Consider the following 60948-nt stretch of genomic DNA (forward strand, 5'->3'; position numbering starts at 1 on the left):
GGGGTTGGGGGGGCAGGGTGATGAAAGGATGCTTGCTGCCTGGCAGGATGGAGAGGGAAGAGCCATGCCCACCTTTGCACCCCCGGCTGGTGCAGTCTGGGAACATGTAGGGTATGGGTACCATTCTCTCTCCTCACGTGCAGGTCAAAACAGCTGACCAGGAGCTCTAAAATGCTAGCGATTACTACTCGGTGGGAACTTTCCAGACAACCTTTGCTTGATCATTCCTACGTTTCCATATTTTCCAAATTTTCTGCAATGAGCATGCATCACTTTTCTGTTTAGAAGAAAAAACGAACACCATATTTTTTCAGAGAAAAATGTGACATGACAGGTGCTGTAATCGATGTACAGCCTGCTACAGAGCAGAGAGGGGGAGCCGCTGTGTTCAACCTGTCTGGGGCAGGCTCACCCCCGAGAAACAGAATACACACCGAAAAGCCTTGATTCACCACCATTCACCCTCCTGCGCTCTGTCTTTGTTAAAAGAAGCGTGAGACAAAACGACAGCTCATCTCAAGGATGTTGTTGAGGAGATGTTCTAGAGGGAGCCTGGTTCATTCTCACCTCTGACCCCTGGCCCAGCTCCGCCCAATCCTACCCATCCATCATCACCGACTGGTTTGCTCCCAGTTGCTAGATTACCTGGCGAGGCGGGGAGGAAGAGGCAAATGGGCTTGAGAGAGGTTTTCGGCAGCTTAGGCTGAAACCAAGGAGCAGGAGGCAAAGCTCAGCCCAAAGAGCACTGGGTCGGGAGTCTGGACACAGAGGGGGCAGGTTCTGGCTCAGCCAGAGAGCGACCTTGACACCTGGGCTGAGTCACGTTCCTAGCAGGCCCACATTCCCACACCTGTTGAGACAGAGCAAGAGAAGAGAATCCCCAAAGTGGAAAAAGCAGCCATTGCTTTCAGCCTTCCAATGACAGGAGGTTTTATGTCCAATCACAGTAAGAAAAATGCAAGAGTCAATTATCAGGTTCCGGTACCTGCGAGCACGACCATCTGCCTGTCTCATTCACTCATTCAAGAAATCCACACACTCCAGGATGCCCAGGTGGCGAGGTCGGTTAAGCATCCGACTCTTGGTTTCAGCTCAGGTCCTGATCTCCGGGGTGGCCACGGGTCTGCTTAAAATTCTCTCTCCCTCGGGCGCCTGCATGGCTCAGTCGTTAGGTGTGTGCCTTCGGCTCAGGTCATGATCCCAGGGTCCTGGGTTCAGACGCCGCGTTGGGCTCCCTGCTCAGAGTGATGGCTGCTTTTCCCTCTCCCACTCCCCTTGCTTGTGTTGCCTCCCTCGCTGTGTCTCTGTCCAATAAATGAATAAAAACCTTTAAAAAAAATTCTCTCTCCCTCTCCCTGTCCCCCTCCTGCTCATTCTCTCTCTCTCTAAAATAAATAAGTAAATCTTAAAAAAAAAAAAAGAAAGAAAGAAAGAAAGAAATCCATGCATTCCAGACATTCAAATATTTATCCAGTACCTCTAGGTGCCAGGCGCTGTGCTGGGCACCAAAGATGCAGCCGTGAACAAGACAGACAAGGGCCCGCCCTCATGGAGTTTACATTCTAGCAGGGACAACTGACAATAAGCAAAGGAACAAATCAACATTAAGTTACATGTCACAGGAACTAGGACTAGGGAGAAGGGGGTGGTGGGATTTGGTGGTCACGCAAGGTGACAATGTTTCAGCTGAGACCTGGATGGCTCAGCACTCTTCATCAGGATAGGATAGGCTCTGCTGTCATAACAGATTAATCCCCAAATCTCAGAGATTTAACACAATGGAGATCAAGTTCTTGACCAAGCAATGTCCAGCTGAACTGCCAACTCCCAGAGGCTGCTGCCCTCCATGGGGTGACCGGGTGATTTGGGAGTAGAGCCCTGCAGTCAGGAAGTGACTCGCCTCACCTCTACTCACAGCCCGATGGCCCCAATGAGTCCCCTGACCTTGCCCGACTGCAAGGAGCCCAGCGGAGGCAGTGCTCTGGGGAGAGGGGGCTGGGGGGCTGGGAAGGAGAGGTGAAACACATGTGGGGGCACTAGAAGTCTCCGCCACCAGCAGCTGGACAAACAGCAGTGGAAGAGAGTTCCAGATAGGTACAGCAGCAAGGGCAAAGACTAAACACGGGAAACCACTTTGGCGTGTTCGAGGACAGGGAAGATGGCTGGTGTGGCTGAGCCAGAGGGCAAGGGGCAGAGCGGCAAGAGATGGGACCAGAAGGGAAGGCAGGGACAGGAAGATGCTGTTATGACCCACGGAAGAACCGCGAGCTGTGTCTGGCACACGGCAAGCACTCAGGAAATGGTAGCGATTACTGGTCTTCTAGAAACTTCCTTCTTTTCCCCAGGTCAGTAGGGGGAGGCTGTCTGGGGAGGGGAGGCGGGCAGAGGGAGGAGATAAACCAGTACAACCACAGTCTGGGTCAGCTGCCCCAACCAGTTTCCCTGGTCATGTTGGGCAGGCTGGGGCTCCAGGCCAACTGGAGCTCTGTCGCTCTGCCTGATGGATTGAGCCCCACAGACACACACATCCAAGGGAGCCTCAGCTAAGAGCAAGGCTGGAAGGGTCGTCCCAGTACTGCCTGAGGGATTGTGTGGCATCCGCTCCCTGGAAGTTGTAACATCAATTGAGCAAAAGTGGACCAGCACACATAAAGCGGAGCAACAGAGGGCTCCCCGGGACCGTCCCACTGGGGGTGCCTGTCCACAGCCCAGCCTCGTGGCTCCAAGCTCAGCCTCCAGCACCACCCAGACCTAAGTGCCAAGTGGACTCTGCTGCTTTCTAGGTGACAACAGGCTTTTCACTTCCCTGAGCAGTGAGCCTTCTACAGCACCACACCTGGCATACAGTAGGTGCCTAATAAATGAGAGTTGTGATATTGTCACCCACCAGGCAGCTCTGCCCAAATAATAAATCTTCACTGCAAAATACAGGAGCATTTTTCTACCGACCCTCTCTTGTTGAACAAAACTGATGACCAAAAAAGTCAGGAGATGCACCTTCTTCCGGAGCGATCCAGTCAAGATCTTTTTAACTCTGGGACTGGCGGAAGGAGGGCCGAGGAAGCGCCCTATGAGCTTTGTTGAATTTTTTTTGTCTTTTTTGGTCTTCTCATAATTGGCACTCGTGTTTTCAAAAAGGTTCCTCTCCAGGAACGTGTCTGGGTATCTTTAGGGCCTGGCTATGCCTAACAGCCAACATTGACTCAAGGTGTGTTTAACAATTTCATTCACGGGGCACCTGGGTGGCTCAGTGGGTTGAAACCTCTGCCTTCAGCTCAGGTCATGATCCCAGCATCCTGGGATCGAGCCCTGAATCGGGCTCTCTGCTCAGCAGGGAGCCTGCTTCCCTTCCTCTCTCTGCCTGCTTGTGATCTCTGTCTGTCAAATAAATAAATAAAATCTTAAAAAAAAAAAATTTCATTCAGGATGTGCGCTTGGAGATTGAATGAATGGATGGACAGATGTCGGCTCAGGTCAGGATCCCGGGGTTCTGGGATCGAGCCCCTTGTCAGGCTTCCTGCTTAGTGGGGGGCCTGCTTCTCCCTCTCCCTCTGCCTTATCCCACTGCTTGTTCCTTCTCTCTCTCTGTCAAATAAATAAATAAAATCTTGAAAAAAAATAAAGGCAAAACAGTTGGTGAAAGTTCTCTTGCCTGCCTTCGCCTAGTCAGGACCTTCCTACCCCTCTCCCCCTCGATCTCTAACTCCTCCCCCTTCTTCCCTGAAGTTTCTCGAACATTCCCATGCACCCCCTTCCCACATTTATTCTGCCTTCCCGTCCTCCACCGCCCCCAGTTGCCCTCCAGGGCACTATACACACACACACACACACACACACACACACACACACACACACACCCCAAGGTGGAACTTGAAGTTCACCTTCAACACCCACATCGCCCAGCCTGGGGAACGCTGGGAAGGCCGAGGAATGAAGCTTTCCCGGGAAAGAACCGGAGGTCTGAGACACATAAACGACCTGACTGAGAACAGCAGAGGTCCACATGGGGAGGGCAGCAAGAGCTCTTACGTGCAGACATTCCAACTGGATGGACAGTTCCAGAACTCTTTCAAGTCCAGACAAGAATCCAGGTGTCCAGATTGTCAGGCCTCGGAACCTCCGCTCCGGCAGCTTGAGCAGACAAGGGATTGACGGCTTAGGAACTGGGAAGCGCACGGGGGTTTAGCTGCGGACCCAGCTGGACCCAGAGGCTCGCTTGATGTCACCAGGGCCCGCCCACTGTCTCTTGGTGCTTCCTGTCTCTCCTCGGCCTCTCCCGAGGTCTGCTCTGAGGCGTGAGCAGGATGGCCCCCAGCCAGGCCCAGCTTCACAGGCCTATGACCAAGGGCAGTCACCCAGGGCCTCGCGTTCAAAGGACCCCATGCTTGGGGTGCAACGCTCTGCAGCTGCTGTCTTGAAATCCATAACGACTCACTGTGTTTTCTACGTGAACGCTGATGGGACCGTGGAGTATGTGGCAAGGACCTGAGCTCCCAACCATGTATGATCCTGTCTCTTGCCACCTCTCTGCCTCCCTGGGATGGCTTCTCAGCTCCCCGCCCCTTCCCCCCAGCACCGCGGCCCTGCCTGGCCTCCCCCTTCCTTGTGACTGCTGCCACCTTCCACCCCGGGCACAAGCACAGGGAGGGTTGGGGGCAGGGATCACAGGGCAAGCCAGCGGCCATCATCCCTGGATTGGCCACACCACTGCCTGTCTGGCGGGCACCCAGAGACTGTCACCTTCCCCTATCCAGGGCCTGAGATCCCCAGATCACCTCTTGTAGGTCTGAGGCGAAGGCCTGTGGGTAGGAAAGGGGCCTGGTCAACTTCTCCAGGCCCCAACCTTAGGCCAAGGCTAGAGACAGTCTGGTGTTTGGTGGGAGGAGTAATTCAGCAAGTGTCAGGCCCAAGGGAGCCAGAGAGCGTGCACTTGGGGCACCCATGGCAGGGGTGGAGCCTGGAAGGTCTGCAGTACACCCAGGGCCAAAAGCACTCCCTCCGGCAGCTCTGGGTGGGGGGGTGGAAAGACCCACTCCTCCTCCTCCTCTGTGTTTGTCTTCTCTGGCCAGCTTGGGGTACCCTCAGGGACAAGCCACAAAATAAAAATTGTATGATTTGGGGGATTCTGCACAGGAATTAAAGGCTCCGACATTTGCATTTAAAACTGGTATTCACAATATAGAGCAGAATGGTAACATCCATGCTAATCATTTAAAGATTTTTATTTTTCTTTACTTAGAATGACATTAAGCAGCAAATAAAAAACCACCGTGACAAGCAGAGTGTAAGCCTGCAGAAACAAGTGACAGCATTCTATGTCTTTTTCATGGCACTTTTTCCTTCTTTCTGAGCAAGGGGCCCTGCATTTTCTTTCGGCACTGGGCCCCACCATGACGCAGCTAGCCAGGCCATTAGCCTCCCCAGGACAACGCTGTCCCAGCTTAGCAACCCTGGCAGAAGGGGGCATCTACCCACAGCTCCCACCCGGAGTACCGGGGATCACACATCATAGGCACAGTCCGGTCACGTGCTCATTCCTGAGCCAATCACAGAGGACGAGGAGGCAGGGGCCCTCCGACTGCGGGGGTCTAAGACTAGAGGGTTGGCCCGCCCGCCTGAGTCCTTTCCAATGGGTTCTCCAAGGGGAAGAGGGATTCTGTTCCCAGAGGAATGGGGACTGCCTGGTCACCACCCCCCAATGTCCTTCCTCTACACATTCCTCATGCTTAGTTTAAAAAATAAAAAACAGGGGCACCTCGTTGGCTCAGTCACTGGCAGAGCACGCGGTTGTGAGTTTGAGCCCCACATGGGTGCAGACAGTACTTAAAAAACAATCTTTTTTTTTAAAAAGAGGGGCGCCTGGGTGGCTCAGTGGGTTAAGCCTCTGCCTTCGGCTCAGGTCATGATCCCAGGGTCCTGGGATCGAGCCCCACATGGTGGGGGGGGGGGGGGTCCCTGCTCAGCAGGGAGTCTGCTTCCCCCTCTCTCTCTGCCTACTTGTGATCTCTGCCTGTCAAGTAAATAAAGAAAATTTAAAAAAAAAAAAAAAGAAAGAAAGAAAGAAAGAAAGAAAGAAAAAGAAAACAGTGGGCCAGAAAGCAATTTGGTTTCACTCTCCTGGCTCTTATGTCCCCAGTCTCCTTTGCTGGGTCCTTCTCCCATTCCGTGAATGCCGCGGAGGTCCTGGGCTCTGGCTTTTGTTCCCTTCCCCTTTCCTGCCACCTTCTCCTGGACAGGCTCATGGAGTCCCCTCAACCCCTCCTGACATCTGGGTCCCCAGTTGGGACCTCCATGAGGAATGTGGCTCAGGGGTCCCAACCCCACTTGACCTCTCTTCTGGGGGTCCTGGGTGTCGCAGAGCTCGCGTCTCACCCCAGCCCCTGCTTCCCTCGTCCTCCCCTGGGTGGGGAAAGAAGTCCAGATGTCCCAAACCCCGGCACATCTGGACTTCTTTTCCCATAAGCCCGCGTCCAGTCCCGCCCTTGACCTCCAGCAGCTCTCCTTCGGAACAGATTCCCACCTGCCCTCTCCCTCTCCTCCCGGTGCCCGGAGCCCAGAGGACTGCGCGAACCTGCTCGCTGCTCTCCCCCCTCCTCCCTTTTGCCCTCCGACTGTCCCGCTTCCGTTGCAAAACCTTTAAGTCAGATCCCAGCAGCACCCAACTCCAAACTGGCCGGGAGGGTGATGGTTGCAAACCGGCTGGGGAGGGGGCAGAGTTCATTGGTGCATCGCTGGCCAACGTCCGGGCTGTGGAAATAGGGCCACCCTGGCTGCTCTGTGACATCGCTGATGGCGTGGCAGGAAGGAGTGGCACACTATGTCGCATCCCATAAGCCAGCCAGAGGAAGTCCCGCCACGCCACTGCTCCTGCCCCGCAGGGAGTAGATGAACAGTGCCCCCTCTGACCTGCAGGGCAACCCCGCCGCAGCCTTGCTGCCCTTGCGCTCAGCCCCCCAGTCTCCACGAGTCGGGGCGCTCCCGCCTCCCGCGTGCATCGCCAGGATCTTCCAACCCCAAGGGCTGGGTTCTTGCTGTGTGTGGCCTGGGCCCTCACACAGCCCTCTCCTGGCTAACTCTCTCTCCCTCGGGTCCCTCTGCCCCAGTGTCGCCCTGACTGCCCCTCTAGACTTGTCCCCCTCTACCGCCCTCGCCAGTGTTCTTCTCGTAGCCCTTGTGGCTGGTGGATGTTCCACGGTCCGTTCCTTTGCTCACTCTCTGTCTCCTCACTAGGATGTAAACTCCACCAACCAGGGAGTTCACGGGCTCACTGCTTCCGGAGAGAGCGGAGCCTGGCACACAGTAGGTGCTCAATAAACTTCTGTTGGCTGAGTGACCCCACCTCCCATGGGTTGGGCAGGCATGGGGAAGGCAGCTGTGAATGAGCTCTGGCCCCCATCAGGAAAACAGAGGAGGCACCACGGGAAGGCCTCAGAACAAGGGGGACTGACTGTTTCTGGGGGGGCGGGGAGGCTTCAGCACCGGGATGGACACTTGCCCTGCTATGTCGGCGGGGGGCATCTCTGTGTCCTCAAAAGCAGGACAGCTCCTGCTCGGCGTCTCTCTTCCTGCTCTGCCTCTCTGCCCTTGGTTGAGGAGTGGGGGGAATGTCCCTTAGATCCAGCCTACCCAGGGCCAAGTCCACACGGTCCACCTCGACGGTGCTGCCTGAGTTTGACCATGAACCACAGAAGCACAAGGCCTCAGAGCCTGGGACACTCGGAAGTCATCCTGCCAGGCTGGCTCTCCATGGGGCCCCAGGCTCCCACACTGGAGCTGGGGGTTGGACAGCCTGGCTCCCGGGGCTCCATCCAGCTCCTGTTGTCCAGCTTTTTCTAAGATAACTCCAGGGACAGGAAGTCTTATTCCTTCCTTCCTTCCTTCCTTCAGGTCTTGGGCCCCTGCCCACCGTGGGACATTCATGTTCCAGGCCCTGGAGATTTCAGGGGTGACCACATAAACCTGCTTCCTGCCCTCCAGCGAAGCTTATGTTCCTTTTTTTTTTTTTTTAAGATTTTATTTATTTATTTGACAGACGGAGATCACAAGCAGGCAGAGAAGCAGGCAGAGAGAGAGGAGGAAGCAGGCTCCCTGCTGAGCAGAGAGCCCAATGCGGGGCTCGATACCAGGACCCTGGGATCATGACCTGAGCCGAAGGCAGAGGCTTTAACCCACTGAGCCACCCAGGTGCCCCCGAAGCTCATGTTCTATTGAGAGAAGGGATAACCAAGTAAGCAAATCAATAGATAATAAATTCTGATCATGATGAGTGTCATAGAGGCAGGTACAACAGAGGGCAGGTTGGGGAACGGCTGTCCTGGGGGAGGCTCCCTCAGCAGCAACTCAGAGAAAGCAGGGAGGGCCCCTCGGAGGTAGCGGCATCTGAACAGAGCCCTGAACAACCAGACAGAACCTCTGCTCACCAGGAGACCCAAGCAATCCAAGCAGAGGAAACAGCAGGTACAAAGGTCCTGGGGCAGGAATGAGTTTGGCATCTGAGAGGACCAGGAGAGAGCAGTGGGCCTGCCGGGCAGGAAGCAGGGGAGAGTGCAAGGGATCGGAGGACCCAGATGATGTGGTGGACTGCTCCGCCAGCAGTGAGACAATGATGGGAACTTACCTTTGAGCAGCTCAGTGTGGAACCGGGGTTTGGAGGGCAGAGTGGAGTCAGGAGACCAGAGAGGAGGCTGCCACACTGGTAAGAGCTGACTGGCGGAGGTCGAGGCGGCCACAGTGCCAATAAGGGAGAAGTGGACAGATGAGACATTGGACACGGACCCAATGGGACCTATCTGCCTGTTGTATCTGGGGAATCGGAGGAGAGGCTGATGCGTGGATTTGGGGACTGATGGAGGCTGTCCGCTCTGATGGGACTTGGGAGGACAACCGGGAGCACCTCGGGGCAATAAGCAGTCTCCACCGGAGCAGAGAAGGCCTCGTCTTGCCCAGCGGGAAGTGCCTCGTCAGGCTGATGAAGTAGGAGCCACGTCTGACAAACTGTTTCCATCCTGACTCACGGGGTGAGCTGGAGACCTTGCGCCATCCTCGCCACCACCCCCCCCCACACACACACACACACACAGTTTCCTCTTCCCCGCAATGGGAAAGGGATGCCATCTTCTCAGGCCAGAACTCTCATGACGGTGCTTGTGACCCTGCCTCTTCCTTGTCTTTGTGGGACTGGCCCTGCCTCCCGGAGAGAAATGGGGCTCTGGAAGCAGGTGCCTCTCCCACGGGGCCAGGGTCTGGGGCCCGTCCTGGAGAGACGGGGTCTGCGGTGGGAGGAGGAGGCCCCTTAGGCCACCTCCGTGGAAACCGAGCGAGGCAAGCAGGGCCACCCTGAGGTTTCAGGTAAGACCCCAGGGAGAGGCCACAGGAGCTGCAGCAGGACAGAGACCAGCAGCGCCCTGCCCAGCCAGTGACTTCCCCCACCAGGACCTGTTTTCTCCTCTGTGGAAAGGGGACATAGTTGGCCCGTGGTGAGGACGAAGGAGACATGCTTGTAAGCACATCTCCCAAGGTCAGACACACAGGCTGGGCTTAGGAAGCACCAGCTCCGAGGTCTCCTGGGAACACCCCAAGGACAGGCTACAGGCAGCTTCTGGGGCCTAGAGCAGCCATGGCAGATGAGGACATAGGGACCAGGGACACGCATGGAGGACTCACCAGGCCCCTCTGGCTGGGCTGGAGGTTGGGCCCGGGTGTCAGCAGGCAGCAGTGGGACGAGCCCCTCTGGCTATACCTCACAGCCTTCCCAGGGCTCTCATCACTTGGGGTCCTCGTCCCACCCCCAAGGAAGCCCCCCCGACCCTGTCCTCTTCAGTCCCCTTGTTCCCTAAAGGCTCTCATGTGTCGTCCTAAAACCTCCGCGAGCGACCGGAGGCCATCACTGAGCTCAGCGGTGAGGACGTCTGTGTTGAGGCCCCATAGCCTGGGTGGGCATCCCTCTCACCAAAGCTGTCCTTACCCCTCTGTGCCTCCGTCCCTGTGTGCTCACCCCTGGTGGCTGGTGAAGATTCCATGAGATAATAATGCTGCGAAGCCCGGTATGCGTGCTTCCCCTACAAAGTATCGTGTGGTCACCCCGATGTTTATGTGTCCCCACTTAGTACCTAAGGAAACTGAGGTGCAGATAGGTTAAGGAACCGGCTCAAGGTCACACAGTGGGAAGTAGAGCCCACACACACCTCGACCACCCCCACTCCCCACGCCTTGCAGAGCCGAGGGAGCAGACTCTAGAAGGGTCGGCCCACAGAGCAGACAAACCCCAAAGTCCCCACATGGAGGTCTGAGCAGTCTGGTCCAGCTGAGGCCGGACTCTGGTTATTTGGGGATGGGAGCATCTGCACTTGGCCTGCCTTTTCCATGTCCCTTTGGAACAGCCCCCACCTAGTCGCAAACACATCAGGAGGGAAAAGGGGAAAAGATGCTGACATGTAGAGGCCCGCAAAGGTCCAGCTGGAGAGGATACTGAGCGTCGCGGAGCAGTGGCTGCGGACAGGGGGAGGGCACTGGGACCCGAACCCGGGGCACGGCGGGCTGCCCGGGCAGAGGAATGCCCTCCCTGCCTTTTCTCTGCTCATGCAGTGCCAACTTCGGGCCTGGCACTACGGATGCTATCTCTGTGGCCCAGTTCTGGGCTGCCCCGGCATCAGTGCCCCCCGCTCGGAGCTGGGACTTCTGCTCAGGCGCTCTGCCCCCGTGCCGAGGAGGGAAACCCCCTGCCGCAGCATCGCAAGCATGAGGGAAATGGAGGGAAATGGAACCGTCCCTCCCTTGGTTTATCCGCGGCCACCCCCATTCCAGGCTGTAGGAGGCGGAAAGAGCAGCTGAAGTCTGGGGTTGAATTCAGGACCCAACCCATGTCTGCTGGGATCCTGAGAGCAGAGGCCGGCTCCCAGGGGTCACCACCAGCCTGGGTAGGCTGCGGATGCCCAGATGTCCACCAGGAAACACAGCAGCCTTCCCTTGCCACGTCCAGCCTGCTGGAGTCCTCTTCACTGGTCCTCCGCCCAATACCTCTCCTCCTCCAGGAAGCCTGCCCGCATATCTGAGTAGGGCTTCTCCTCCCTTGGGTCCCTCCTGCCTCCCTGCCAGAGGTACACCAGACTAGGTGCTCTTTAGGGGAAAACCTTTTCTATCAGGTTGGTTTTTTTTTTTATTATTATTACAAAGTAACATGTGGGCACTGTAGAATGATTTAAAAACCAACTATGAAAACCAACAAAGTTAAAACTTACCCACAATTACTTTCTCTTTCTTTTGTGGTTCACTAATGTTTAGCATTTTCCTAACTGTTTTGGGGGATCAGGAAAAGCAACAAGGATCCCCACCACCCAGAGAGAAGCATGTCACTACCTAAGAAACAGCCTTGCAGCCCTCAGCCCAGGTAGACAGACAGAGAAGGATGGACCAAAAATGCAGATTTTTGCTGTTTTATAAAAAGTTCTACTTTCCGCACAGTCCTCAGAGCAGTTTTACCTGCTCAGCAACAAACCAGTCCTGAGCATCTTTCCAGAAGAAAACATGGATGAGCACATCCTCTGATGGCTTGTGTACGACTGTGTCATCCTGCTTCTCAGAATCCCCAACCGTTGGACACCGGGGCATTGGGAAGGTTGCATTAGAAGTTGTGCTACAATGTGCTCCAGGAGGAAGGGCCCCGGCCGTCCTGTCACCGTAGTCTCCAGGCATCTGGTGCAGGGCTCGGAGCAGAAAAGGCTCTGGAGATGCTGGCCGAGTGATTGAGCCAACATCAGCCCCTGGGAGCAGCCTGGCAGCTGAGCGCCGACCTAGGCCTCCCCGGCCCCACAAGAACTCCAGGGCCTCAGCTGCTGTGGCCTTCAGCTTCCCTAGGGCTTTCCTCTCTCTTTTTTTTTTTTTTTGTCTCAGCCACTCTAATCACACCCTCGCTTCTCCCCAGGCCACCCCACTTCTGCCTCGGCCCCAGTGCTGAGTGGAAGGGGTGGGCCTCCGCCCCAACCACAGAACCCCAAGTAAAGAGAAGCTGTATCTGCAAACAGTCCCTTACCACGCCCCACCTTCCAGTTGGGTGGCCACACCTCCGACATCCCCCACTAAGCATCCCGGGGTGGCCGCTGCCGTATATGTCGCCCCCATAGCCAGGGCGTACTGACTGCCCGGAGCAGGGGACATGCGGGTGGCCAAGAGAGGACTCGCAGAGGAAGTGAGGCCTCAGCTGAACTCTGAAGGATGACCAGGGGTTCCCCATGGGCAGAGAGCCAGACCCTACAGTTGGGTGGTCCAGGGAGTCCAGGGAACGGAATGGAGGCCGGTGCAGCTAGGACCCAGGGTGCAGGGAAGGGGGGGAGCTGGAGCCCCGGCAGAGCCGGGGAAGGGGGATTCTTGGAGGCCCCTGCAGCCCAGCCCCACCCCCCAGTCCACCAGGACTTGGGCCTCAGCAGCCCAGCTTCACCATCAGCGAGGTCCCAATGTCCGCCCAACAGAGCTCAGCTCGGCGGCCACTGCAGAGCTCGGTCACCCCACCCCCGGCACCGAGGGACAGTCCCCAGGGTCACTGAGAACTCAGTCCCTTCCCTTAGCACAAAACCCTACTTTAGTCTCCCCCTGCCCAGCCCGGGGCTCGCTCTCTGCCCTGCGCGGAGCCTTCAACACAAGTCCCAGCCAAGTCCCAGCCAACCCAGCCCCACAGCTGGCACCCAGCTTCTGACCCAGCACCCACCCAGCTGTCAGAGTGTCCTAAAACCCAGCCTTGAGTCCTTCTCTCTCTCTCTCTCTCCCAACACCACCCCCCCCTTCACACACACACAGGCACCAGTTAAACACCTTTCCTGGCCACGGATATGTTTACTGGGGCCTGCTGTGTGCCAGTCTGGCTGGCACTGGGATACAGCACCAGGTGGGTCCCTGCCTTCTGACCGCCCATTGACTAGCGGACCAGACAGCTGTGAAGCACATACATTTCGCATTACAAACCTCACAATTCGGTGAGGTTCTGTCGCATCGAGGGGATGGGGCGTGTTATGGGAGTCTCGGCTGTTTCCACTAAGTTAGAGGTTTCTTTTCTTATTTTTAGGATTTTTAAAAGTCATCTCTGTGCACAGCGTGGGGCTCGAACTCACGACCCTGAGATCGAGAGTCTTGTTCTCCACCCACTGAGCCAGCCAGGTGCCTCTGGCTGGAAGTCGCTTAAAGGCAGGATTCTCACCTTTATTATCCCACACACCTACAAATGCTGTGTATGTAGTATGTGCTTACTGCTTGTCAGACGCAGGAGAACATGTCGCCCGACTTGGGTGCAAGTCTTGGGCGCACCAGGTCCTCCCTTTTGTTCTCCTTCCAACCCCAGTTCTGCCAGGGATTCTGCTAGGAAGGGCCTCTCTGTGCCCACCCCACACCCACCGCCACACCCATGAGCACGACCTCGGCGCCCCCTGAGCCAGGGACACAGGTTCAGGGGCTCCACTTGCTCTCTGGGGCCTCTCCGGTCCAGGATGGTGGGCAGCCGACGCTCCTCCTCCAGAGCTGGGGGCCAGCCCCACACTCGCCTGCCTTAGAGCCCAGCAAGTGACAGCAACGCAGCCGTCCTCGGCTGAGCACGACTCCTCCGCCGTCCCATCATCCGGCCCCAGCCCACTTGCCAGCCTGCTCTGAAGCCCTTGCCTATGGGCTCGGGGTCCAACTGTCCCCCACAAGCCCCCATCTCCTGCCCGCCCCACCCCACAGGCAGCTGGGGACAGAAGGAAATGCAGACCAAGGCAGGAGGCACGAGTCGTTGCGAGGGTCCACCTTCCCTCCGCTAAGAAGGGACGAACAGCCTGGCATCTTTCCGAGGCCTCGCTGCCGGCAGCCTCCCCTCTTCAGCACACAACGGACAGGGCCTGCAAACACAACGATCATCACCCGATCATCACCCGCCTGGAGCCTTCCCTGACCTGGAGCCCCACCCACTCCGCCCATCCCGGCTCCCGTTCCAGCAGAGCTCTGGAAGAGGGAGTGAGGGGCTGTGCTAGAGTGCCCTTGGCTCTGCGGTCCTCCTCCCGGACAGGTGGGCTTGGACCAGACACCCCACCTCTGCGCTCCTGGGAGCCCCTCATGGGGCCTCGGGAGGACGCGGGGAGTACGTCCACCCCCACGTGTGATTCCCACTCCCGCCCCAGACCTCTGCCACCCTGCCACCCACCCTGCCCAAGCAGCCCTCAGCAAGGCCCAAAGACCCAAGGCTGGTTCCGTCCTCTTAGCCACGCGCCCAGGGCTCTGACCTGAGGGTGCTCTGGCCCGCCCCCCTACTGGTCTGCCCAGAACCAGCCAGCCCTCCTCTTGCCTTTACGCCCTCCTCCTGCCTCGGTGACCCCCAGGACCTGTCGCTTGCTGATCACTCCCTAGTCCGACAGCCCGGCCCCGCCCTTGGCTCGAGATCAGCAGACCCAGATGCCTACCCCACACCTCCTCTTAGACGCTAACAGGCACCCCCAGGACCCCCGACAGCAAATCCCTCCTCCACGTCTGTCCCCCCTCAGTACATGGCATCAATTGGGCTGCATAAGCCAAGAACTACGGCTGCTCTGGGCTCCTGTTCCCTCTCACACCTTCCTTCCTGTTGGTGATCGCTCTTAACATGGCCAAAACGGGACCCCCTCACCACCTGCACACTGAACCCTAACCCAGGTCACCATCCCCACGCCTCCTCTTGCCCCACATACTTCAGGCCCTTCTCACTGGCCAAAGCCTCCAGCAGCCCCCCAGAGCATACTCGGGAGACTACACCCCAAACCTGGCAGTAAGGACCTGTGAGGACCCTGCCTCCCAACCCCCCTGCCCCAGCTTCCAGCTGCTCCCTACCCCCATGCCCCCCACTCCCCCCCGCCCAGCAGGTCTCTGCAGGATGCACTCATGGTCCTCCAAGGGGGCTTTCCCAACCGTGTGGCTCAAGCCGACCCCACCTGCCCCGGTCTCGATTAGCCACTGGTTATTTCCTTCCGAATCCCCACTGCCACCTCACATTCCGGCACTTGGGGGCTGCCGGCGGTCTTCCGCAAGAGAATGAGGAACACGCAGCCACCGGCCACCTATGAAATGACTGGGTCCTCACAGTCCGTGGCCGGAGTGGCGTTATGCCCACTTTCCTGACTAGGAAGCCTGGCTTCCCAATTAGGGTCTCCCAGCTGGTAAGTGGCACAGCGGGCTGGAAGTTGGCTCGGGGGGTGGGGGCTGGCTTGAGCCAGGGCTCCCCACCACCAGGTCGGCAAGGCCTCCGAGGCCAAGAGAAGAGCCAAGGGCTCATCCTCCGAGGAGACTCACCTACAGACACAAGCCCATGCACAGGTGTGTGTCCACCTCAGTACAACGGCCCCCCGACTCCCAACTCCGGCACGATAGGGCAGAAGGGTTGGGGGAGGACAACACAGAATGTGCACTCCACACGCCACAGCGGCGTGGCTCGCAGCAGAGTCGGGTCCAAAGGCTCTCCCGTCAAGCCTGGAGTCCAGAAGGGCTGCCTTCTAGAAGGGCCGGGGCGACCACAGGCATCTGCTCTGAGCCAGGCCCCGGGCTGAGGACCTCACATCCTTCACTCGCTCCTGGCCGGCACCCGGTGACGGTCCCCACCGTGCAGATGAGGAAGCCAAGGCTCAGAAAGATTCTGTAACTGACTTCCAGCTGCAGGTGGGGACAGCCAGGAGCCTGCTTGGGCGACCGCTGCATGGTCACTGGCTGCCCAGGGAAGGCTCGGCCCGGAGGCCGCTGAGCCAGCCAAGCCCCAGACACCTGGGCCTGCGGGAAGGGGACCTGATAGGGAGACAAACAGGCACGTGGAGAAGGAATCAACAGGTGGCATGAAAAGACACACCTCACACGGGTGACAGGTGCAAAACAAGAGGCTTTAATCCAAACAGCAATGAAGGCGCACGGGACTGGAGGGGCACGAGGAGGACAGGGCAAGAGGAGCCAGGAAGGCGGTGGTCTGGACCCTGGGTGGGAGGCCAGTACTGGGCCTCTCCTAGGAAAACGATTTCCGTGACTCTAGTGCTTCCTGTCCCGGCCTCTGCCCAGGCCATCGGCCCAGATGTGAGGGTCAAGCCCCTAATTGTGCTTCTTGGGAGCTCCTCCTTCCCAAAGGGATGTGGACCCGGACAGAGGGTGGGGTAGTGGAGAAAGGCAGGCCTGGGCTTGAGCCAGGGAGAGCCTGCAAGAGGCTAGCCCAAAAGCAGGCCTAGAAAAAAACTCAGGACCTGGCATGCCGGCAACCCCTCACCCAGCCCAGCCCCTGCCAACCCACAGAGCCAAACCTGGGCTTGGGGAACGAGGGCATGGCTGCCTTGTCCTGGAGAGCCAGTGGGTGAAGTTCAGGGAGAGGGGAGGATTCGGGGGGGGAATTGCTGCTGAGTGCTCCAGCGGCCCCTGACCCACTGCCCTGAAGGGCAGGGAAACAGGGCCAAAGGACCCTGGAGAAGCAGCAGGGAAGAGGGAGCAGAAGCTAAGATTCGTGAGGAATCCAGGTCCCCCACAGGCCGAGTGGGCCCCAGCCCCTCCCTGTCTCGGCCACCCACTCCCAGCCTGAGAAACTTCGGAAAGGCAGGCCTCACCGGGTCAGCCAGTGAGCAGGCCCCGTACCCAGTGCCTACCCAAAGGGCAGCTTCCAGAAGCCACCCCGGTAGAGGGCGGCAGGAGTGGTTATGGCCAGAAAACCCAGCAGAGCCAAAGGGCAAAGAACAGAGAAGCCAGGATGAGGCGCTGGACACAGGCACCAGCACGCCCAGGGGCCGATGCTCTTCGGTTCCCGAGCCCACCCCAGGCTGGCCGCCAGCCTCAGCCTGCAGCCTTCGTAACCCCCAGACACCCACCCAAACATGGCTTCAGTAACAGACCCACCCCCCGGGAAGCAACCACTCGAACCCCTAAGAAGGCAACGGGACCTGGGAAAGGAAAGCAAACCGCAACCCCCTTCCCCTCCCGGGGGTGCAGACCAGCCGGGTCGGGTCTCGAGCGGGACCAGACGGGTAAGCAGCAGAGGAAGGCCAAGCGCAGGACTGGGGCCCGAGCACACCCCGCCCCCGCCATGGGGAAACGGGCCCCACTTTGGTCACTTCTCCCTTCACTGTGGGTCCTATACCCCTATGCCTTGAGCCTCCCTCAACCCCGCGCTCACTGCCCACCCCAGCAAACAGCCTCTCAGCAAACAGAAAGAACAGGGGGAGGGGGCAGGGAGTGACTGGAGCCGGGGCACGGGAGGGCAGGCACAGGAACGGTGGTGGCCAGGGTGGCTCGGGCTGCTCCGCCCCTAGCATGAGGTGACCGGATGGATGGGCAGCAGGCTCCCGAACTTGAAGTGCTGGATCACGGGAAACTTCTCCAGGCACTGTGAAGGGGAGAGGGGAGAACAGAGGTAAAGACGACACTGCACCCATCAAGGGCCCACTCAGCCTCTCGGGCCTCCAAGGGACCGGGGCACAACTCTGGAGCCTCAGAGCAGCACGGTACCCAGAAAGCATCCACCCAGGGCCCAGGAGGGGGCCATCCAAGGGGAGCTCTCAGGCCTTCAGGGAAAAGCAAGGCTTCCTACCTGCTTCTGACCACCCTCTCCTATCCAAAGACTGCCCCCCCACCGACTTCATGACAATCAGACCCACCAAATAATGAGCGAGGGAGAGGGAGAAAGGAAGGGAAAGAGAGGGCAGCCCAACCTCATGGGAGGGGTAAATGCGGGAGGGCGGGAAGTTGGGGACCAGAGACGAAAAGAACCTTCCAGGCCACAGGGGAGCCCCCTAGCCCAGGTCCCGGTCCTGGAGGAGAGGTGTGGGGACATTTGGATACAAGCCTAAGAAGGCTCCAAAACCCATTTTTCTGCAATTTTCAGTTATCTGGACTGAAAAAGACACCTTGGCTGGCACTTCAGAGTCAGCGAATAAGAACCAGTTAACGTCCCCCGACCCCCAGGGCAATTCCCAGCAGCTCTGTGCATGGGGCAGATGACAAGAACACCCAACAGGGGAATGGCCTGACTCCCTGAACGCAGGCCACACGGGACCTCAGCCCAGGGCTCCGGGGGAGACAGGGAGGTGGCAGGGCCTGCCTGGTGCACAGGCAGCTGGTCCTCAAGTCACACACCTCTGCCCTCTGACCCAGGCATGGCTTAGCGCCCCCCGGGACCAGAAAAGGGAGGGGGGCCCCAGCTCCCAGCCTCCCTACACCAGTCCTGCTGTGCCTCACACAGGCCAGGTCACTGGCTAACTCTCTCAGGCAGCAGCTCCCTGCAAGTGCGATCGCCTTCTCTCACACCTCTGCCCACGGAAAACCACCAGAATGGCTGGGGGGGAACAGGACTTACAGCTTCAGACTGGGCGAGTCCTGCTCTGTGACTGTGGCCTCAGCCTCCTCCTAACTCAGGGGGACAAAGGTGTGCCACCGACTGGCCCAGGTCCCCTCGCTTCAACAACCAGGTGCAGAAACGAAGAGGTCTTGACCAGCTGTGCGTACGTCAAGTGGGGGACAGTCAAGGCCTAAAGGGGGCCCAGGAGCTGAGCAGGAAAAGGACAATCTTTCCATGCGACGGAAGAAGGACGCAGAATGAAGTCCAGTGTGGGAGCCGAGCTCCAGGCCACAGGCAGACTGCGGGGGCCCGGAATGGAAAAAGTGGGGAGCAGGCAGGAGCCGGGTCCCTGGGGTGCGGGGAGGAGGAACTGCAGAGCTCCAGGCCAGAGGCAAAGGCAGCTGCCATTGTGCTTATGTCATCAAGGAAGTGGTGGGAGTTTGTAAAAAGGGGCCCCTAGAGCCCTGGAATTCCAGAAAGGGTCAAAGGTCACCCTGCTTCTAGCTCTCACTCAAGAGAAGCTGCAAAGGCCAGAGGCTTAGCAGGAGGGGGCAGGGGCATTTCTCTGCACTTTGCCTTGGGGACCCAGAACAAGTCCCCCCAGGACCCCAGCACAGGAGAAGGACTGGGCTCAAGGTAAGAGGCTACCTGGGGCGAAGGCAGGCCAGGGCTGCAACAGCAACAGTGGAAGGGAGCCTATGGGCAAGCCTTCTCCCAGCTAGCCGTCGGCGGGGGTGGGGGGGCGGTGGACGGGGCAGAAGGGCGTCTTGGGCTCAGCCCACCCACCACAGACCTTCCAGATGGAGGCCCAGATCTGGAGGCGCTTCCAGATGCTGGTGTTTCAAGGGGGAGAAGGGGTTCTCCAGGCCATGACAAGGCCCTCCGGAAGGGAGCGCCAGCAGTGACAGCCTTCGGGAAAGACAGGCCCCGCCACCCGTAAGGGTACTGAACACGTTTCCTCCTCACTTTGGAAAGGCAGGGGCAGAGATGCACACAGCGGGTCCCAAATCCTGAGGCCACCTAATGCCAGGCCTGGTCAGGCCTCTGTGGCAGCTCAGGGGACCAACCCCCCTCCAAGAGCCAGCTCTGGTGGCCCTGACCTTGCTAACCCTGCTCCGGACTTCAAGACTCGTGGGTCCTGCCCACTGACTGAGAGTTGACCTGAAAACACGAGTCTTTTCCCTGGGACCTCTGGGAAGGGGGCAGGCAATCTCACGGGCTCTCAGGGGCCAAAAGACCAAGGGGTACCCACTAGAACCTTATAAACGAGCGCCGAACATCACAGAGATGCGGGGTTCCTAAACCCGGAGTCAGGGGCCCCAGCGCCATCCGACAGAGGAGTCTGGTCGCCACATAGCCCCCCGCAAGGCTGCCAGCCCACACCACGCCTGCTCGCATGCAGAGCTACAGCTTCCCCCGGGTTTGGGAAGGGCACGCTGGGGTCCCCTGGGGACCCCCCGGTCTGGGCCTGAGCTGCAGGGCCCACGGTGCCGCAGCCGCAGAAATCCCACAACTTCTACAACTGTTCTGTTTTGTTCCTGCGGCTGCGGCGCTGTGTGGAACCCCAGCCCATCAGGCCGGAGCTCTGCGAGGGGAAGGCAGGGGAAGGGGGCAGGGGCTTCTGCTCTGCCCTGAGGGCCACCTACCCCCACCACCCCCATAAGTTTCCAGTGAGTCCTTCAAGGGAGAGCCATGCAGGAAGGGTAGCACTTCGGACCCCAAGCAGGAAAGGCCCAGAGCCCCGGCCGCCAGGAGTCCTGGCCGTGGCAGTGGCAGCCGGGAGCAGGGCTGGGAGGCCGGAGGGGTCAGGCGCTCCACTCCCGCTGCACAGAGCCCCCAGCAGTGGGAAGGGGTTCCCCATCGGCACCCACTAGGGGACTGGCGGGGGCAGGTGGGGGGTGTGTCAGGAACAATAGGACACCCAGAGGGCAGTGCCCTGGGAGCTCTCCAGGCAGGGGACAGCCGGACTAGAGGGCCCACTGGGCCAGCCCGGAAGGAGCAGCAGGGCAGCCCGGGCCTCTCAGATTAGAGAGGTATGTGGGCTGGAACCTAAACACAGGATGTGAAGTCCAGAGGAAGGGGACCAGAGGGGGAGGGGGCGGAAGGGAGAGAGAGGGCCAGGCCCGGTCAGTTCCAGCACCATTAACCCCTTCAAGGCCACGCAGAGGGAACAGGGCCAACTGGAAGCATCTATACTACCAAGCCACAGGCGAGCCTCTAATGCCCTCTTCTCCCCGCACCCCTGCCTCCACCGATGGGGTCTGCGTAAGTGCGGAGCATAATGAAGTAGACCCAGAGAACCAGCACCCCTCCCTCCGTGGGAGAGGAATGGCCAAACGTCAGGAGATGGGCACGGGACAACATCAAAGACCACCAGCCTGAGGGCGGAAAGAGGGGACTTGGAGAACTCGTGACTCTGGGCGAAGGACTTCACATGGAGGCCCTTCCCTGGCCAAGGTCACACAGCTCTGGCATTGGTGTGCACAGATGTGAAAGGAGCTAGCAAAAGGGACAGGATGGCAAGAAAATGTCTCCTCCCTACTTGGTGCCGAAGAGGTGCCAAAGGGGAAAGAGGGCAGAGGACGCCCTCAGGAGCCGGGCAGTAAGTCCCGCGGGGGGGCTCTGGGAAGCCATGTCCTCACGCTCTTCTCCCACCAGAGAGCAGGAGGACCACCTGAAGTGGCTGCCAGAAATGTCAGCTCTGGGCCTTCCAGGAGACCCCCCCACCTGCCCAGGGATCAGACCCACCAACGCCCGAGGAGCACCAACTTGGCTGCTGCCTCCAAAGCCCGTCTGCCTACACGTCCCCGTGGGAGACACGGCTGTGAGGGGCCTCTGGCCATCTGACAGGACCCTGAGTTGCAGGGCCTTGACTCGGTCACAGGGCAGAGCCAGGCCTCAGAGATTCTCTGGGTGCCCATCCCACAGACCGAGAGAGACACTGAGGCCTGCAGCGTCAGAGAAGCTGGCCCAAGATCTGGAGCAAAGCAGCAGGGTGCGGGGTGCGGTGGGCATCTCCAGGATCAGGAGCGCCGGCCCACCCTTCTCACCTCGGCCTTGTACATGCGGATCAGACCCTGGTTCACCTTGGACCAGGAGGGCACGGCGCTGATGTTCCACAGCTGGTTGGAGTGCTCTGCAAAGGGGCCTGTCTTCATCTGGAAAAGAAAATCCACAGCTGGAGAGGCAGGCCACCTAGGAGCTCATCCCCGGATCCCAGCAGCAAGGTCGCACACGTATGTGTACACGCGTGTGCACGCACACAAACATGCACATGCACTAAAGCACACGTGTGCACACGTATATGTGTACACAGACACGCACACGTGCGCATGTATGCTCAGGGACTTGGCTGCACCACCTGGGAGGGAGGGGGCACACACACACACGCACACGCGTGCACACAGAGGCGCCCGTGAGTATCAGAGACCGTCTCTCGGTCTGAAAGACCCACAGGGAAAATATAACCTCCAGGGTCATCCTCTCTTCCACAGCCAAAAAAAGGGAGCCCGAGTCCCACCACCCACCACATTCAGCAGCCTCAGAAAAATAAAATCTCAACCCAAGCCCCAGCTGGGACTCCCAGCAATTCCCCCGCAGCCACAGAGCACCCCACCAGCACAGGGACCTGCTCCCGTTCAGATAAAGAGCAGCAGCAGCCTCCCCGGCCCTCCCCAGCCCCACATCCAGGGCAGGCTCTGCCCGCCCCGCCCCGGGACTTGGGCTGTACCTGCCACAGGCGAAGCTGCAAGAGCCAGGGGAGAGGGTGGTTTTGGGCGAAGGGCAAGGTGGGGAAGACCAAACCCAGGCATCCAACTGCCCTCTGCAGGGCAGGCAAAAGGGAGGGAGGAAAAGAGGGGGCAGACATGAGCCAGGAGCCCGGAGCACCTGCAGCAGATTCGGGAGGAACGTCTGTTCTGGAAAGCCCACCCGACCTGGCTGGGAGGTTAGGCAGGGATGGCACTGACAGCAGCAAGGGACAGGCTGGAGCAAGGACAGCTCCATTCCTGGCCCTCCTCTTGCCAGAGAGCTTGACCCTCCAGGAAGGAAAGAGACTCTGCAGCCAGCCCAGTGAAGTTCCCACGACACGAAACCGCAGCCCTGAGACAGGGAGGCCCTCTGCACCAGGCCGGCATGTCTGTAGCTCGAAGGCATTTCAATCCCCCTCAACACTGCCCCCCCCAACTCAGAAACAGTACTGATGCTGGCTGCGGGAATGGGGCTCAGCACCCTGAGCCCCAGGCTTCAGAAGAAAGAGTCCGAAAAGCAAAGAGGCTGAGCTGGCAAGGAAGCAGAGACTTGGACCCTGAGTGGGTGGAAGGTTCCAGAAGAGGCTGGGAGCAGAGGCGGGGCTGGAGGAGAGCTGTTCCAGGAAGAAAGGATGGACCCAAAGCTCCTCCATATTGGGCATAAGAAGAGGGGCCCAGGAGCTCATAACACCCCCCATTGCTTGGCTGTGGACCCCCCAGGTGACCCACTCCCATACCATAAGGCCTTGTACCAAACTGCAAGATTTAAGTCCAAAAAGCTCCCATTTACTGCTGTTACCTCCCTCTCCTGGCTAAAATTCCCCCAAAGCCTGTCTTGACCCCCAGGTTCAGTAGCAACGACAACAGACCCCTTCCTCCAGCAGTGAGGGCCACAGCTTGAGGCGGGGGACAGAAACAAGACCCACCCTGGTGGCTGCGGGGCTCTTCCTGGGGTCAGTGCCTACACCCACTATCTTCCCCACCTCTCTATTTCTAAGGCTCCCTCCTCTGGGATAGGGATGGCTGCTGACACCCAGAGCCTAGGGCCGGCAGCCCTCCCAGGAGCTTTGTACCCTGCCCCACCACCTACTCCAGCAGGCTCCACCCCCAGCTACCGTCCCTCCCTCTCGCCCCACCCCTTCCCCCACAGCTCTCAGCCCCTTGGGGACCAGCGCTGGCTCCTGTCCTCTCCTGCACACTTCCAGGCCCAGAGAAGTTCGGGGACCGCTGGAGCGGTGTCATCAGTTTCACTCTGGACAAGGCCTGGTGACCAAACCGCCCCCGAGGTGCCCTGCTGGCCGAGTCCCACAGCATAGCTCCAGAAGCCTGCTCAGCTAGGGCCCCGAGGCCAGGGCCAGCCCAGGATGCTGGGAAACCAGAGGCTCCACCTCATGTGCCAGCCTCACCCACTGGGGGCACGGGAGGGGACCCCAAAAGGCCTCTCTGGCCTGCTGGCAGAGCCCCAGTGGCCCTGGCCCTCCCCGTGGAAAAGCCAGAGATGCTATTTCTCGAGAGGGGCTGCCCCACCCCACCCCACCCCCAGGCCTTCAGTGTCCCCAGGTCTCCCTAAGTCCTTCAGAAGGAGACTTTGCAACTCTGGGAAAGGAAAACAGACGAGGGGGATAAAAGGAATCAGGAGCGAGAAGACAAAAAAAAAAGGAAAAAAAATTAGCTCATTCTAGCCACAAAGGGAGAAGAGAAAGAGCGAGAACGAGCAAGCAAGCTGCAGTCCCGCAGTGACCCCAGGGGAATCGTGTGAGTCAGAGCAGCCATATTGAGCAGGAAATTACTCACAGACGCTGCGTTCCTGCCTCTCCACTCCCAAGAGAATCGGCCTTTTGTAAATGGTTCCTCTGTCAGTAACTGAGGGGGGATGGGGGGAGGCTCTGCACAGCGCCTTCCTGTCAGCTCCTTCCCTTCCAGCTGAAATCTGATCCCTCCCTTCCCAAAACTCCAAATTTAGAAGCCAGATTGAAACTGAAATTCTTTTCCTGCCTGCCCTGGGCTCTTAAAGGCGCCAGGGCTGCATTTCCTGAGCCGGCAGAAGCCCTGTGAGGTGGGGGTCCCTCTTCTGGGATGCCCAGGGTTACGAGGGCAGGCCCCGGGAGATGGGGAGGAGATGCCCGGTTCTACTGCCAACTTCTGGCTGTTCTGCTTTTTCTCCTAGCTGCACCAACCGTCCTGATTCCCCAGTCTCCATAGGCAACACTGCCCCCTTCCAGCCTGAAGCACACAGAACTCTGCAGGGGCCTCCAGGTCCCCTGTGCCCCACCCCTCAATCAGAGTGAGCCAGGCCAGGTCACTCATTCACGAACTGGGGGAACCAGGGGCAGGGACACCCTGGTGCAGGGTGGCAGGGGGCTTGGGGTGGGCGCAGCCGAGCCCGGAGCAACGGAGAACCACCACAACGCCGCAGATTCCGCTACGTGCCAGCCCGGGTGGATGAAAGGGAGCCCTCGGCCCTGCTGGCACTCAGTGTTTACCACCATGCCCAAGCACCCAGACCCAGAGTGAGAAGCAGGCCTTGCAGAGAGGGTACAGAACAAGCAAAAACTCTAGGGTCTGCCTCTCCGCCTCTCCCCCAGTTAAGGTACCGGAACCTTCTCCAAGTTCGGTGTGCCTTTCGCACCACCTAGTGGCCATTGCAGGATTTCTTCCAGCAGAGGAACAGGGTCCCAAACTTCAGAAAGCTTTTGGGTTTTTATACCAGTATAACCAACCCAACAAATAAAAATACAGCATTTTAACCTGGAATCAATTCCCATCTTCCCTGCGACCCAGCCTGGCTTTCTTCCTTGTTAGTCACTGACAGGGACCCAGGGGCTTGGCCACCACCAGAGGGAGCCAGAACAGCTGAGCCTTTTATCCCTCCGTGAGCAAAGCAAGGGCTCAGCCTAGAAGGTGCACCCCTTCTCCCCACCCGCTCCTCCCGCTTCTTCCAGAGGCTCCCAGGGCTCCCCAGACCCCCGCATTCCGCTCTGGAAAGAGCAGCACGTGACTAGCTCTCGAGGCAGTGAGCCAGGCTGCCCCGAGTCCTTCCGACCTTGGGCCTGCCACACTGCTGAAGGCAGCAAATCTGAGACTGAGGCAGCGGCCGCCCAGCCGTCAGTCCCGGCCCCATTTGCTGACTTGGAAAAACGTGTCCATTCCCCTCTGGCCTCTGGAGTTTGCCAGAGGCCCGAGCCGGATGCTGACCGTGAGGAACCCGAGGCAATGGCTGCTCAGCCAGGCTTCTCCATTCGCGGGGCTCAGAACCCGAGCCAAGAGAGCAGCCCCAGTTGGAAGGAGACCACGGCCGTGCCGGGAGCATCACCGAGCCCAGATGTGCGTGTGGGCATTGTTAAGAGAATGGTGGCGAGACCCTCTGCAGACAGCAGAACCAGGGCATGCTTTCAAAGTTGGGGGGCAGGGGGCGAGGTATGCAGCAGCAGGGATGAAAGGTCCTGGCAGCTCTGAGAGAGGCCCTCTGAGCAGTGAGTCCCCAGATCCCGTGCAAAGTCACCCGGCAGGGGTATTTGACACAGGTTCCTGGCTCTTGTCCCTAAGATTCTTGATTCATAAAGCTGGAGTTGGGCACAGGAACGTGGATTTTAACAAGCTCCCTGGGTGACCTTGAGGAAGTGGTAGACCCAGCCTCAGTGGGCAACAGCACCCAGTTACTAAACACCCCCTGCCCGGTGCGCTGGGGGCCCGGGCCTACTTGGTTCACCTCCAGCACCTCATCTGGCCCGTGTCCTCAGGCGCTGACCGAGACACATCCCCTCAGCAGAACTCTAGCCCTGCCGTCCGCCTGAGTGTCCCCGCCTCCTGCATGGGTTTCATCCTGCACAGCCACATGCATGTGCCGGACAGAGCTCGTGGGCCCCACCCACCCCCTCAGACCAGCTGCATCAGTCACCAAGTGCACAAGCCACCGAGTCCCAGTCCCTCAGCTCCAGTCCCACGGAGTTCCCAGACCACAGATTTGGGGGAGGAGTCCCTAGACAGTCAGCAGCTGGCTTAACCTTTCACAGGCCTAGTGGGGCTTCCTTGTCAATAATCCTCCTTCGAGGACCTGCCATCTTCAAGCAAGAGCTCCAGCTCCTCTGTCCCACTCCAAAGCCATCAGCCTCCGTTGATCTCAGCCGGAGGCCGCCATGGGCTTCTCCCTCACCCCTTCCCCTCACCTCAGTGATAAACAGGATACATTCCAGGAACATGTAGTCCTTGTGGTTCTCATTCACGGCCTTCTCATCGACAAAGTGCCTGGGCTCCAAGTACGGGTGGTCTGGGAACAGCAAAGAGCCCCGGGGTTCAGAACGAGACACACCCACAGAGTGCCGCCTCGGCCCAGGGCAGTCTACACCTACCCTGGAGCCATAGTCCCACCGGTGAGCCCTCAACACTTGACCTTGCGGGAGCAATAAATGACGAGTATGTGTATGTGTGTGCACGTGTGTGTGTATGTGTGTGTGTGTGTGTGCGTGCGTGTGTGCCTGTGTGTTCTAGTGGAACGAGCGGAGGCTTTGCCTTTTTCTAGCCATGTGACCTTGACCCAGTGACTCCAGCTCTCTGAGGCTTGGTTTCCTCATCTGTGCAGTGGGGCTATGAACAGCCCCTCCCTCAAGCTGCCTGATGGCTGGAACCACTGGAGAGCCCCGGGCCAGGCGCCCACGCAGGTTTACCCCTTGTCAAGGGTGCCTAGTCTCATGCAGGCAAAGACCCTTCCCAGGGTCACTGAGAAGGTTCTGGGAGATAATCTACCTAAAATGCTTAGAGCAGGGCCTGGCACAGAGCAAATGTGCAAACGCTTATGAATATTATCTTGTAGACAGTTCATCCTCCACTGTAGCAGAAGTCACCACCGGACCCTCACCCACCCGAGACCCCAGGAAGCCGCCCCCGCCTGGAAAGCAGGGCCAAGTGAGGGGAGCCAGCACAGAGGGCCCACAGGAAGCGGCTCGCTGCCCCGCACTGGGTGGCTGCTCCCTGACGAGCCCCTTGCACACAGCTCGATAATAACGGCGGATGACGCCGGTCACTGAGTCAAAAGAGCCCCTCATTTTCAACATAAAACCCCGCAGCTGCTGCCAGGAGCTGGGGCGCATTTCCCACCAGTCCATTATGCGCCAGGCAAGCGCCCCTGCACCAGCCCTTGTCACTTTCCATTATCTCAGCACACTCTGCCTCCGCCTCCCCCGGCCTGCCACGCTGGCTCGCAGCACAAGGTCGACAGCAAACAGCCTCCGTCAATAGCCGGTCTAATGCCTGCTTTACAAGCTGTCACTGTCGGCCCTGAGCAGCAGCAGCAGCGAGGCAGGAAGGGAGGGGGACGGACAGACCACACACACCCCGCCCCGGGGTGCGCAGGGGAGGACGGGGGGCAGGCGCCCCTTCAGTACCTATCAGCTGCGAGCTGCCCCAGATGAAGGGCAGAAACTGAAAGTCGTCCAGGCCCCACACGCCCTGGCTGCCGGCTGGCTCCATCCTGTATGTCTTCTGGAGTTTCCGCATAACCTCCAGGTACCTGCGCAGGAGGGAGCGGGAGAAAGAGGTAGCAGAAAGCAGAGAGACAGTCTCAACCCTTCTGCCACTGGGAGCTCACGGAGGCCAGAAATAAACACCTAAGAGTGTAACTGGTCCCTATTTTCAATTAAAACCTACATGCGTAAGTTATGCATCAGCTGGTACTCTCAAAATAATGTCGCTTTATTTTTTCCTCCCACACAGCCTTCTTTTGGCCCAGGAAGAAAGGGGGATTTAGCGCCACCAACTCCTGACAACGGAGACCCTGAGCAGCAGCCCCAGGGTCTCTAACTCCGGCAGGCCCCTCGGAAGGCTGGTGGGGGTCGGAGCAGATCATCTCCCAGGGCCTGCCGGCTCCCACCTTCCCTCTTCTCGGGGGCTATGTTCCTGTCTCCGGAAGCCCAGGCATCAACATCACCAGAGCGGGGCCCGGAACGGCACGGTGCTGTCAGAGGCCTCTGGTGGATGCACACACCTGTGCTGTGGGGCAGGAGGGGGCGGGCGGAGCGGTCAGAGCCCGACTGCAGGGGGGCAGGGTTCAGCTGGCTGTGTGACCTCAGGGATCAGAAGACAGCTGATTTCTCTGGGCCTCCTGTTCTTCATCTACAAAATGGAAATGACGGTCACTGCTGCCTAGGCTGGTGGGGAAATCTAGGGAACTAGACACATGTGGAGCACTCGGGACATGGCTCGAAATGGCCAGTGCCGCGGAAGCATGAGCGGTCGGCACGTGACATTTCCTTCGCTTGTCCTTACTTGAATCTGAACCTGTCAGCAGGCTTTGTGTGCGCCCCATCCACAGCCAAAGCTTGATTAGGACAGGCCAGAAGAAGCAACAACCACTCAGGAGAGCCCTCCGGCACCTGTCCCCAGCCTGGCAGTGAGGAGGAGCAGAGACCCCCGCTGCTCTTCTGGTCTTCCCACTCACCGATTGAACACCTTGAAGACAATAGCTATTTGGTCATCTACCCGGAGCACCCCAATCTTGCAGAGGCAGCAGAGGAAAGCAGCGAAGGCTGCTTCATGTCCTGGGGGAGGAAAAAGCCAGCCAAGGTTGAGAGTCTTCCAGAAAAAGGAGCACGACTGTTCTTGGTCTCACCAGAGTCCAACTTACTGAGAACCGCCCCTCTATGGAGGAAGGTTAACATGGGAGATAATGGGGCCTCTTCCAGAAAGACCCAGGCCCTTTTGAGAACTACCACTACTATAATTCTAAAAGGCCCAAGAGGCCAAGGCTGCGGACTTCTTAAACAGACATTCTCATTTTGTTTTGTAGGTTTAACTCACTCGTCAATCGCACTCTATCTGTTGGGTACCTATTAAAAGGGCAGCCAGTGTCCGTGTCAGGCACCATGGAAACTCCATCCATGAATTTGCTTGAGAGTTTATGTTCTGTCAGGATGACAAACATTAAGGAGACAATCACTTCTATAATTCTAGCTCTGAAGGAGGAGGACAGGGTAATAACTGGAGGATATCACGGGGGACCCTGCCATAAGGTTCAAGGAGGTTTCCCTAAGGCAGTAATATTTAATCTGAAAGATGAATTGGAGTTGGTAAGGCACGGGGTGTGAGGGAACCAAGAAGAGCAATCTACCCAGCAGGAACAGCATGTGCAAAGGTCCTGAGGTGAGGGAAAAAAGGGGTTATGTTTGAAGAACACTAAGAAGGCCAGTATAGCTAAAGCAGAGAGGGCAAGAAAGAAAGTGTAAAAAGATGAGGCTGGTGATCAGACAGGCCTTAACTGCCATGTAAAAAGCTTAGACTCAGTATCCTAAGAGTGACGGGAGCCACTGAAGGCTTCCAAGCAGGGAACACATGGTCACTTACAGGGTCAAAAGGCAGCCCCTTCCATGGGGTCCCTCGCTGGCTTAGTCAGTGGCGCATGTGACTCCTAATCTCAGGGTTGTGAGTTCAGGCCCCATGTTGGGTGTCAAGATTGCTTAAAAAGAAAATCTAGGAGCGCCTGGGTGGCTCAGTGGGTTAAAGCCTCTGCCTTCGGCTCAGGTCATGATCTCAGGGTCCTGGGATCGAGCCCTGCATTGGGCTCTCTGCTCAGCAGGGAGCCTGCTTCCCTTCCTCTCTCTCTGCCTGCTTCTCTGCCTACTTGTGATCTCTGTCTGTCAAATAAAATCTTTAAAAAAAAAAAAAAAGAAAATCTAAAAAAAGAAAAAAAAAAAGGTACCACCCTTCCTTTCCCAGTCATGCCAAATAGGAATGGTCAGCACTACAGACCCTGGACTGAAATGGCATGGTTCACAGTATTATTTAAAAAAAAAAAAAAGTATTTGGAGGGAGGCAGGGACTTCCTGCCCCATCTCTGTAGAAAGAAGGTGCCTCCAGGGCCCAGGAAACTTGTGAGTGTTCCTCTCACCTACGCTGTTTCTGATCTCCACCAGCCAGAGTCCCAGCCACCATCGCTCAGGGGCTCTCGCACACCTGACAGCGGAAGAAAAACCCACCCTCGGCTGACCTGGCCAGTCTCCCTTCAGGGTCCTTCCCTGTCGGTCTTAGTCAAAGCCCCACCCCAGGAAGTCTCAAAACACTTGATAAACTGCTCCCCAGCAACAGGGGAGCAGAAGACAATGCCTCCCCAGGACCCAGGTTCAAGGAGGCCCTTCTCCTGGCCTGTGATCATGTGGAGGAAACTGAGCCCCAGGCAAGGGGAAGGCCTAAGAGAGCAGCCGAACTTGCACTTGCCACTTCAGGGCAGGCCAGAAAGGGGAGCCTACAACCACAGGGTCCTCTCTCAGCAGCACCACCCCCCCACCAGGCAACCCTTCTCCTCCGAGGTGCCTGCCTGTGCCCTCTCCCAGAGAACTCAGCAGCACACAGACACTGGGCCGGGCAAGGAAGTACCACAATGCTGCCAGAAGCTAGGCTCTGGTAAGGGGTCTCCTTGAGACACAGTAAGTGCTCAATAAATTACTTTGCTGCCAGTGATAAATTCACAGAGACTGAACAGAAACCAGCACCGCAGAGAGCCACCAGACACGTGGCATCAGCTCCCCCTGGCGGACCAAGACAGAACCGCAGGAGCGGCACAGGGCCTCCCTGCACCCCAGCAGACCCCAAAAGGCTGCCTGCTCAGAGGGCCCCAAGATACCCTGGAGCAAAGAGGAAGCAGCCCAAGGAAAGTGTGCAGTGGAGCCAAGCAAACGCCGGGAGCGGCAGATACCTGTGCCATAGTCGATGCGGGTGGAGTTCCCCACGGCCTCCTTCAGGTAAACAGCCACCTCAGGCACAGCAGCTGCCAGATGGGTGGGGACCACTGTGGCCACCAAGTTTTCTGCTTCCTGATAACACAAGAGACACAAAGTGGAGGCAGCAGATTAGGCAGCATCCTGATGGGCAGGCACCCAGGAGCAGCACTTGGCCGGGGCCCAGCTGGCCACGCCAGGCCAGCCCGGCTCCCTGTGCTGACTGGCTACAGAAAGACGAGGTGGGAGACGCTGACCCTTACGCCACAGAGCGACGACCCTGGGGTGGCTTTTCGTCTGCTGGCCCTTCCTCCGGGGGACAAGAGTCTGGGACAAGACAAGAGGGAACCGCAAAGAAGCCGTTCAACTCCCTCACCTGTAAAGCTGCTGCTGTCCCTACAGGGGCCATCTCTCTACGTTCCCAGGGCAGCAAGACCATGTGCCGCATGTCCACCAAAACACGCAGCCCAGAATGCTCGTGGCAGCAGTAGTCACAGTAAACAAAATGTGGGAACAGCCCTTCACGGCAGTGCCCCCCGCCCACAGGCCGTGGCATGGTTAGAAGCCGGGACAGCAGACTACGACGGAAACGCTCGGCTGTTCCGCACAACACAGGGACTCGTGGAGACAGGACACCGAACAGAACACATCAGACGTCTGCAAGTTCAAAAACACAGAACACTACTCTGTGGGATGGAAATCAGAAGAGTTTTGGGGGGTGGGATATCAACTCAAAAGGGGCCCAAAAGTTTTAGAGCTTGAGACAGCTGTTGGCACGAGGGCCAAAACACACTCTGAGACCCAGCAAGCTGTGACGGGATCATTTTCCTCTAAGTTATAACTCAAAAACAATCTTTAAAAAAAAAAAAGACCCTGTGTCGCAGGTGGCTCTTACGCAGGGACAGCATTTTGCTGGGTCCTTGGGGCTCCCTCTGCTCCACGTGGAAACACTGGCCCAGAGAAATGAGGATCCAAGTTTCTCTAGGTTCAGTCTACAGGTACCTGGCAGGAAAATCTCCAGACCTGAGGAAAATCTGGATTCCTAGGCCCGACCTTAGACCTACAGACAAAAGGCTTTTCTAAGGACAGGGCCCATGAGCCTACATTTTTATTTTTTGCTTGCTTTGAACAGGTGTCACTGTTATAGCATTCAAAAACAAAGACATTAAAAAAATAAAAATACCCTGAATTCTACTCCAGAAACCAATACTGCACTGCATGTTAACTACCCGAAATTTAAATAAAAATTAATTAGTAGGGCGCCTGGGTGGCTCAGTGGGTTGAGCCGCTGCCTTCGGCTCGGGTCATGATCTCAGGGTCCTGGGATCGAGTCCCGCATCGGGCTCTCTGCTCAGCAGGGAGCCTGCTTCCTCCTCTCTCTCTCTCTCTGCCTGCCTCTCTGCCTACTTGTGATGTCTCTCTGTCAAATAAATAAATAAAATCTTTAAAAAAAAAAAAAATTAATTAGTAAATGAAAAAAATCAAGAAAAAGAAGCAGAATGATAAATTCGTTGGGATTTGCCAAGAAAAATACCGAAAAGTAAAAAAGTAAATAAATACACACATTACAAAGGGATGCCCTGAGAAGTCTGTCCCTTCCCCACTCTCCCCTGCCCTCAGAGAAGTTACGGCTCTAATATGCCAGGAAGCCTCTGGCATATCCTTCCACTGATGTTCCTTTATGCAAACTGAGCAGCACAAACATATCTTGTCATTTTTCGCTCTTTCCTACCAAAAAGTAGCCCACCATGTGTCAGACCCCAGGTTCCTCTAACCGACCAATAAATCCCAGGCTGCCTCCCCGCAAGCTCCTGGTCTTTCTCCAGCCGCACGGCACTCCAGGCTCGATCTACTAGTTCATCCTACTGACCCCCTGCACACAGACACGTGGGACACTTAAACCTGTCTTTAACGCAAACGATGACCTCAGTAACAGCCCCCTGCAGAGGACTGGGCATCCACAGTGGGGATTCCCAGAAGACAGCAGGGGCAGAGAGTAAAACCATTTGTACTTTTGGTAAAGCGAATCATCATGTTAACAAACTCCCCGGTGATTCCGAGATGCCTGAAAGCTCCTGGACCCTCGCCCAGGCCCCAAGCATGTCCTGTGGCGCCTCACCTCGTCGAGTTTGGCATACCAGGTCCTGTAGGCCTTGTTCCCAAATCGAGAGGGCTGGTCCACCGGAGGGGTCTCATCAATCCACCTGTCCAGAGTGTTGAGAAGGGCGACCAGTTTCTCAATGGCCTGTAGCAAGCAAATAGAGGGGCCCAAGCCACAATGACTAGCGGCCCCCAGCTAGAGCCACAAAAGGAAGTCCCAGCTGCTGCTGGACAATGACCCGTAGGCATGGCATTAAGTGGTAAGTGCTGGGGAGATCACACACTCCTACAGGATTGAGTTCTTAAATCCAACTGTCTGGGGTTGTCCAGATGGCTCAGTCAGTTAAGCGTCTGCTTTCAACTCGGGTCATGATCTCAGGGTCCTAGGATTGAACCCAGCGTCGGGCTCCTTGCTCAGCAAGGAGTCTGCTTGTTCCTCTCCCTCAGCCCCTCCCCCAGCTCATGCTCGCTCACTGTCTCACAAATAAATCAATAAATTCTTTAAGACACGGGCCCCAGGGCAAGCACTGTTTTGTAGCCTGCTCAATTTCCTCATGAGCCTCATTCCATGTCAACGTGCAAACGTAATTCTACAATAGCCTTTAGTAAGTCCATAGGATTTCATCATGCCAACATACTATACTGTTAAATGTTTGGGTTATTCCCAACTGTTCCCTCCCACAAACGATCTGGGCAGTCCCCCTCTGCAGAGCTGCTGGGTCAAAGGTCCGAACCTGTGTAACGCTTTGTAGGGTCACAGTGTCAGGGAACCCATGTCCCTACACCTTTCCCACAGCAGGCAGGAACCAAGGAATGAGATCAGTGTCATAGGCCAGGGCAGCATTGGCACACAGAATGTTACTCAATGAGGAAATCAGGTGAGGCTGTTGATCCAAAAACACAGGGCAGCTAGGAGAGGACTCCTAGGTGTGGCTTGTTAAAAAAAAAAAAAAAAAAAAAAGCCAGAACGAAAGGCTGGCGGAGGGCACAAGGCAGAGGGAGGGTATTCAGAGGCAGGCAGCCCTGGAAAAGTAGCCCTTGCCAAGGAGCAGGTTTTGCCCTGTCCACTGGGCAAGAGCAGCACAGACAGAGACCTCCAGGAGCCCCTGACACTGGGTAGGGCCCAGCAAGGTGGTGCCCAGGTGAAAAGCTGTGCGGAGGAAGGCGAGGCTCGGGGAGGTCCGGGCCAAGAGCTGTGGGGGTAGGGCACGTGGACTTGAGCTAATGGAGTACTTGTCAGCCAATGCCCACCCCCACCACACACACCTCCGGGAGGCACACATCGCACCACAGGCCACACCATCAGCAACCCCGGCACTGTGCACCGGGACAGCGGCCCGGATGCCGCCGTCCTCACCTCCCCTTTCTCTGTGCTTGGGGTGGGAGAGCGAGGAAACGTCCCCTGTAAGAGGGGAAAGCTCCCGGGGTACCAGGCCGAGGCAGAGGGCCCGGGTGACAGAAAGCTGCCCAGCTGAAAAGTGCCACCACGGCCCAGCTTTGCGAAGAAGAACCGGGTCACCAGGAACTGATTAAGGACAGAGCAAGCCTGGCCCCATGCAGCACCCGGGACTCCAGAGCGATGAGATGGTAATTCTGGCCCCAGCAAGCGCCAGGCAGACCCAGTTCCCTGGCGGTCTCCGTCTTGGGCAAGGCGCTGAAGGGCATAAAGAAGGTGTGGGGAAGCCTCGGAAGCCGGAAGCCGGGCCCCAGCTGCCAGCTCAGCTGGAGTCATGAATAATTAAAAGGCTCCTAGCTTGTCTTTCTGGAGAGGGCTTTTAGAATGCAGGGGCGGCCTCTATTGTCTGACTGGTTGGGGCTGAGGGGTCTGCCCCTCCGCTGGGGGCCCAGCCCTCAGGAAGCACAGACAACCATTTGAACTACCCTCCTGCTCCCTACACCAGTGCTTCCTTTTACATTTCATGGTCCAGTAAAATTTTCTCCAAACCATGACTTGCCAGTGTTTTCTTTCTCTTTGTCCCCCAACTTAAATATCAAACGAACAACAGAAAAAAAGAAAGAAAGAAAAAAAAAAAAAGCCCCTTATCTACTCACAGTTTGCAAAACCCCAAAATGTGAACCCAATATAATCTCAAACTCAAGGAGAGTCTTCTACACACGGGTCTAGACGGTCTCACGGTGCCCTTCCTCGTTCCCTTCGCAGCTGGTGGTCTGGAAGCTGCCACCTAGGGCCGCTCGGGCTGCCCTCTCGCCAGCTGCCATCCCTGCAGGAGGCGGCAGGAGTGAGAGGAAGCAGGAGCCCCCAGCAGCTGTGCCGGGGGCCCTCCCCCATCTGTGGGCTGAGACCCCACGGTGAGCCCTGCCTTCCTCGGCCCTGCCAGCTGTGGGCAGAAGCTGGGAGACCTCTGGAGACCAAACTAGTCACTTCTGCCCACCAAGTGATCGCCCTGGCACTGGGATGAACCCCAGCTCTGGAAGCGCCCCCAACGGAAACAATCACACCACTACTGGAGATGAGAACTTAAAAATAGCTCACGCTAACAGAAACTAGTCACCTAGTATGTCTGAGGCACTGTCCTAACAAGCCTGTGTATGGGATCCCACTGAATCCTCCCCAGGGGCCATGAGTCGGTCTGCTGGCTCCTACACTCCACAGATGAGGACACAGAGGGTCAGAGGGGATGAAGCCAACAGCTTGGAAGGGAGAGGTTATCCAAACCCAGCCAGCCTGACTCCGGCACCCAAGCGCTTAACCACCCTGCAATCCTGCCAAGAGAAGAGCTCCTGAGCTGAGACACCTGGCCAGAGCGGAGTCTACGACAAAAGCGTGAGGGGAAATTACGGAACCTCGGGATCTGCTGGGGTAATTAGAACATCCCCCTGTAATTAGCCTTCCCCCACTACACTCCCTGCCCACAGAGCACAGCCGAGCTTCCGTCCCCACAGGCTCCAGGACAAGCCCTCTCTCCCCCACCCCACGAACTCAGTGGGGGGCCAGCCCCCAAGAGAAGGAGGTCTATCCCCAGCACAGGTCCGGCTTCCCTGTGGTGACAGCATAAGACCTCAGCCACCCCACAGCCAGTCAGGGCCCAGGAAGAGATAGCTCCGCTGGAGCGGGGTAGGAGGGTCCGGTGAAGAGCCCAGGCTGCGACAGGGCCAGGCCTTACCCAACAGGGTGGAATGAGGCGCTGAGAGGCCTCTCAGGCCCTGGTGTCTAAGATAAGATTCTCAAGGTGACTATGAGCCAACTGGGCTAAGAACCCAAGAGGCCTCTGGAGGCCTGGGACCCAGCCCTGGGAGATGGTATCCACCAAGAGCCAGTAGCCCACAAGCGCACGCCTCCCCACAGCTCTTGGCCTCTCTGTGCCCTCAACTCAGCACCCCCGCTTCCAGGAACGAGTGCCCACAGATCCACAGGTAAGGATGTGCGAAGCAGCACCAGTTAGGGACACGACCTGAAAGTCCACAGTTGGGGCCTGCCTCAAGGACGCAGAATTTAGAAGGCGGCGGGGCAGCAGGAGGAGCTCAGAGAGCAGGTCTGGGTGACATTCCCCAGACTATTCCCAGGGCTGCCCCAGGAGCTGGGCAGGATGGGGGGGACAGCGGGAGGGCGGCTTGCCGTTAACGCACTTTTACTAGTGATCCCTTCAGTGAAGCCCACTTACTTCATCTGTAATCCTTTTTCATTTAAAAAGGTACATGGGGCACCCGGGAGGCTCAGTCGGTTGAGCAGTCGCGTCTGACTCTTGGTGTCAGCTCAGGTCATGATCGCGGGGTCCTGAGATGGAGCCCCGTCAGGATGGGGCGGACCAGTGGGGCTCTGTGCTCACAGCGCTCTCAGCGCGTCCCTCCCCCCCCGCTCACGTGCGCTCTCCCTCTCTCTCTCTGTCTCAAATAAATACACATTCTTGTTAAAGGAAAAGGAATACAAACACCGAAATGTCAACCGCACATGTGCTTGGCGATCTTATTTCCTGCCTCAGCCTGTTGGGGGCCAGGACCACACGTGACTCTCTGGAGCTATTCCGGGAAGGGCCCTGCTCCAGCGGGCTCCCCGCCTGTGCCTACCTCAGAGACTTTGTACTCGAAGGTCAGCTTCTTCCCCTTCACACCTTCATTGAGCGTGAGGATGAATCCAATGTAGTCAGCGTACGCCTACCGAACAGAGTGGGGAGTGGGGGTCAGGAGAGGACTGTCAACCCCTGACCCTCCACACCCCGGCCAGCCCCCAGCTCCACCCAGTTCCCAAAGGGCTCCAAGCTGTCCCTGGACCCTGGCCTGCCAGCAGGAGAAGTAGAACAATAACGCCAAATACCCAACCCATGCCCTCCAGCCTAAAGAGCTGGCAAGCCAATGACCTCTGTGACACCGGAACCCTCAGTCCGTTTGCTGTGTGCTCACTATTCCTGCCAGTGGCTTCTTCTCACAACCTCACAAGGTAAACACTGTCACTATACCCATTTTATAGATGAGGAAACCAAGGCTTCAGGAGAGATGACTTGCCCAAGGTCTCCTAAGACCAGCATCTCATTAGACGTGGAGCTAGGACCCCACAAGTCCTCCAAGTTACACTATACCACCAGGAGTTCAAGGAATACCAGTGAAGGTTCCTCCCCTGCTAGTCTTCCAGATGTTTCCCCCACCAGACAGGCCAGGCTATCCGCCTGCAGTGCAGACCCCCTGCTCCCAGGAGAAGAAAGTGTCTTCTGCCCGCGGCCAGGTCCCCCAGCACAGCCAAACCCAGCTTCCACCTGGGCACTCTCCTCCCTGCTGAGTTTCAGGTTACAACGAGCACAGGGAGAAGAAAGCACTGAGTTGCAGGCCCCGGGAGCAAGTGATTTCTGTTCGGTCTTGTTTCTTCCTCATCTCTGTTGTCTCTCATTCTCTTCCTCCTTATCCAAGATGCCAGCAAGAGCCACAACAAGCCCCAAGAACTGACCATTCTGTATCTCGAAGGGACCATTCCTGTACCAAGACCTTCCTACAGCCCATGAACAGCCCCAAGTGGAAATAAGGGGTCACAGAGCAGGTCCGAGCCGTCGTGCTGCCTGCAGCCAGCGTTCACAGTCACTTCTACCAACTACACCAGGATGCAAAGACAGGAAGCAGCAAGGGGCTGCGTCATCCTCCATGGTCCCTGCTCCCCGTGGGCCCAAGTCTCTTGGTGACTCAAGCTCAGGTCATTCTTATAAACGAGACTGTGCGCAAAGTCTCCACCAACGCCACCATCCTCATCCCTGTGACGGTGACAACCATGCCCGCAGCTCAGGACAGCTCATGAACGCCTAGCACCGGGCCAGGTACTTTTTGGACTTTGAGTCATTTAAGCCTCCCAACAACCCATTTTACAGTAGAAGAAATAGACCTGGCCAGCGTAGGCACATTGCCTAAGTCACAAGAAGAGAAAATGGCAACCTTGGGCTTCAAGCTTTGACCTCTCTGACCCGAAGTCCATGCTCTTGGTTGCCACGCTCTGCAGCCTAGTGAAACTGTGTGGACCAAGCACAGAGTCACTTGTCGGGCCATGAACTTGACTGGTGAGCTTTAGAGCAAGTGGAAGTCTTCTATCCAAAATAGTTCAACATACACCCCATCAGAAAAAGTAACCAACACTTCCCAAAAAGTGCTGGTGCCTACAGCAGGATCAACAAACTGCCTACAAAGGGCCAGACAGTAACTATTTTAGGCTCTGCAGGCCATCAAGCCTGGTCCACAAACTCTCAACTCCACCCAGCTCTGCCAGTTAGTGTGAAAGCTGCCGCACACAATATATAAATGAGCCTTGCTGTGTTCCAATAAAACTCTACTTCTTAAAAACAGGCAGAAGTCCAGATTAGATGAGCAGGCAGTAATGTCCTGACCCATGGCCTAAAACGGCTCAACCCATGGCTGTCTAGAGACAGAGGACCTGGGCATGAATCTTGATTCTCATCCCACCCACTCACCAACTGGGCCATTTTGCTAAATGTCTTTATTTCCTGGCCTCACTTTTCTTACCCTCGAAATGGAGATGATTCCCAAAGTCATGATTCCCAAACTTCCCAGAGTTTTAGTGAGGATTTAAATGAGCTACAATACCTGGCACATCGTAAACACCTGATCCTCCTAGAAAAAGACCCAGGCAGAAAGCAAGGAACTAAAGCCACATTTGGATTCAGCCAATCTGCAGGTTCAGGGCAGACTTGTGGTTCTCGACCCAGGCAATCTGGCTCCCAGGCAACTTCCCACAAGCTCTGGAGACATTTTTGGTTCTAAAGGCTTTGCGGGGGGCAGGACTGCTGGCATCTAGCCGGTAGAGACCAGGGAAGGCACTACATGTCCTCCAGTGCACAGGACAGCCCCTACAACAAAGAATTAACCACCCCCAAATGTCAACAGTGCTGAGGTTTAGAAACCTTGAGGTAGGCAAACCAAGATGATGAAAGGACCCAAACCGTGTCCTCGGAGCGGCTGCAGGGACTACGGTGTTTATCCTGGGGAAGATTCAGGGAGAGAATATAACTCGGAAAAGACATGATAACCATCTGCAAATATTTAGGAGGCAGGCTTACGAAAGAGGAGCCAGAAAGGCTTGCATGGCCCAGGAAGGAGCCACGGCAATTGCAGGACGTGGGCTCGGTGTCAGCACAGCAGACTCCCTGAAGAGAGGCTGCCCTTCTGTACAAGTGACCCCTCACCGCACCCCAGCCGAGCAGAGCAGGTGTGGGCACGTGGCTGGAGCTGGGACCAAGGCTTTCCCTGGGGTTTTGAAACTGGCATTCTTTTTCTTGGTCCCAATCTTTCCACAGCCTATGCCAGAAGCCCAAGAGGTAGAAGCTCCTATTTTCTGCCCACCATCAGACGGAGCAGCCCGGGAATCTGGTCTGCACTTCCCCTTGCTCTAGGCCCCAGTTCCCAGGTATTTTTAGGCCCAGCCACATCCTTGGCCTAGGTTTCCATGAGACAGACAACCTCTTCTCTCTTAGACACATTGGCTCCAAGACGAGCTGTAACTCACCCCCGCCCCGCCCCACCCCGCCCCGAGAGAGGGACAGCCGGCTGCCCTGTCAGCTCTCTCCCCAGCTCCTAACAGCTCTGCTTCCAAGAGCAGGAAAGGTCAGGAGCTCACTCACTGCCTCTGAAAAAGCCCCAGTTCTTCACCCCCCTGGGGCCCTCCGGTGCAGATGCCACCAGTACCTGAGAGCGCTTCCATTTGCCCATGTCTGGAACTGTGTGGATCTCCTTTTTCGGAATGATGAAGTTCTGAGTGGCCGGAGGGATATCCTCCGAAGAATCTTGACAAAGAAAGTGAAGAGGCAAACAGATAAATAGAATCTTCCCCCCAACCCAACCTTCTGCCCCTCTCTGTCTCTCTTGCCACCCCCACCATGTGTGTGTGTGTGTCTCTCTCTCTCTCTCTCTCTCTCTCTCACACACACACACACACACACACACACACACGTTTAAACCAAGACTCCAAACCCCCAGTACCTGGGGTGAACCAGACGTGTACCCCCAGGACAGTCAGCCCAAACCCCTCCTGCCTTTCCACCCCCAGCCCGGAGACCCGCGGGACTGGCGAGCCCCTCAACAACTGACACGGTCCGCTGCTCCGGCTCCTCGGGTCCTCACCTCCTGCTCCCTCACCGGAGAATGGTTAGAAAAATAAAACCAAGTTGACCTTTTAGACAGAAGCAGGCAATTCAAAGAGGGGGGTGTGGAAAATACAAAAGGCCACCGATAAACATTGGGAAAAAATCGCCAACCTCGGAATAAGCAAAGAAATGTAAATGAGACGAGACGGCGCTTCCAGATTCGGGCGGCAGAGGAAAAGCATCTGGCAGGGACTGGGGAGGGGGAAGCCCGACTCTCCTGCGCCGCTGGTGGGAGTCTGGGTAGAATCTGCAGAGGACGCAACTCAGCACTGACTTCTGAAATAAAAAGCCACACAGACCCACCAAGCCAACAGTTCTACATGTAGACAGCGACCTTGCAGGTGCCCCAAAAAATACACCCAGATAGATACAAAGGCCCTTACTGAACGGAAGAAAGGTAGAAACCGCATACGTATCGACTGACAAGGCAATGGGTAGATAATGATATGGCCATTGAACGGAAATCTTCATAGCTTTTTAAGAAAATGAAGCCTAAATTATTGCCATAGGAAAACAGCCTAAATATTAATAAGTGAAGAAAGAAAATGAAGCTATGTTATATATAATATAATCTCATTATTGCAGAAAGAGCTATACATACTTGGTATAAATAACACGTCTATCAGTATGTGCGTTGTAGAAAATCTGAAACCCCAAAGTTAGTTAACAGTCATCTCTAGGAGGTAAGATGTGTAAGAGACTTCCATTCCTAAGCTACTTACTGCTATTAAAAACTAGCATTCGGGATGGGGCACCCGGGTGGCTCAGCCAGTTGGGCATCGAACTCCTGATTTCAGCTCAGGTCATGATCTCATGACCTCAGGGTCATGAGATAGAGCCCCACATTAGTCTCTGGGCTAGACATGGAGCCTGCCTAAGATTCTCTCTCTTGGGGTGCCTGGGTGGCTCAGTGGGTTAAGCCTCCGCCTTCCACTCAGGTCATCATCACAGGGTCCTGGAATCGAGCCCAGCATCAGGCATTGGACTCTCTGCTCAGCGGGAAGCCTGCTTCCTCCACCCCCGCCTGCCTCTCTGCCTACTTGTGATCTGTCAAATAAATAAACTCTTAAAAAAAAAAAAAAAAAGATTCTTTCTCTCTCTCTCCTTCTCCCCCACCAACCCCCGCCCCATTCATGGGCCTGCACGCGCCCTCTCTCACTCTCGCTCTCATTTTTTAAAAAAGCATACAGTAATTTTGTAATCAGGAAAAAAAAAAAAAAAAAAAAAACCTATTTCAAATGGAGTTTCTATACTTGCAGAAGTTGGGGGAAAGGAAAACAGAGGGCAGTTCCACGTGCTGACCTAGAAGTAAACCTCCCACCAAAGTGGACTGCTTAGTATGAGTGGCCTCCTTTGCCGAAAATATCCAGCCCACACTGCAGGATTCCCTTTACTTTGTGACACTAGGAAATACATGCCCTCAGTCTCTTCTCCATAATTCTAAAATCCAAAAAGTTCTAAAACCCCTAAGTTTTTAAAGTAAGTTAGGCATAAATTCATTTGGTACACGGGGCACCTGGGTGGCTCAGTTGCTTGGGTGACTGCCTTTGGCTCAGGTCCTGATCCTGGAGTCCTCGGACGAGTCCCGCATCCCGCTCCCTACTCGGCAGTAGGGAGTCTGCTTCTCCCGCTGACCCTCCACCTTCTCGTGTTCTCTATCTCATTCTCTCTCTCTCTCAAATAATAAAAATCTTTTTTAAAAAATTCATTTCATACAAAAGTTACACCTAAACCAGCATGAGGACATTTCTATGCTTTGCAGATCCCTCTTAGGGAATTTAGATTTTGCTACAGACGTATTTTTGTTTGATTATGGGGTGCTGCTTTCTGAAATCTGGGAATACTCCGAATTCCAAAATATACCTGGTCCCAAGGGTCTTGGACAGGGGCTGTGCCTGATTCTACTGTTGAAGATCTGTTGTATTAATTAACACCTTCCTTGAAAAGCCCAAACTCTCCAGAAGGAGTCACTCAAACACACGATAAATTTGTCCCCCTGCTGTCCTCCTAAAACCTAGCTGACATTGCCTGAATGGAGAAAGGGGCCAGGGGCCCAAGATGGTTCTGGACCATGTGACATTTGGGAGAATGGAGCATGCCTGGAGAGGCCCTGAGGAAAGGGAAAGCTCTAGGATACCTGGAGACCTGGGCTGATACCTGATACCTGTGCTGAGACCAAGGCAAACTCTGCCTAATTTAAAATTCAAACCACAAAGCCCAAAACACAAATCAGAAACTCTCTTCCTCCTCCCACCTGTTCTATAAGCCCTGTTCCCAGAACCCAAATTGAGGCCCCTACTATTAGTAAATTACTACTTTAAGATACTATTAAATAGGGGTGCCTGGGTGGCTCAGCCGGTGAAGCATCTGCCTTGGGCTCAGGTCATGATCTCAGGGTCCTGGGATCCAGCCCCACTTCCGGCTCCCTGCTCAGCTGAGGTCTGCTTCGCCCTCTCCCTCTGCCTCCTCCCTCTTGCTCATGCTCACGCTCTGTCTCTCTCTCTTCCAAACAAATAAATAAAATCTTAAAAAAAAAAAAAGATGCTATTAAATTAAAAGCTTTATAAGTCAGGCTAGTAACCTAACATCATTGTTTTTATAGGAAAATGTGTTCCACATTCCAAATAATCAACTTGGAAATGATCATTAGGAACAGAGAGCACTTCCGAGAGAGCACAGGAGACAGCCTTTCTGAATTTATTTCACAGGTGGGAAACCCTCCAAGTCAGGCCTGCTGCTGAGGGGGGTGGGGGGGGATGTAATGGCTACTTTGTAGGAAACACTGCAACAACCACTAATGAAACATACACACATGTTGTTACCAGAAACATACACACATGTTGTTACCAGAATACACAATCTCAAATCAAAAAAACAAGCCTTCAAACTGGGAGCTATGATAACTGAGTTCCTCTGGCCTCAGACTCTTATCTCTGGCAAAGGTGCCAGTGGATACCCTATAAACTCACAGATGGAAATATCTAGAGTTTTAGAGATGTTCCCTAACCTCCTCCCCAACAAAAGCATAATGTAATATCATCCGACATTTGAGAACCAACCTACATGTTCAACCTGTACCACCTTTTAAAAGGACAACAGCAATCAACATTTCCTGACTATCCCTTTCCCCCAATGCCCCATGTTTTGCCCTCATCGTCTATGGAACATATACTACAACTCTGCGGAGAAGGTATTTAACAGCCCCATTTTCAGAGACAAGCAAGGCTCAGAGAATGGGATCTGCCAGGCAGAGCCAGGTCTGTACAACTCTAAAATCCAAGGTTTTCATCACTACACTGTCTGAGTGAAGTAGTTCTTTCTACTTGTTCCAAAACGTCCTGTTTCAAACTTCAAAGAAGGACCACCTCCGGGCACCTGGCTGTCTCCAGCCATAGATATCCCCCCTGAGCCTTCATCTTTTTCAGTGCATGGGCTCTCTCCCCAGCCACCCAACTCTGGAAACACATTCATCTCTCTGAGAATTCTGGTTGGCTTCTATCTCTCACAGGCAATACCAGAACTTCTGAGGGCACAGGCACAGAAGTTTTGTACTAAATGAAGTAAATGTCTGGTTTCAGATGCCATAAGAGACCGTACCCAGCTCTTTGTTCATCTATTTGATGGGGGAAGAGGGAAATGCTTTTTTTGATCTTCATACTGTCTCCTCCCTGAGACCTCTCCAGATCCCCAAATGCAAGACAGTTAGAAGGAATATCCAATGCGTTCAAAACATTAGCTGTGTTTGGCCAACCTACTGGCTCTGTCAGAATTTTAAAATTATCTGCGGTCAGTCCTTCCTAGTTCGGGTGCGGGGAGGTGCGCGTCAGCAAACAGCTTTCCCCTCCTCCAGGAAATGGGTCTCTCTGTAAGATCCTTTCCCTAGTATTTCCATCCCAGTTATTTGAGATGAACTAAAGCCAGGCCACAGTGTAAATAAAAGTTACGGATCGTGATGCCAGGGAGAGACTCATCTCGCACAACCAGCTTTTTAAAATTAGTGGTTTACACAACCAAGGGCAGTTTCTCTCAATAAATGTTCAGCCACTGAAACAAACTGCACAGCCCCGCCTCCAGGAGGGAGAGAGGGGAGGTGGATGAGGGTGGGCAGGGTGCAGAGGAGTCTGGAAACCGGGTGCAGGCAGGCCCAGGCCCACAGAGCAGCACCCCTCACCCCGGGGGCAGGGGCTAATAAAGAAGGCAGCCACAGGAATCACTGTCGCCCCCATCCCTGGCAGCTTCCCCAGCAGCTCAAGAGCTGACTTCAGCACGCACAGCCCAGATGCGGAAAAGGCCTCCCCTTCTGGCCACGGCGCTGCCCACCGGGCCCTCGGGCCGCCCGGGCTCCCCAGGTTCAGGTGTGGCGCCCCACCCGCCACCCCTTCGCAGCCCCGGGTCCGCTCCCCAGATCCCCCCAACACGTCCTCCTCCCCGCCCAGCAGCTCCTGCCACTGGAGTTCCTCCACCTCCCGACCCGCCCCCTACCCCGCCGCCGAGCCCCCCACACCACACCCCTTCCCCGCCCCCGCGCCGGGCACCGCCCCCGCGCCCCTGCCCGACCCCTGTAGGGCCCGGCCCGTCCTACCTGACGGCGACTGCCGCTCGCCCTCAGCCATCTTCCTCCCGTCAGGAGCCGGCCCGGATGCCTGCAGTCCCCTCTCACCTTTCACCCCCGCACCCCTTCCCTTTCCCCGGCTTCACCAAGGCGCTCAGAGCTTTCTGAAAAGAAAGGAGCACCAGCCGGCTAGAACCGAAAACCGAGAATTAAAGTCACCCCCGTGAAGACGACCGCCATGCTGGTGCGGGGCACGCAAGGAGCATGCCCAGCAACGGCCGGCTCGCGGCTGCGGCGCTCACGGGGAGCCGGCCGCCATGTTGGTGCGGGGCAGCTGGGAGCATGCGCGCCAACGGCAGGCTCGCCTCCCTACCGGCCCGCGGGCGCCCGGCCGCGGGAGCGCGGCAGCCATGCTTGTGCGGGGCACGTCCCACCTGTCATCTTTGACCCCGTCCCGAGGCACAGGAGAGGCCGTTCCCTTATTGACATGGTCGTGTTTTCCTGCCGCTCTGAGAGCAGCGCTCAAGGACACCAAGCGGACTGAGAGGGGTGCATGCTACTGTCTCCAACAGCTTAGAAAGCATTTGGAGGGGGGAGACGGCGAGTTGGACAGGCGCCTCTTTCGCCCCTCTTCCTGGGTTCCACTGCCTCGCGGGGTCTCGCGACCACTAAGCGCGCCCTCGGCACCGCCCCCGTGCAGCCCCGCCCCACGCTGTGGTCCCGCCCCGCGCTCGAGGCTAGCGGCCCGGGCCCGCAACCGGCTGGTGGCCCCGCCCCGAGAATCCTCCTCCCGGGGGCCCCCAGCCCGCCGCCCGCCCGGCCCGGTGGGTGGGCGCCGGGCCGCCTCTACCGGCCGGTGGCTGTGACGCGGCGACCTTGGCCCGGAGGCACTAACGGGGACCCGCCAACGGCGGCGGCGGAGGCGGCGGCGCGGACTTTGCTCAGTGCGGAGGACCGAGCGGACTGTGTGTTCGCGGGCGAGCCGCGGAGATGTTGGCTTTCGCGGCCAGGACCGTGGTGAGTGCGGGGAGGAACCCGGACTGACGGGCCCTGGACGGGGCGGGCGGGCCGAGAGTCGGGCCAGCCAGACACGCAGCTGCGCCGGAATGGAGAAACCGGCCTTGGAAGCGACGCGGCCCGTGGCCACTGTCCTGCCCGGCCAACAGCTGCTGGGGTGGGATCGGCAGGTGGACTAACCTTGCTTGGCAGAGGAGGAGACTGAGGCTCAAGGTCAGAGATCCGATCGAACCCACATCGTGTGGCTCTAAATTCCAACCACCCAGGAAAGATAGCGAGGACCCTGGCTTCAGGCAGCACCTCCACCCTTCGACCCAGGGCCAAGGAGCAGAGAGACGGGCAGTCTCTCCCCGGTTATTTCCTGACTCACACACCTGTTGCATGGTCAGCCTGAGCCCTTTACGCCCAGGCCTTGCCACTTCTCCAACCACATCCAGTTGGTCGGTCTCCTTGGGCTTATCAAATGGCCCTTGGAGAATTTTGTGTGGCCGGAGAAATGCACGTGGAGGCCTCAAGCTGGGCTGCTCTGAAGGTCCTCTGAACTGGCAAGAGGCAGCAGGTGGCAACCCCATACCCTTTGTCTCCACCAGTCCCTCCCCCCCAGTTTGTCCATGTCTACCCCAGAATCCTCCCTGCAGGGCAGCAAGAAGTGCTGCCGCTCTGATACGACTTCCTTTCCTCTCTACTCCAAGCATATCTCTGCTTGTATCTCCTTCTGACTATGCCAAGAAGGATGTTCAAACAGACACTACCTAGCCCGGAGGGCTCAGGGTACCCATCCGCTGTCCAAAAGGCTCTTCCAGGTCTCCCAGAACCCTAAGGCTCCACATCACCCTTGCCACTGACACCCGACTGGTGCCCCCATCTCACAGACAGCTTCTAGGTCATCCTCCAGGACCCACTGGGTGGCCCGATCAGTTTACTACCTGGGAAACTGAGACAAGGAGAGACTTGGCCAGAATTCCCCAGATCTGGAAACTCGAATCAAGCAGAATCCCAAAACCAGCCTTCTCCTTCAGTTTATTTTTTTTTGTGGCCGAAGTCCTTCACTCTTGGCCCCCAGCTGAGTGAGCCACAGCTCAAGAGAAACAGGCTTTGGTGGAAGGGAGGCCCAGAAGGGCTCCAAGAGTCCTGGAGGGAGACGGGATGAGCTCTTAGCAGTCACTGCCCACGTAATGTCCCTTTCCCAGCATCTGCCCTCTTGTATCAACCCCAATTTACAGGACCGATTTCAGAGTTGTGGTATAACCTCAGTAGCCAGGCAGCTTCTGCCTCCAGCCAAGTTTTCCATCATTAAACAGACCTGTGCAGATTCCAGCAGGTGGATTTTTTAATTCCTCCTGGCACCAGGCCCGCCCGGAGAAGAGAGAACACATTCCAGGTTTCCTCCTACTCGGATGCCTACTGCCAGCCCCTTCACCTGCTCCCTAATCCTCCACTTCTGGCCGCTAGGGAAGGTGCCTGCCACAGCCGCCCCCCAAGATGCCACCCTAGCCACCGAAGCCTTCGGCACTGCCCCCTCTGCCTCCCCCCCTGAACCTTGGCTCTTGTCTTCTCTTTCCAGCCCGGGCAAGTGGCTGTCTCTTGCTAGGTTCTGCTCGCCCACTGGGTAGCACAGTTAGGCTTAGAGGCCCAGCCCAAGTCAGACAGACAGGGCTCAGAACCTCAGTCCTGCCATGGAGGACGGGCAGCAGAAAGAGAAGGTACGGAGCGATCCTCTGCCACTTGCCTACCCACTGCTGTCCACAGCCTCGGATCTCCTCTCTCTCATTCTGTCTACCACCAGAGTCTCCCAAACTCTCTCGCTCTGCCGCCTCTCACCCACCTGTCAGGCCATTTAGCTATTGCTTGCCCCAGCGCTGCTCCTATGCTGCCTCTGTCCCCAACCCACAGACAGATACCAAGGCCTGGCCCTCACCCAAAGTTGCTGTCATCTGCCGGCTCTTTCTGACTTTTTCTTTTTGCCTCTTATTTCCCAGCGTGGCAAGGGTGGGAGAAAAGGAGGTGGGGGCCCCTGGGCGGGAGCAGTCGCCCCACGGCTTGCTGGCCGGCCGTTGTGCCAGGGTGAAGAAGGCGGGGCCTTGGTGCATCCAGACAGGTGAGAGGTCACACTCAGCTCCGCCACCCCCAACAAGTGCCATTCATCCTGACTTGGTTCCTAGGAGCCTTACTGGGATCAATGGCCACACCTCCTGCCCCTCTCCCTGCCTGCATCTCCAGGCCCCGGAGAGGTGGAGACACCTACAGATTGAGGGCTGGGTAGCCAAGCAGGCACCACCCAAGAGGCTGGCTCTGACCCTGGGGATCGGCACATAAGGGCTGGGGACCCTAGCTTTAGGACTGCCAGGGCCTCCCAGAGCCGGTGAGAGGATGAGCAAGATGTTCTGCTGCCTGCAGGTGAAGCCCCTGAGCTTCCTCAAGCCCTCGTCATTGGTGAAGGTCTCCGGCCGCTTCAAGGCCCACCAGGATTCGCTGCCCCGGCTGCCCGTGCCCGCGCTCCATCAGTCCCTGGACCGTTACCTCAAGGCACTGCAGCCCATCGTGAGCGAGGAGGAGTGGACCCAAACCAAGCAGCTGGTGGAAGAGTTTCAGGCGGCGGGGGGTGTGGGCGAGCGCCTACAGAAGGGGCTGGAGCGCCGGGCCAGGAAGACGGAGAACTGGGTGAGTTCTGAGAACGGGGCCCTCTCGGAGGCTCAGGTCGGGAGACGATCCCTTGCTGTGGCCTGCTGGTGGCCTCCCGCAGAATTTCTGGCACATTCTTCGTGCCACGGGCTTTCTTTTTTTTTTCTTTTTTTTTTTTTTTTTATTTATTTGACAGAGAGAAATCACAAGTAGATGGAGAGGCAGGCAGAGAGAGAGGGAAGCAGGCTCCCTGCTGAGCAGAGAGCCCAATGCGGGACTCGATCCCAGGACCCTGAGATCATGACCTGAGCCGAAGGCAGCGGCTTAACCCACTGAGCCACCCAGGCGCCCCTGCCACGGGCTTTCTTGAGTGCTTCCACTGTGCCTCGAACTAGGCCAGGCCCTGAGTGAGCGAGGGGACGGGCCGTGGTCCCTTGGGGCTCACATTCAAGGAGGGTGGGCTGCGAGGTGATGAAACAGCGCACAGGTGAGTGAGTGGATGAGTTTCTTTCCAGTGGTAAAAACTGGCCGGGAGAGAAAAGGGAGGGGGGAAAGGGCAGTGTCTTTGTTCTGCGTGGGCAGAGAGGAGGTGGTGTTGGATCCGAGACAGAGACAACTGGGGCGAAGGTGGCAAGAGCCTAGCAAGAGCCCAGCATGTTCAGCAACAGAGCTTGGAATGTAGCGCGATGGCCTGGCGCTGGGGTTGTGGGGGGGTGAGCATCAGAGGAAGGAAGTTGGACTTGAGCTCAGTGGGAGGGGCCGCAGGGTGGCTCCAAGCAGGGCATTGGTGCTGCTCAGTGACAGACCAGACCCCCCCCCCCGGCCCGTTCCTTGTCCCCATCTGTCACACAGGTGTGCGAAAACGGGTCCACACGGATGCTCCGTGTGCTTTTTCTATGCACCTGCCACCTCTTGACACAGTGGGGAAGGACCACCCTGTCTGCTGGGAAGGAAGCGGGCGTGGGGGTGGGAGCCATGGGATGAGGCGGGCGCCGGCACCCCAGGGGGGACACCGGCAGGGAGAGGGCGGGTGAGTCACTTCTGTCTGCCCGGTGTATGTTCTGGAAGCGCCACCAGTGGCCCTTGCTGATGGGGGCTGTGGGGGCAGCTGTCCTGACCTAAAGCAACCGCGTAGGGGGAGGGAAGAGGGAGACCGGCCAGGACAGGAAAAGCTGAGGGGCAGCAGTTCTGTGGGAGAGAAACAGAGCTGGGCTTTGGCCAGATCAGGTGGGAGATGCTCTGAGGGCAGCAGGTGGAGGGTGCGGTCTGCACACAGCAGGTGGGAGACATCAGCGGGCGGGTGGCATGTCCTGAGCTTTGGCAGGGGCTTAGGGGGTCTGCGGTCTGGCAGTTTGCCAACATTTTTAGCCCATTACTCCTTCCCATAGAAGGAGTACCTTCTAGCTGAAGGGATAAGGGTGTCCCTTTCTGCACTCACAGGGCCCTCGTGCCCAGCAGATTCTCAGCGGGGGGCTGCCCACATCTGTAGGATGTGCCCTTATTTCCCAGCTCTGGCCAGAAGCCCTGAGATCCCTGGTGGAGTGGGGGCCTCTGGTGGAGGGCGACCCGGCTGTCCCCAAGGGGAAGGAATTCCTGTCTGCCCCTCCCTGATCTATAGATGAGGAGGCTGAGGCCCAGAGAGGTAGACGGGAAGCTCAGAGCCACACAGCCACTCTCAGGGAGGCCCTGAGCTCCACAGGGGGGTCTGGCTGACCAGGAGTGCTGTCCTCAGGCCGCAAGTCAGCAGAGCGACGTTGCTCACTGGCACGTGGGCGCATGGTCCACAGCTGATGGCCTGGTGCTTCAGGCCAGCAGTTCCCCAAGCAGAACCCGAGTGGTGAAGAGGCAGGTCCCACTGTTGTTTGAGAGGGGAGAGGAAACACAGTGGAGGTGGGAGGGCCCCTGGGGTGGAGAGACCGGCCAGAGAGGGGTTTCAGGCATCTGCTTGCAGGGGCGGAGTGAGCGTGTATGACAGTCAGCAGGTAAGGCTCAAGGATGATAGGCAGTGGCAGTCTGCACAGCCTGGGGACAGGAGCCTTCAACACCCTGTCTGTGGTGGGTCCCCAGAGAGACTGCTCACCTGATGGAAGCCACGCCCCTTGAGCAGAGGACAGACCACCAGGTGGAGACACAGGAGGTGGCGCCCACGTCTGGGCACTAGGGCAGTGTGATTCACCCTCGCAGGGAGCTTTCCGCAGATGGCCCTGACCTTGAGACCCAAAAGAGTGTCTGCAGCCCCGTCTGACACCAACAGAACCCAGGCCAGGGAGGACCAGGGTCCCAAGGGCTACACTGCACTGAGCCCTTCTGCTCCTGGCTTCCTGGATAGTGTCTACCCGGGACGGTCAAAAACACGATTGTCAGACTTTATAGGGTTTTTTCCTTTTTCCCTTTTTTGTCCACCTGGCATATATATATATTTTTTTTCTTTCTGAAAGTAGTAAAATCATTGACCAAAAGTGTGTAAGAGGGACGCCTGCGTGGCTCAGTCGGTGAAATGTCTGCCTTCAGCTCAGGTCATGATCCCGGGGTCCTGGAATCAAGCCCTGCGTCGGGCTCCCTGCTCCGCGGGGAGCCTGCTGCTCCCCCTGCTTGTGCTCTATCTGCTAAAAAAATAAATAAAATCTGGGGAAAAAAGGGGGGGTGTGTAAGAGAAAGGAAAATGATTCCCACTTCTGCGTCTTCCCCTCACCCCACCTACGCCCGCAAGTTTCCTGCCCCATCTTTCTCTCTGGAGTCTTTGGCTTGGCAGTATTGTCTGATTTCTCTTGCTAAAGCGGATTGCCTCAGGTGAAGGGGAAATGTTGGCGTGCTGCTGGTGGGCTGAAGGGGGCGGGGAGGGGGCTCTGGATCTGAGCATTCACTGTGAGGATCTGCGCACTATATACGCTCTATAGAGGGGGTAGGAGGGACCTGGCCAGGTCCCCGCCCACGCCTCACAGGCTCTGGTCCTTTTCCCAGCTGTCCGAATGGTGGCTCAAAACAGCCTACCTCCAGTACCGCCAGCCCCTGGTCATCTACTCCAGCCCCGGTGTGGCCCTGCCCAAACAGGACTTTGTGGACCTGCAGGGACAGCTCCGGTGAGTGGCTATGGCTGGGACAGGGCTCCGGGCATGTCCAGGGCCCTGATGTCCAACCCCCCCCCCGCCCCCGAGAGTGCAGGGCCCCAGTCCTAGTCATTGTCTTCCATCCGCACACGTAGCCTCATGAAGTCCGGAGTATCGTCCCTCTTTTACAGATGAAAGGGCTTGCCCAAGAGCACCTTTCAGGATTTGCTGATACGGGCCAGAAAGCAGGGTCTTCCTGGTTTTGAAGCTTCATAACGGGTCACTGCACTGTGGACCATGTCCCCTCCCTCCCTCTAAACCTGAGGCTGTCCCTCACCCTGGTTCTGACACCTCACCCCCCCTCCTCTCTCTGTCCAGCTGACCACAGGGGTGACCTTTATACACAGTTCCCTTTTCCACATTCAGCCATGTCACTTGCCCTGGCCCCTGTGCCCAGACTACCAGGGATAAAAATACCAGTGACAGGGATCTCCTGCCCAAGGACCAGCCACTCGGGGCTACCACGGGCTTCTCTTAAAGGGACCAGGGCACCCCAAGAGTTCTGACTCAGACTCCAGTCCCCAGTCCCCATGTTGGCAGCCAGGGGCAGCCCAGGGGTCAGGCGTGATTGGCGTGGCCCAGACCATCCAAGGAGGAAGATCAGGTTAAGAGAGGTGGCCTGGGAGACACAGAGGCCCTCGAACAGGAAGTTACCTATCAGAGGGGATACCCCGAGCTACTGCCCTCCCATTCACACTCCCTGTCCCAGGTCCCTCTCTAACTGATGCTTCAGGGAAGGGTGACCTTCCGGGCTCCAGGCAGTGGTTCAGGCCCTTTGTGGGTAGAATCCGCCAACACTGACCAGGAAGCCAGCAGTAATTCCTTCATTACACCTACATCTGCCAGAGCTTGGCCGAAGCATCTCCCTGGGCCCTTTAGGAGTCCTCCTTCTAGAGATAAGAGAAAGTTAGCTCAGAAAGGCAAGCCAGGACTCACGCAAGACTGGTCTTGCACTTAAACTCCTTCAGGCTTACAGCAAGCAGTGAATCAGGAGTGAAGCAATCTGTCTCCTCCCTTAACTAGGCCCCTCCCTTCACCCCCGCGGGCGTCCCTGATCGGGGACCTCCCGCAAGGAGTCCACACAGCTTCTGATCGCTCATTGGTCCCCCCAGGTTCGCTGCCAAATTCATCGAGGGCGTGTTGGATTTCAAGGCCATGGTTGACAAGTAAGCAGCCCGTCCCTGCCCCGCTCTCATTGCCCACAGCCGCACAGCCTGGGCCGGGGCAAGTCCAATGACCAGACCCGTGCTGGGGCGGCCCAGAGCTCCTGGCTTTCACTTCCTGTTGGCCCAGACTCTGTAGGGGTTGGGGAGACAAAAGTGTGGGCATTGGGATGCTAGGTCCTCTGCTCCAGCTGCAGAGGCCACCGCCTGGTGACACGGGCCCGACAGACCCCTGGAATTGGTGTCCCAGCCAGCCAGAGAGGACCCCAGAGGCAGCCTCACCGTTTCATCTGTTCTGTGGCAAACCAGAGCCTAGAGAGGGAAAGGGGTTTACTGGGCGACCCAACAGGGCCCACCCAGGGTGGAATACAGGCCTCCCGACATCAGGCCAGCCCCTGACACACCCCCGGGTTCCTACCGAGTGGGGGTCAGGACGCCACTTGGGTGAGACCCCTTCTCAGCCGGGCCTAGCAGCAGTTCCCCGGCGGTGTGTCCTCGTCTCCGCTTACTGGCTTGGTGGCCCGCTTACTGTCCCTCTGCCCCGACCCCCTGCAGCGAGACCCTGCCCGTGGAGTACCTGGGGGGTAAGCCGCTGTGCATGAACCAGTACTATCAGATCCTGTCCTCCTGCCGCGTGCCGGGCCCCAAGCAGGACACAGTCATCAGCTTCAGCAAGACCAAGAAGCCACCCATGCACATCACCGTTGTCCACAACTACCAAGTGGGTGGGCTCCCAGCATGCTGCAGGGGAGGAGGGAGCAGGGCCGAAAATCAGCTTCCCCACCGCCCATGCCCACAGGCCCCCAGGAAACTGGGCGTCTCCACCGCCTCCCTACCCCCACAAGCCCAGCCTGAGGGCAGCCAGGAGGGGGGCCATGGTCCTGCCCAGCCTGGGGGAGAGCCAGGCAAGGTCCTCCTCCACTCTCATACCTGTGACCTGACTTCACCCCTCGGTGGGGCCTGGGCTGCCAAGGCCAGGAGGAGGCCAAGGGTGTGAGGTGACTGTGGCCAGTCTGAAACCCACCTCCACCCCCACCCCACCCACCTCCCTTCTCTCCACTTGCCTGTGCCTGGATAGTTTTTTGAGCTGGACGTGTACCACAGCGATGGGACACCCCTGACGTCAGATCAGATCTTCGTGCAGCTGGAAAAGATCTGGAACTCGTCCCTGCAAACCAACAAAGAGCCCGTGGGCATCCTTACCTCCAACCACCGCAACTCCTGGGCCAAGGCATACAGCACCCTCATCAAAGGTGCCCCCGGTGGGGGTGGAAGAAGGAGTAGAGCCCCCCTCCCCCCCCACCCCCCCACCCCCCACCCCATTCTCACTGAGTGCGCTCAAGTCAGAGCGGCTGTTGATGGCCCGTTTCACAGACCAGGAGGCTTGGATGGGTTTAGTTTCCCTCTATTAAGATGCAAAGTTATAGTAACAGTCCGGGTCCTCTGGCTGCGGACCCCACCTCTGCCTCCGTGTTCTTTCCAATCCTGTGTGGGTCAGGCCCATCGTCCCCGGAGCCAGACCCCTGTGCTGGCCCCCTGAGCCACACTGGCCCTCCACATGATCTGGGGCTCCTGTGCCCTCATTTTTTTTTTTCTTTTTGGAGATTTTATTTAGTTTTGCACGAGTGGGGGGAGGGGCGGGGGAAGGAGAGGGACAAGCAGACTCCCCGCTGAGCCCTGGGGCTCCATCTCAGACCTTACGACCCTGAGATCCTGGCCTGAGCCAAAATCAAGAGTTGGGGGCTTAACTGACTAAGCCCCCGGGGTGCCCCCTCCTCCTTTTTTTTTTTTTTTTAAGTTTATTTTTATTTTGTTGGTAATCTCTACACCCAGTGTGGGGCTCAAACTCACAACCCTGAGATCAGGAGTCGAGCCAGCCGGGTACCCCATGTTTCCTCGTTTCTAACATGGGTCCGGTATCGGGCCCTGCTTCATGGGGTGCCAGGGGGCTGCGGGGGCCCTGTTGAGTGTGAAGCTCTGACGCCCACACGTGGCACTAGGCAAATGCTCTAGAAGCCTCCAAGGCCTCTCTGGGGCCTAACGTTCGGCCCCGTCCCGCCCCCCTCCCGCCTACCTCCGCAGACAAGGTGAACCGGGAATCCGTTCGCTCCATCCAGAAGAGCATTTTCACTTTGTGCCTGGACGCCCCCATGCCTCGGGTCTCCGAGGACGTGTACCGCAGCCACGTGGCTGGCCAGATGCTGCACGGGGGCGGAAGCAAGCTTAACAGCGGCAATCGCTGGTTCGACAAGACACTACAGGTGGGGGCCCCGTGGGGCTGGGACTCCCTGCCCAGGACGCCCACCCAGGCTTGGCACACTGCAGCCGCAGGACTTCCGGCCCCTCACCTGGGCGTCCCTGGCCTCCCAGCTCATAAAGCAGGCGGGAAGCCAGTAGGGGGATGTGGCTGTAATTACTGGAAGGTCAGCCTGTCATTACTGGGCCTGGCCCAGAAACCGCTGTCACCCCTTCAGCACATCAGAGGGAGCCTGGGCTGTGGGGCCTGGCAGAGCGGCGTGGTCTTGGCCGTGACTTTCCTTCTCTGCACCTTTAAGACGACTCCCGGGGAGGGCACTGCAGGGACTCAGTGAGTTGTATGGGTATGGGACGTGCTTGCTTGCCGTGGCCTTGAATGGGCCTGAGGCCCCTGCTGAGCGTCCGCTGTTACTAATGACAGTAATAAGTCAGCCTAACCCCTGAGATGGCTTCAGAGAGGCGCTTCCCACGGCCCCAGCCAGCACAGAGTGGCCCCAGGGCCCCGGGCTTGACGGGTCCCCGCTCCCCTCCATAGTTCATTGTGGCCGAAGACGGCTCCTGTGGGCTTGTTTATGAGCACGCGGCGGCGGAAGGGCCCCCCATCATCGCCCTTGTGGACCACGTCATTGAGTTCACGTGAGCATGCTTGTCCCACCCTCCACCCAGTTCCCCAGCTTCTGGTGACAGGTGACACACATGGAGGAATGCCATTTTCCCTTGTGCCTGGGGAATCTGTTTCTTCAAAGGAAGCCAGAGGAGGGCAGGCCTGGCCTTAGAGCCTGTCACACCTGGGTTTGCGCTGTGGCTCTGCCACTTCCCAGCTACGGGACCTTGGACAAGTCCCTTGCCCTCTGCAGGCCCCTGGAAATGGGAGTGAAGGCAGTTTTCTAAGGAGCAAACCCAGGGTCTCCCTAGGCTGGCTCCCTCCAGCCTTGGGGACCCATGCCCCCCACCCCAGGCCCAGGTACGGACCCAGGCTCCCGAGGCCCCCATGTCCCATGCAGGAAGAAACCCGAGCTCGTGCGGTCCCCCATGGTGCCCCTGCCCATGCCCAAGAAGCTGCGGTTCAACATCACCCCCGAGATCAAGAGTGACATTGAGAAGGCCAAGCAGAACCTCAGCATGTAAGCACCAGGCATGGGGGGCTTACGTCAGGTTAAAGGCCCGGGGCCCTGGGGCCTGCCAGGCTCCTGTTCGCAGCTGTCATCCTACAGGGCTGTGACCGAGTGCTCTTAGGCCGTCCCTGCCCTTCACCCACCTCCCTCCTGCTACCCCCCCCAGCATGATCCAGGACCTGGATGTCGTGGTCATGGTGTTCCACCACTTTGGGAAAGACTTCCCCAAGTCAGAGAAGCTGAGCCCGGATGCCTTTGTCCAGATGGCACTACAGCTGGCCTACTACAGGTGTGCCCCACCGGCACCCTGCCTGCGGAGGAGGCTTGAGGCCTGGCGGTGGGGGGTGGGGGGAGGGTGGAGGCGGGGCAGGCTGCCTGCGGGGCGTGCTCAGCCCCCTGTCCCACCCCAGGATCTACAAACAAGCGTGTGCCACCTACGAGAGCGCCTCCCTGCGGATGTTTCACCTGGGGCGCACAGACACCATCCGCTCTGCCTCCGTGGACTCGCTGGCCTTCGTCAAAGCCATGGATGACCCCAGTGTGTCGGTGAGAGGTCTGGGGTAAGGGTGGGCAAGCTGGCCTCCTCTCTTGTGCGTTCTGTCATTCCACATCGATCGAGCACCTACTGCTTCCCACCCTCTGGTGGGCCCTGGAAATCTACCAGGGGTTGGAGTCACGAATTTGGCCCTGAGCTTCCCTGTGGTCAGACACCAAGAGGAAGTGCTCTGCAGCCAGCATCTGCCCTGGGGCTCAGGCCTCGGGGGAGGACATAGGAGAGAGGCAGTAGTTCCAGTTCCTGCTCTCAGGGGGCGCGGACACCAGTGCTGGCTGGGAAGTGGGCTGCTGGGGTGTGGGCGGCCGGCGATGGGGAAGGAACTTGTACTTCGACTCCCTCACCCCTAGGAGCACCAGAAGGTGGAGCTGCTGCGGAAGGCTGTGCAGGCACACAGAGCCTATACTGACCAGGTGACCATGACCGCGTGACCTCGTTTCCCAGATCTCCAGGGCTGCTCACCCTTACCATGAACCCCTCTTCCCCAAACCTTGAGACCCTTGGGGCACTTGGAGCCAGGCTGAATATCCCCCTTTTAAAGTTGGAGAAACCGAGGCTGAGGCCAGTGACTTTGTTGGTCCCGGGTTAACCTCCGGATCTTGGCGTCATGCTCCCTCCTCAATGGCCCCGGAGCCCAGGACTCTGAGGGTTTGCAGGGTCTGGCCAACAGCGCCCGTCCTGCCCTCTGACAGCTTGGAGCGGCAGTCAAGGGGGTGAGGCCTGGGTTCCCATCCGCCTCTGAGCACCTTGTGTGCCAGGCTCTGCCCACGTGCCACACAGAGGTCCATTTCGGTCTCATTGACACCCTGTAAAGGGAAATTCAGCGACCACCCCCATTTTATAGATGAACACACTGAGCCTCCAGGATGTAGAGGAACTGCCAAGGTCTCATAGCCAGAATAGGGCCAGGACACCCAGCTATAGGCCTGTGTTCTTAAATCCTGCCCTGTCCCTCTCTGGGCAGTTCCCTGGGTCTCAGTTTCCCCATCTGTAAAGTGAGGGCTGTCGGACCCTCTGTTCTCATGAGTCCAAGGGACCACTGCATGGAAGAGGCGCTGCGGCCGTAGGCTTTTGAGGAAGGTCATGGGCACCCTCTGGGCCTGCAGCCGCTGTGCCTGACAGCTCCCCTTCTCACAGGCCATCCGGGGGGAGGCCTTCGACCGGCACCTGCTGGGCCTGAAGCTACAGGCCATTGAGGACCTGGTGAGCATGCCCGACATCTTCATGGACACCTCCTATGCCATCGCCATGCACTTCAACCTCTCCACCAGCCAGGTAGGCCACTGCCCCAGAACCATCTGGATGTTCCTGCCCTCTGGGCCCCTGCCACTGCCGTAGGTGTCCTGGGATGGGACAGGACAGACCCTCGCTGGAGCTGGACAAAGGCTATCCCGAATAGAGCCAAGGTGCAGAGCATGGTCAGACCTTTGTAGTGGCATGACCCTTAGAGGGCACCCCATGTCCGCTGCCAAAGCAGCTGAGTTCCAGTGGAAGAGCTGGGGTCAGGGGGCTACGCTGCAGCTCAGGGAGGCTGAGAAGGAGTCCGAGTTCCCCACCGTGTGGGAGAATCAACTTCATCCATTCACTGTTCAGACACAAAGGAACGTCTGAGTCCTGCCATCCAGTGCTGGGCACATCCCTATCCCTGTCCCTGTCCCTGGGGGCTCACACAGTAGGCTGGAAGCACAGGGACGGGGACATTGGTGCCCCTCCCACTCTCCCACTCCTCCCGCCAGGGAGTGCTGGGGTTCAGGGAAGGCTCAAGGAAGGAGCCCTTAAAGCTCCCTCGGGAATGGCAAGGAAGGCTTCATAGAGACCTGACTCCAGAGCTGCACCCCAAGGAGGAGGAGAAGTTAGGCATCCGCTGGAGAAGGGGAGGGGGCATCTCGGGCAGAGTACAGTGCGTGTGGAGATGCAGAAAGGCTGGCTGGTGCCCCCGCGGGGCTGGAGGGGAGCCCGTGGGGTGGGACAAAAGCCTCGGTCCCGTGCTCTCTCCAGGTCCCTGCCAAGACGGACTGTGTCATGTTCTTCGGGCCCGTGGTCCCCGATGGCTACGGCATCTGCTACAACCCCATGGAGGCGCACATCAACTTCTCCGTGTCGGCCTATAACAGCTGCGCAGAGACCAACGCCGCCCGCCTGGCGCACTACCTGGAGAAGGCGCTCCTGGACATGCGTGCTCTGCTGCAGAGTCATCCCCGAGCCAAGCTCTGAGCCCCCTGTGCTCAGGCCTGCCGGTGTCACAGCCCAGCCGACCCCAGCAGTGGGCCGCCCACCGGGGTTCCGCTCCCTTGCCCACCCCCCCCCCCCGCCAACCCCAGACCCTGTGCATCTGATCACACAGGGATCTGATCACGCAGGGCCTGTGGGCGTGAGCCAGTACCTTCCATGGCTCATCCCCAGCCTGCACTGGGGCCCGGGGCCTGGGCTGAGCTCCAAGGCTGAGTAGGACAGAAGGCCCAGGCGCCCGGCACGTTACCCATGAGCCCACCTACAGGGAAAGGAACCAGAAGAGCCTGTCCCTCGCCAGGGGAGCAGACTGGCAAGTCCCTTTCTTGCTAGCTCAGCTCTAGCCAGCCTCCTGCCCTCTACGCTGCTGGGCCAGTGTCTGTACCCCGATCCCCAGGCTCCCGAGGATCTAGAGACAGGACTCTCTAGAGCCGGGGGTCTCCAGGCCTCCCTGAGGCTGAGGCCAGAGTGCAGGGTGTGCCAGTAAGGGAAACCCAAGGCCTCGACTCGGCCCACCCTTGCCTGGCAGTGCTGTCTTCCCGGGGTGCTGCTGTGCTCTTTTGGGTGATGTGGCCCGTGAGCCCTGACTCGCTCGCTTCCACTCAGCTTGATTCCTGAACCACATTGATGGTTGTGTAACAGTAACATGCAAGGTGATTAATAAAGGAGAAATTTGTCGGTGGAGACGTGTAGATCCTCTGGCTTCCTCCATTTTGCAGATGCGGAAACAAGATTAAGAGGTTAAGGTCACCCAGCCACTAAATGGGGGAGATTTCCAGAGGAGCCCTGGTAGCTAAGCACCCAGCCCCAATACCCCACCCACTCAGACAACCCGGGGCAGCGGGTGGAGGAGAAAGGAGCCAGGGTGGACACTGGCCGAGACTCAGCCCCATAGGAGGACAACAGAGGGCCCCAGCCTGGGACGCACAGGAAGGTGCCGGCTGGCCCAAGGAACAGACAAGTGGAACTGACCTGTCCTAGGCACTGGGGACTGTCCAGCCCGAGCCTGTTCACAGCCACACAGATGGGTTCCTCATTCTCTGATGAAGCCAGGAGAGGGTATGCCCCTTGCCCAAAGTCCCAGGGAACAAGAGATGCGGCCCAGAGAATGGGGCCAGACCACCTAGGGCCCCATACAGGGGGATTCTCCCAAGACAGTGAGGAGGGTGTTTTAGGAAGATGCCGAGGAATGGGTTGAAGGGGGCCTGGCTGGGCTGTGGATGAGGGAGCCATGGGCAGAGGCTTCACGATCTCCAGGGAGGGACTGGTGGGGCCCTGGACCCGGAGTGGCTTGGCAGGTGGGACAAGCGACATTTGAAAGATGTTTATCATATACGAAGTGGTCAGCTAGGCTTGGGACAAGTTGGGCTGCCTGAAGGTGGGGATGGTGGGCAGGGGCGGGGGACTGCCAATGGGGGTGAAGGCAGCGAGCCTACCTGGGACTCAGGGAACCCCCAAAGCTCACTGGACAGCCCCTTTCCTCTCTCCTCCCTGCCTGCTGGATTTTTGACCCACCTGTCCTCCAGCTCGCCTGTTCTCAACTGCGTCCGGTCTGCCTTACACCTACCTATTCTTTTTCACTTTTGATTCATTTCAGTATCTGCCAGATCTCACTTTAGTTTCCTGTCCCCTACAGATATTTTCAAGATTGTCTTTTATTAAAATATTTTCTTAAAATAGTAGAACGATTTTGTCTGTGCCTGATCATTCCGGTAACGTCCCGGTATTTACGGGTCTGCCTCCATTGCCTGCTTTCTGCTGGTTCCCGGTTACGGCGCCACTTCCTTTTGTACCTGGCCATCTCGGTTTGTATTTTGTGCACTGTGATTTAAAAAACTTTCATACATGGCGGGTGGCAGGGCCGGTGGCTCAGTTAGTTAAGCATCTCCTTTTGGCTCAGGT

At 57.5% G+C, this 60948-nt stretch overlaps 2 protein-coding genes across 6 annotated transcripts; one reads left to right on the top strand and one right to left on the bottom strand.

The window, feature by feature from the left end:
* Positions 1-15836: 15836 nt before the first annotated feature.
* Positions 15837-45610, bottom strand: PTPA (protein phosphatase 2 phosphatase activator). 4 transcript variants are annotated; one of them, XM_032306631.1, is made up of 10 exons: positions 45419-45443; positions 39975-40072; positions 36867-36953; positions 32860-32985; positions 30719-30836; positions 28469-28568; positions 27417-27541; positions 26202-26302; positions 21337-21444; positions 15837-17335 (listed from the first exon to the last, which is right to left on the bottom strand). In XM_032306631.1, the coding sequence occupies exons 1-10, from the start codon at positions 45423-45425 to the stop codon at positions 17258-17260; spliced, it is 948 nt and encodes a 315-aa protein (XP_032162522.1). In that variant the 5' UTR covers positions 45426-45443; the 3' UTR covers positions 15837-17257. The 4 variants fall into 4 exon arrangements, with proteins under 4 accessions (XP_032162522.1, XP_032162523.1, XP_032162524.1 ...); XM_032306632.1 differs by lacking the exon at positions 45419-45443 and adding an exon at positions 45015-45331; XM_032306633.1 differs by lacking the exon at positions 36867-36953 and having other exon boundaries at positions 45419-45610.
* Positions 45611-45687: 77 nt separating this feature from the next.
* CRAT (carnitine O-acetyltransferase) lies at positions 45688-59732 on the top strand. 2 transcript variants are annotated; one of them, XM_032306629.1, is made up of 15 exons: positions 45688-46001; positions 47566-47704; positions 48399-48662; positions 51585-51703; positions 52843-52896; positions 53449-53614; positions 53972-54146; positions 54976-55154; positions 55685-55785; positions 56154-56273; positions 56431-56553; positions 56675-56810; positions 57168-57230; positions 57955-58092; positions 58816-59732. In XM_032306629.1, the coding sequence occupies exons 2-15, from the start codon at positions 47678-47680 to the stop codon at positions 59029-59031; spliced, it is 1881 nt and encodes a 626-aa protein (XP_032162520.1). In that variant the 5' UTR covers positions 45688-46001; positions 47566-47677; the 3' UTR covers positions 59032-59732. The 2 variants fall into 2 exon arrangements, with proteins under 2 accessions (XP_032162520.1, XP_032162519.1); XM_032306628.1 differs by lacking the exon at positions 47566-47704.
* Positions 59733-60948: the final 1216 nt, after the last annotated feature.

This window comes from Mustela erminea, chromosome 12 (assembly GCF_009829155.1).
Source record: "Mustela erminea isolate mMusErm1 chromosome 12, mMusErm1.Pri, whole genome shotgun sequence".
NCBI classification, from domain to species: Eukaryota; Metazoa; Chordata; class Mammalia; order Carnivora; family Mustelidae; genus Mustela; species Mustela erminea.

Bases quoted from the DNA above. Each gene is read 5' to 3' on its own strand.
- PTPA (XM_032306632.1), bottom strand. From the start codon at position 45,045: ATGGCTGAGGGCGAGCGGCAGTCGCCGTCAG. The intron at 32,986-36,866 runs GTAGGCACAGGC...TGCTTGCTACAG, and splicing joins TCGAGTACAAAGTCTCTGAG to GCCATTGAGAAACTGGTCGC. The intron at 17,336-21,336 runs GTGAGAAGGGTG...TCCCCTTCACAG, and splicing joins TCCGCATGTACAAGGCCGAG to TGCCTGGAGAAGTTTCCCGT.
- CRAT (XM_032306629.1), top strand. From the start codon at position 47,678: ATGGAGGACGGGCAGCAGAAAGAGAAG. The intron at 51,704-52,842 runs GTGAGTGGCTAT...TGGTCCCCCCAG, and splicing joins GACCTGCAGGGACAGCTCCG to GTTCGCTGCCAAATTCATCG. The intron at 55,155-55,684 runs GTGGGGGCCCCG...TCCCCTCCATAG, and splicing joins GGTTCGACAAGACACTACAG to TTCATTGTGGCCGAAGACGG.